At 36.8% G+C, this 59,306-nt stretch overlaps 2 protein-coding genes across 3 annotated transcripts; both read left to right on the top strand.

The window, feature by feature from the left end:
• The first annotated feature begins 8,742 nt into the window (after window positions 1-8,742).
• Window positions 8,743-43,230, top strand: LOC109078388 (protocadherin-7-like). 2 transcript variants are annotated; one of them, XM_042721050.1, is made up of 4 exons: window positions 8,743-12,243; window positions 12,866-13,582; window positions 38,945-39,143; window positions 40,044-40,398. In XM_042721050.1, exons 1-4 carry the CDS (start codon window positions 9,673-9,675, stop codon window positions 40,064-40,066), a joined length of 3,510 nt encoding a protein of 1,169 aa, XP_042576984.1. In that variant the 5' UTR covers window positions 8,743-9,672; the 3' UTR covers window positions 40,067-40,398. The 2 variants fall into 2 exon arrangements, with proteins under 2 accessions (XP_042576984.1, XP_042576951.1); XM_042721017.1 differs by having other exon boundaries at window positions 8,744-12,243; window positions 40,255-43,230.
• A 3,617-nt stretch (window positions 43,231-46,847) lies between these two features.
• LOC109061693 (heparan-alpha-glucosaminide N-acetyltransferase-like) lies at window positions 46,848-59,081 on the top strand. The gene is made up of 17 exons (XM_042720945.1): window positions 46,848-47,060; window positions 47,762-47,877; window positions 48,666-48,802; window positions 48,937-49,055; window positions 49,919-49,988; window positions 50,097-50,166; window positions 50,427-50,553; window positions 50,859-50,916; window positions 53,638-53,828; window positions 54,260-54,378; window positions 55,495-55,613; window positions 55,995-56,121; window positions 56,266-56,352; window positions 56,508-56,585; window positions 57,441-57,511; window positions 57,738-57,850; window positions 58,492-59,081. Exons 1-17 carry the CDS (start codon window positions 46,964-46,966, stop codon window positions 58,671-58,673), a joined length of 1,881 nt encoding a protein of 626 aa, XP_042576879.1. The 5' UTR covers window positions 46,848-46,963; the 3' UTR covers window positions 58,674-59,081.
• The last annotated feature ends 225 nt before the right edge of the window (window positions 59,082-59,306 follow it).

The raw sequence follows: 59,306 nt of genomic DNA, 5'->3' as shown, positions 1-59,306 counted from the left end.
TTTAATGGAACAGTTGAATTGTACTGTGCATCTTGGTTAATCAAAGTACCGCTGCACTGATTTTAAGTCACAGCACGACTTGCAGGCTCTTTTAACTTCCGCAGAAACGGATTTCCTGAACTGCATGTACAGCTTGTCTTTACAGCTTTACATTTTCCATCCGTACCAAGCATTGCAAGCATGCTATCCTTTTATACAGATGATCTGATCACTCCTTATTTTCTGCATTAAGCAGATAGAAATAATTTGTTTTCACTGTTGCAGACAACTGCTCTTGTGTTGATGCCTTGTTTAATCACCTCAGGTGACAAAATGTTGTTGACAGTTTTCTTAAAAATATGAATATAGCAGAGAGCCCTAATGCTGAATGCTTTGCATAAATTTACAATACATCTTTCACTGTATTAATATACTTTCATGGACGTGTTGGTTGTGTTATGTTTACATAAGAGTTCTTGACATTAAAATTATATTTTAAAAATAGCCTTGTACAAATACGTTTTTGTAAGAAAAGTTTTAAATGGATAAAGTCTAATGTGAAGGAGATCAGAGTAATAGTGTTTTATGCTGCCTAGTTTGAAGTTCTCTTGGGAGAATTGGAAATCCAGATTACGATATAATTCCCATTCAAGTGGTTTTTGTTAGAGTAAAAGGAACATGTTTGGCATTTTCATATTTCTCTTTTCTTTTTTACTCCCAGACAAATGGCGTTTTTAAAGCTGATGCAACCAAATGAAGAGCAAAAGATTTGGATTAGTTGCATAAGTGTTGTTTATTAATGTATTTTATCATTTTTTGTGCTGCCACTGAGAATGATGGGAAATGTGTTCTTATAAAAGTTTCTATGTCTTTAAGGAATTCCCAGGTTATTTTCATCTTAAAGTTCATCCAAAAATGGCAATCCTATCATCATTTATTCCCCCTCACATTGTCCCAGACCCATATGAGTTTCTTTCTTTTGTACAATGCAAGAGATGTTAGGCAGGATGACAGCCTCAGTCTCCATTTACTTTCATTGTATGGAAAACAGACACAATCTAAGTGAATGGTGACTGAAGCTGTCGGTCCCCAAAATTATAAATTAAATCTTCTTTTGTGTTCCACGGTAAAAAGTAGAAGCTGTGCAGGTTTGGAACGACATGAGAGTGAGTACAGTAAATGATGATAGAACTTTCATTTTTGGGTGAACTATCCCTTTAATGTATTCCTTTTCAAGACTGTTGCCTCATACCAGCTTTTCTTCAACAAACTCAATTGTAGTAAATCAGTATTCACAATTACACCTTAATCCTGACATTTACCAATTAGCTTTTGTCTTGAAACTGCAACTGATGAGAACTGAAAATTCGAGGATCAATAACAGGTGTTACTTCAGTGTAGCTCTTCAGCTAACCATCATCATTGCATCATCAACATTCTTGTAACGTTCATTACGTCCTGTCTAAGTTCACTTGTTACTTTGTGGGTTGCTTTCCTAAACACTGCAGTGCTGAAAAGGCGGCTCATCATTTGCAAAAAGCATGTATAATTAATTGAAATCATGAAAATTAGACAATTTAAAATTTTTAAATGACTTAAATGACTTTGATGCACATAAATTCTACAGAAAAAATTATATTTTTCTAGTTAAAGGAACTTAACAATACTGATGTAATTCCTATGGGTGGAAAACTATGGTCCATGCAAGCAGTGCAGTTTCTGATGTCCTTGCACAGTTACCAAGCTAAAGTAAACGGGTTTATTTTATGAGCTGGTCATAATATGAGCTGAAAGACTTCTTCTTCTCTTTTTCTTTTTTCCAGAGTCAACACTGCACAGGCAGAGTATATTAGCGATTCCACCACACCAGTCTCACACTAATGCATATAAAGTGTTATGATTATAATGTACAGTCAAAAAAAGTGTTATACAGTATTTGCATATTTTTTTAATGTTTCTTTGTAGTGCTGCATGCTTGTCTGCTAGGCTTTTATTGTAAGTGCATTTACAGTAAATGTCTCTCTCATTCATTTAAACACACTGAGGGGGTGATTCAGAATTATTTCTGTGGTAAATGACAGCAGGCCACAAAAATGCACTGAAAATATTAAGGCCATGGATCTGTGGCTATAGCTGGTCAGTGCCCACTCAAAATAAAATCAGTAAAATAACACGTTTAGCTTAGATAAGCTTGCACATTTCACTGATTATTGATATTTTGAAAGTAAATAAATAGTATCAATATAAAGAGTGCATTGAAGAGGTGCTGTGAGGAACCTTCAGTGCTGCATTTATAATGTTGCTGACTCTGAGCCTTTTTATTTAAATACCATGCAGTTTTTATTTACAGTAAGCAGCCATTTCATAAAAGTTTTGCATACCTAGTCTTTTTGAAATTTAGATGAAGCAGATTTTCACAGCAAAATGTAATTTTAATTTGTCATATACTGACTTGAGTAACCAAATGCCCATTGTGTCATGAAAACACCAGTTTTTTTTTTTTTTTTTTTTTTTTTTTTTTGTGAAATGAGTTGATTGTGATCGGACTGTAGCCTACTAGTCTTAAAGTTTTTCATTACAGCTTAGAGCACTGCAGTACTCGAACACTGTTTTATTTCCCCCTCACTTCATGTAATTGCTCTTCATCCTATTGTTCTTTTTTTATTTTTTTATAAGCCCCCCTGCTTTCTTCTGTGCTCTAAAAACCCAAGGTAATTTTTTCTTCTGTTTCTTTATGTTACAGGTGGTTATAGAGCATTTTAGGCCTCAATCATTTTTTTATTTTTATTTCTCAGTATAGGCTTCCACACAAGATGTCCTTTAGTTTTATTGTTTAATATGTTGTCTTTCTTCTCCATCAGGGTTCCTCATTTCACTCTGCATTTACAATGCACATAACTGAGGCAATTGTTTGTACTGTTGCTTTAATTTTGAAATGTAACCATGGAAACTACGTAACCCAGAAAAAGTTAAAATCGCACTACTCAGTTGTTTACACTCTCGATAAAAGTTCAAAGTAGAATGCCTATAGGTTAATTATACATCTCTTAGTTGACTATATTTTGGATCTATGTGAAATTCCAATTAGACAAGAGACAATATGTCCTTGGTTACCTTGGTAAAATAGACTTATAAAAATTATAAGAGTAAGGCACATTTAGTTACAGATCATATAAATATTCTCACAGATTGCATGTGTATCTGTTTGCATGTGTATGTGTAACTGTTTATATATATATATATATATATATATATATATATATATATATATAATATATAAGATATATATATATAGGTCTAAACTATAGCACTGAGAGTCTAGAGCAGTGTTTTTTAAAAACCAGTCCATTTTCTGTGTCTCCCTAATCTGTCACACCTGATTCAACTTATCAACTCATTAGAAGAGACTGCAAGACCTGAAATGGGTGTGTCAGATATACAGAGACATACAAAATGTGGGGTGCTTGGGGTGCTTGGAGGACCAGTTTGAAAACCACTAGAGCAAGTGGTGAAAATGCCTCATAACTAGACATATCCTTGATTAATTGGCTTTAGGAAAACTCCTGTGAGGAGGTTTAAAAACACAACACTGAAAAATATAATGAAATTCCATGCAAACGTGCTTTTTACAATGCTGAAAACAAACATAACATCGTGAATACAAAGTACAAAAGCACAGTTAACTAATTGGTGCTCCCAATACATTGGGCAATTCCCCCAGCTCATCTTACATGTTTAAAATTCATGTCCTCACTCCACGCATCAGTGAGAAGATGCAAGATTGCACAGTGGTGGGAGTTGAGTCACGCACCTGAGAGAATGCCTTTTTGATGGCCACAGCATTAGTGGAGTAATAATGCAAATTACATATCATAGCACTTTTTCACTCTGAGAGTGAGTGAGCGCGATCATCCCTTCCTCTTTACTACTAGTTTTAACATGAAATAAACATGAATGAACATCTCATGCCTCATGTAATCATTCAATTAGTGTTTCATCCACGGAAAGACATCAATAAAAGCTTTTAAACAAAATGTCACATAGCTTTTTATTTACCTCAGGCAAGTAATCAGTGTCCACAACTCGTTAGTGTGCTATAACGAAGTCTAGATAAGAGCATTTCAGGAAATATTAGACTATATACTCATTATATTTTACTTTACCTGTTAGTGATGTCCTAATTATTTAATGTTTAAATAAATCTGTTATGAAACAAGTTATGACACTGTGTAAATGAATAGATTTCAACAACAAATATATTTTTTCTAATTTAGAAGTTAATTTAAAAACTGCATTATGTGCTGTTTACATGTTTGAATACATTTTAGTAATTAAATGTAAGTTTGGGCTCTGTTATTTGTAACCTTATATAAAATATATTAAATTAAACATCATAAGTTCTGTAACAAGGAGAACAGTTTTCTACACATTTAATTCATCTTATTATTGAACTGCATGGGAAGAGTTAATTTTAAGAGTTAATTTTAATCTAAAAGTTGAATCCGCTCGTGTGTTTGGACAAGACACTCTTTGAATCAGAGATGTACGGTTGGGCTTGTCATGGAGGTGATGCATGGCTGGATTTTCTCCTGTTTTAAGGTGAGTTTGCCTTTCTGTTTTAGATTTCTGATTTGTAATACATGTGCATTTTGATAGTTTGATTCTTGTTTATTTGACTCATAAATTGTCATTATTTTTCGTTAAGGTACCTAACACTAAAGCACCTGTTGCCACCAGCTAATTTTGAAAAGTATGAATAGAAGGTTAGTAAAACTGTTTTTATGCTTCTTTATGATGGTATTCAACTTAATAGAACATTTAAGTGTAAAGCCTCTCATGAGAGTCCAGTCTTGTCTTGTTAAATCTTTTCTTTGGCTCAAACAATCTGTAATTTAAAAAGCAAAGTCTTATGAATACACGTTTCTATCAACAGGAAGGCTTTGGATACAATGCAAAATAAACCAGAGTGTAAGCTGAGGACCATACAGAAGGAGTGATTGGTCTAATACTCATATTCAGCTTATAAATCTATGCATAGATTTGCATTATTTAACATTATTCTTGTTATTTTTGGCTATTCTTCACTGTGTAATATAAAATTGTGGAACTGCAGACATTTGAAGTAGCGTTCAGTCATACTTTATTTTTTATATTTGCAATAGACCAAAATATTATCAGTGGAGGTATGCATGTTTTGTTGATTAATGCCACTGTTTTATGAGGCTTTATTGAATGCACCTTTTTTTTTTTTTTTTTTTTTTTTTTTTTGTGATTTCTGATAAAGGTAATAGACCAGAAGTTCTCAACACTGGAGTTCAGCTCCAACCTTGATCAAACTCACTGCCTGTAACTCTCTAATAATCCTGAAGACCCTGATGAGCTTGTTCAGGTGTGTTTGATTAGGGTTACAGCTAAACTCTGCAGGAAAGTGGGAACCCTGGTGTAGAAAAAATGAATATAGTTTATGTGGTTGTTAATCAAAAAGAAATTAGCAATGTTTACATAATCATAGGGAGTCATATATTTTCATAAGTAATTGGGAAATCTCAAACTATATATATATATATATATATATATATATATATATATATATATATATATATATATATATATATATATATATATATATATATAATAAATATGTATTTGTATAGCACCTTTCATAAAATTCAATTGAAAGTGCTTCACAAGCATAAAATCAAAATCAAACAACTATAAAAAGTTCAAAATGTAAATTAAAGCATATAGTTTGACCTCGGTATCATTATAATATAACAAAGCAACAATAAAATAATCTAAAAGTAAGATAAAATAAAACGTAAAAACTGACTTACACACAACTTCACACCATACTGTTATACTGATAAGCAACTTTAAAAAGATATGTCTTCCCACTTTCTTAAAAATTATGAATGCTGGTAGCCTCTTTTACTTCAGTTGGTAGACAATTCTAAATCTTTGGAGCATAATTTCTAAAAGAAGTACCACCAGATTGTTTATGATTTACTGTATATAGTTTGTTACGAGGATTTTTTCAAGTAAATCTTACAAGATTTTTTTTTCTTCAGTTAGAGCATTAGCTAAGGTAGATTTTTATCCCTAAGAATTTTTTCATTAAAATTAAATTTATTTAAAGAAATAGCTATTTGTTCAGTAAACTACTGTTTTTTATAATAATAATAATAATAATAATAATAATAATAATAATAATAATAATAATAACAATAACAATAACAAATGCTTTTCCCCTTGCTGTATCAAAACCATACCGACCGTGACAGCAAATCCGAGGTATGCACTAAACTGTCATGTTTGTGTACCTTAACACCCCTAATATATAAGATAAAATTAGATGCATGTACTTTAAAACACTACTTGGTTTGTCAATGAAAAACAATGTTTAACCCACCTATATAGAGTTTAACCCACCTATATAGAAGTAAATTAAATATAATTAAATAATTGACCTTTACTGACATAATAATAAAAGCGATAGATAGATAGATAGATAGATAGATAGATAGATAGATAGATAGATAGATAGATAGATAGATAGATAGATAGATAGATAGATAGATAGATAGATAGATAGATAGATAGATAGATAGGAGTTGATCAAAATAATGAAATAACTGGCTGTCTAACCTAAATGATTCCTCGTGACAAAAGGAAAGACGTCTGAATATATAGGCTATCTATCTATCTATCTATCTATCTATCTATCTATCTATCTATCTATCTATCTATCTATCTATCTATTTCTGTCTGTCTAACTATATACCTGCACTTGTCTTGCTTTTATGGTGATGAGGAAGATAAAGACTGTACTAGGCTACATGTAATTTATAGTCGCCGCTTTTCAAGCAGATGGTAAGGCACAGAAAAGATATATTATCGCTGTATATTTTGCAGACTTATTTTTATGCTGTCTTTTCTCACATGCTTCAACAAGAGGCGATATATGCTCATATTCTATCTCATAACAACGGGTGATGCTATTCGAGTCTGTTCTGCAGATGATAAAGTTTCACCGGTGGATTGTATGCTAACTAGACTAACGCATTAACATGATGGGATAAAGATGGAGGGTGCTCACGGGACACGAACGCTGAATCCACTCTCCCACCCACTTCGCCTGACGGATTGATTGCAGAAGTGAAATCAAAAGGCGCGCGGAACAACAGAGGGCGCGAGACGCAGAGCATACAGCACGCACGTGTGGTGACGCCGGTGGAATGTTAACCAGCCCCGGTGCAGCAGCAGCGGGACAGCCGCGCTGAGATCTGATGCTGCTGCTCCTCCGCTCGCAACCTCCTCTGCTATGACCAAACGAACTGGGTTCGACCAGGGAAACCCTCCTACGTTAGTTTCAAACCATTTCATCCCACGAATTAAACGCATGTATGAAACTGAGAACACGGGATGGAGTGTGTAGACGGAGAAGAGCAGCTCCTTTTGTTGTGTGACTGTAGTATTACGTTTAGTCAGTGCTGCATTGCGCTCGCGCATCCGCGTGGCTACGGGGCAGACCGTGCTGGGACCAGAGAGAGAGAGTGTGTGTGCGATACATGCTCATTGTTCACAGGATGAGCGAAAAGCACTGCCGCATTCAGACAGAGAGTAGTTCTTCGTGATTCAGAGACATAACAACAAAAGAAAATAGTACGAAAACGAATATAGATTATATTTACAGCCTAATCAGAATTGATGAAATAACGAAATAGCACTAGCTATCTTAACTAAATCCATTGTGGCAAAATAAAAAACGTTTAGACATATAAATAGATCTATCTATCTATCTATCTATCTATCTATCTATCTATCTATCTATCTATCTATCTATCTATCTATCTATCTATCTATCTATCTATCTATCTATCGCAGTAGCCTACACTTATACTAATATAGTGTACACATAGAGGTGTCTTAGCACTTTCATATTTCTGTTTCACAGTTGACTCTTCTATTTAACAAACCTTTTATGGCCAAAGACCTCGACCACAAACCTTGAAACCTTTTTCAGTCTCATTGTTTTCAACCTGATCATAGTTAATGAACAAAGTAGGATCTAAACAACACACACACTTGAACATATCCAAGACATTTTCCATTTGTTTTTGTGAGGGCCATAATGAGATGTCTTAGAAATGTCAGGTCCATTGTAAAAGGCCCCAATGACCCCAGTTATTCTCCAGGTTTCTTATGAAACAGCTTCTTACCATATAGGCTATAAGACCATATAACCACCTCACTGCAACGCCACTCACTTGTATACAAAACAAATGTAAATAGTTGTTATGGTTGCTTGATTTCTTTTTGTGTGTAGCCTGTACACACTTTCACCACTTTAAATGCTATATTATATAGATGTTTTCTTACAACCTCTTTTTACATATCTTTTTAAAATACATATTCATCATATTATTTCAAATTTAAAATGTTTATTTTAAATGTGTTTTTGTAGAAGAACGCATTTCAGTGTTAACAAATAGCCCTACTGCTTTTACTTTGTTGATGTATATTTGTCAAATGAAACTGACTATGAACGAAATGTCCCTTCATATTTAGGACATTGTTGTGAAAATTATTTTTTATTTACTTAGTTGTTCTGTTAGCACAAATGGATCATTTTACTTGTCAAGCTGTATCGGTGTATTTTTCTCTTTTGGGGTATTTTGTTTTGTGGTCGCATGCAAACACCCCCTCCCCTCACCTCCTCGTATTTGCGCTTTTAGACTGGTTAAAAGGAAATCGCGAGCTCCTTCGAGACATTCACGGTCTCCCATTTCATCTGAACGGTCGAGTTACGTAGCGAGGGAAGTGTTGCAGTGAACGGAGGGAGAAGAGAGAGGGAGAGGTTGAGAGAGAGAGGGAGACTGCAGCATCATTTGAGGGACGTTCACATGCAGTGCAGTAGAACGTGCAGGTGAGGGGAGGAGGAGAATGCGGGACTTTTTCCTCAAACACTTCACACACATCCACTACGGACTCCGGAGGAATTACTAAAGGCTTTTGTTGCTACTTCTCTATCCTGCTCGCCATCTTTCCATAAGTGGCTAATTTACGTGCTCCGAGAAGTCGAACTGGAAAGCTTTTCTCTTTGTCAAGTTCACCGTAAAGGAATCTCTAAGAGCTTGGCACGCGCGCGTAAGACTGCGGGAAAGCTTTCCAATTTTCCTCTTGCTGTTTTTTAAGGTAAGAGAAAAAAAAATAATATCGGGAAAGACTTTATAAAAAGCACTTTTGCTTATTCCCAGCCAGTAGCGCAAGCTCTGGGATGCGAATGTGAGAGCTGAATTCACATACAGATCGCTTTTGTGTTCTACTGCATTGCAGTTTAAAACAGTGAAAGCGCGAGAGGAGCCCGCGCTCCGCAGCATCTCAATGAGCCGGACAAAGTCATTTAAACTGCTCAAATCTGACTCCCGTTTACTCCTAAAAGGCACAAAGAAACATTATTGTCCGTAAAAGAGCTGTGAAGACTTATCGCCGATACCGAGCTCCTCACAAAGTGGATGTTTTATTTTATCGTGTTGAAAACGTGACCGGGGAACTAAAAAGACTGTTGGAGAAAATAAGATTTTGCCGAAGGAAGCGTTTATAGAGATTAATCGTTGACGAGTCTGTCTTGGACCAGAGGAAGCTGCAGATAGAGAGTGAAAGAGAGAGAGAAAGAGAAAGAGAGAGAGAGTCATGGGGAGCAGGAGCGTTGGCGCAGTGCACTCCGCGCGCTGCTTCCTCGTGCTTATCCTGCAGCTGCTGACTCAGCTCCCGCGCTCCAATTCAGTGCTGCGATACCGCGTGGCGGAAGAGGGGCCGGCCGATGTGCACATCGGGAACGTGGCTTCAGACCTGGGGCTGTCCACCTCTGGGATTGGGACCGGTGATGTCACTTTCGCTTTGGAATCTGGCTCTGAATACTTCAAAATTGACAACGTCACTGGAGAGCTTACTACAGGCAGCAAGAGGATTGACAGAGAGAAGCTGCCGCAGTGTCAGATGATATTTGACGAGAATGAGTGCTTTTTGAACTTTGAAGTGTCAGTCATAGGTCCCCTGCAGAGTTGGGTGGATCTGTTTGATGGCCGTATTGTAGTCACAGACATCAATGACAACACCCCCTCTTTCCCTTCACCAGTACTCACACTATCTGTTGAGGAGAATCGCCCAATCGGCACTCTTTATCTCCTTCCCACAGCCACAGACCGTGATTTTGGCCGCAATGGCATTGATCGCTATGAGCTTATCCAGGACAGTAGAGATGTGGGGTCATCTTCACGGCGACCTGCGAACGGACTGACAAATGGGAACGGTGGTGACCGAAGGAGAGGGTCAGAAACAGGGACAGGACCTGCCAGCAGGAGCAGCGTGTTTGAACTACAAGTGGCCGACACACCTGAAGGACAGAAACAGCCTCAGCTGATCGTGAAAGGGCCTCTGGACCGCGAAGCACGGGATTCTTATGAACTGGTGCTACGAGTTTGTGATGGCGGCAACCCGCCCCGCTCTTCACAAGCTCTGTTACGAGTATCCATCACAGATGTCAATGACAACAGTCCACGTTTTGAAAGAGCCGTGTATGAAGCAGAAATGGCAGAAAATGCCCCACCTGGCACACCTGTCCTGCAGGTGCGTGCCTCAGACCGTGACGTCGGCGTGAACGGTCAGGTTGAGTATGTGTTTGGAGCAGCGACAGAATCAGTGCGGCGCCTCCTGAGGTTAGATGAAGCATCAGGTTGGCTGAGCGTTCTGCATCGTATAGACCGTGAGGAAGTTTCACAGCTACGCTTCACCATCACAGCCCGTGACCGTGGCCAACCACCTCGTACTGACCGCACTACAGTTATTCTCAATGTCAGGGATGAAAATGACAATGTACCAGTAGTAGAAATTCGAAAAATTGGACGAATCCTTGTTCGCGATGGTGCTGCAATGGTTCCAGAGAACGTGCTGGTGGACACTCCAGTAGCATTAGTGCAGGTGTCAGACCACGACCAGGGAGAGAATGGTGCAGTTACCTGCACTGTGGTTGGAGATGTACCATTCACTCTGAAACCGGCGGGTGAGACAGCCCTAGCACCTCCACCAGCCACAGACGATGCCTTTGAACGAAACAAAAAGAAATACTTTCTCCACACCTCAGCACTTTTGGATTATGAAGCTACTCGTGAGTATAGTGTCACTATTGTGGCAGTGGACTCCGGTAGCCCAAGCCTCTCGAGTAATAGTTCCCTTCTGGTGCGTGTGGTGGACATAAATGACCATGCTCCCACTTTTGCCCAAAGCTTAGTGGAAGTGCATTTTGCAGAGAATAATGCCCCAGGAGAACGAGTGGTCACTGTAGTAGCGTCTGATGCAGACAGTGGCAAGAATGCAGAGATTGCATACTCACTGGACCCGTCTGTTAATGGAGCTTTTTACATTGATGCTGATAACGGTGATATTCGTGCAACTGGGGCACTAGATAGAGAGCAGAGGGAACGCTATGAATTTCGTGTGATAGCTCGAGATAAAGGCACACCATCTCTGCAGGGCTCTGCTACTGTCGTAGTCCAGGTTACGGACAGGAACGACAATGCCCCCAAATTTGTCCAGGAAGTCTTCACATTCTATGTGAAAGAGAACCTTCTCATCAATAGCCCTGTCGGCATGGTGACTGTTACCGATGCAGATGAAGGTGAGAATGCAGAGTTGAGTCTTTTTGTTGAGCATGATGAAGAGGAGGGTGGAGAAGAGGGCAAAGAGGGAAAGCAAGAAGTTTTCTCCATTGAAAATAACACTGGAACCATTTTTTCCTCTGCATCCTTTGACCGCGAACGACGTAGCGCATACTCATTCCGCGTGCGTGCCGTTGATGGTGGAGAACCGCCACGGTCTGCCACTGCTACCGTCTCCCTGTTTGTCACTGATGAAAATGACAGCGCACCATCCATCACATCACCCGCTAATGAATCATACACCCTTCTGCCACCCGCTAGCGGGGCTCGGACTGTAGTCCGCACAGTCACAGCCTCTGATGGTGACACAGGGTCTAATGCCGATCTCCGCTATGCTCTGGTAGGCGGAAACCCTTTTCATCTGTTTGAGATTGGCTCTAGTAGTGGGGTCATAACCTTGGCAGAGCCCCTAGAGAGAAGACACAGGGGTCTGCACCGCTTGGTGGTCCGGGTCAATGACAGTGGCGTGCCTTCCCTTTGTGCCACAGCACTGGTGCATGTCTTCATCAATGAGAGCTTGGCCAATGCTACGCTGGTGGATGCACAGGTGAGACACATCAGAGTAGCATGCTGTTCGAATAAATGCAAACAAAGGGTGAATCAGTAAAGAGAAAGAATAACAGCATGTGCTTTTGAACAATAAGCCAGTGTAGAATGTAACCAAACAGGAACAATGAAAGTGAAACGGATTGAAACTGAATGGAGTTATTTTATTTGACAAAGAAATGAACAAAGAAGTGAACTGCAGTCAGAAACTTACTGATAACTTTGCACAACTAGGAAATCCTAGCACTTTTTTTCTGTATATTGCTGTTTATAAATATTCATGCATCATATTGCTGTTGACCCACATTGGATATTTGATAGAAGGAAGCACATGCAGATACAAAGATGAAAGATACACAAACACACTTGCATACACATACACAGTCACACTTGCCTGCGCAGAATAACTGTGATTGAATATCCAAGCCTTGACATGATAATTGAGAAGTCTGGGCCTAGTAGTGGGGATAAATGTGTATGTGTATGAGTGTGTGTGTGTGTGTGTGTGTGTGTGTGGTTCAGCAGACAGAGATGTAAAATGAGGATGCAGTTATCAAAGGGCAGACACACCATTTATGACTTTCCATTTTTGCTCTTCCTCTCTCTCTCTCCCTCTCACTCAGGTGGCCCGCAGCCTTGCAGTCCCCCTCTATATGGATATTGCAGGTGACCCAGACAGTGAGAGAGCTTTGGGTAAACAACGCCTGAGCGTTGCCATCGGTGTCCTGGCTGGTGCTGCTGCCGTTATTCTGGTGATCCTTCTGGTTGTGACAGCTCGACAGTGTGGGGCACAGGGTAAGAACGGTTATGAGGCTGGGAAGAAGGAGCCAGAAGAGGACTTTTTCAGTCCACAGCCTCCCCCTCTACAAGCCCAGGGCTCCCAAAATGAACGTGGGCGCAAACCACGCAGAGACAAGCGTAATAACGGTACTGCCAAATCTGAGCGTTCTTTATACAGTGGAATTATGACGGTGAATGGTTGCAGACGTGGGGGAGGTGATGAAGAAGAGGAGGATGAAGAGGCCAGCAGTGCCAGCGAGAGGATTGCAGCACGTTATTGTGCAGCAGCTAACGGAGACCCCAGCAGTCCCAGACTTGGCTCGAGACGTCACCAATCAAGCCCAGATCTGGCTCGCCACTACAAGTCCAGCTCACCTTTGCCTGCAGTACACCTTCAGCCCAACTCACCCCCCGTGGAAGGCAAGAAGCACCAGGCTGTGCAGGAACTGCCCCCCACTAACACCTTCACTGGCAACGGCACAAGTAATGCAGACGCCATGTCACTCAGCTCAGACCAATGCTCCGATTATGGCTGCCAAACTGTAAAGTACAGCAAACAGGTAAGAAAATAAAGATCTACGACTCAATTTCACCACTGCACCTTCAAAAAGTACATGCAGGCTATGTTCATGAAGTGTCTCAGGATTGTACTAGTTCTAAATCGTTTTGGCTAGCAGGGAGTAACTTTTACCAAAAAATCGTACAAGGCTTGTCAGGACAAAAGCCTCAAGCTTGATCTAGATTTGGATTCCAAAACTAACCTGAATCCAGTTAGTCCTGCGGGATATTCCTTTATTAATGTAGAAAACGCTGATAGCCATTGAATTACCCTACACATTTTCTTTGAGTATGTTGTAATTAGATTTTCTAAGAAAAAGATGTTATATGTGGAAGCCAGTTTCCAACTCAAAGTATAAAATAGGTGTATGGTAATGTTTAAAGTAAGAAATAAATTTAAGCTGTGAGACAAAAGTTGTGAGACACACTGTTAGACAAAAATCACAACCGTGGCATATAAAGTAACTACTGTGAGACACAGTCACATTGTAGGGCATTTTCTGCCAAGTCACATTGTGAAATATAGTCACATTTCTAGCAAATAAAATTGCAATTGTGAGATTAAAAAGTCCCAACTATGAGATATAAAGTCACATTGTGAGATGTAGTCAAACAGTAAGATATAAATTCACAATTGGAAATATAAATGCACAGCAGGGAGACTGAAATTACAAGAAGTAATAATTGTGAGGAACGTCACAATTATATTTTACAGGCGGAAACAGGCTTCCCTGGATACATTGCTCGTAATTATATGCACTTTCAATATAATGCCCATATATAGTCAATGGCCTTTGGGTTATTTTGTTGTTCTGAGGTGAATTGAAGCTGATCTGTGCTTAGTTACTGTAAATACCATCCCATCAAAGAAAAAGCAAAACTAGTTGTAGACAAATGTCTCAACTTCTGTATTCAGCCTGTACTGTTGTTGTGTTACTGCGTGTAGAGTGGTTAAGGTTATATGGTGCTAACTGCCTGCTCTCCTTTCCAGGAGTAGCTACTGAAAATAGACTGTCGAAGAGAGGAGAAATATAACCCATTTTCTCTCACACCACCATAGATCTCTTTCACTTGCTCAGTCTCTCACTTTCTCTCCTTCTGTCTTGCTTTCTATCATTTTCTCCATCATACTCCCCTTATTTTCCTATCTTTGACATTCTTTCCACTCCTTTCCTCGTTCTTTCATTTTTTGAGACATGTTTGGAAGTGTTAAATATAGAGCTGAATATATGCCTACCTGCTTTGAGTGAAACTGGCCAGTGTGTTTGACAGCATAGGCACGAAATGCTTGAGAGAGAAACCTCGTAGACTTGCAGAGTTGTCTTTTTTGACTTAATCTGTCATCTTTACACTTTTATCCAGTTCATATATTTAATGCATCATATCCAAACTGCTAGCTTAGCACTTAACGGAAGCATTAAAAAAAGATTACCTGTGCACTCTTTGACAGGTGCTTTGGACTAAGCCCGAACCAAAGGGTGGCCGCGTACTATAGAGAGACATGGTTAAATTGAACCATGGGATCGCATTACATTTTCTGACAGGTGTTGGGAGCTTAAACCAAATCCGCAGAGGTCTACACGCGAGATATCGAGTCCTAAATGACATGTAATTTTTGGTCTTTTTAGCATGACTGACAGTCAGATTGTAAGTCTCTTTACCCAAAGCCTAAAAAACAGCTGATGCAGTCGTTACTGAGATGCCCACCTTGCAAGACCTAATCAATCCATCCACGCTGGTGTGATCCTGACCGCAGTGGGTGGGTTAATCCAATACCGAGTCAATCCTCTTAATCTGCTAACATTTTTTCTACTGAAAATGATTAATAGAGAATTTGGTTGTGTATTTGTGTGCTTCTGTGTGCATTCATGCTTGGCCAAGAGTTTGGTGTGAGAGTGCGTTAATGCTTTCTGGTGAGTTTGTTGGACTCTTTCTGACGGTTTAATCAATTATTGATCACACTGTAATTAACTCCTCTACCACAGAGCTATGTGACCCAGCCTAACTCGAGCTTGGTGTAGACGTTATGTGTATGTGTGTGGGATGGTATAGCGCAGGGGTCAACAATCTTATCGGCATGTTGTGCCATTTTTAATTTTTCTGGTTAACCACTGTGCTCTCTCTCTCTCTCCCTCTCTCTCTCTCTCTCTCTCTCAAAATGGCCATGTTATTTGAGAAAAAAAAAAAAAAACCTTTAGTAGTTTGGATCACTGGATATAGCTGTCGGTCATTTAACATTTCTATCATAAAACTTATCGTTGAAAGTTGACTAATATTAAATGATTTGCATCATCATCTTACCTCGCTCTCTTTAATGCTAAACTGGCGCTTTGCACTCTGCTTCTGTGAACAGTAAGCCCTGCCTACTTTGATTTGATTGGCCATCTCAGTCATTTTGACATTGACGAGCGCTGTTAGACCGCTGAGGCTTTGATCTGAAGCACCTAGTATGTGCAGCGGTCGCGCGCGCATCTGTAGACTAGCGCAAGTTAATTCTCACTCTTTAATAGTATATATAGCTCCTAGCAGGCTGTGTGACTATGAGAAGTTATTACCTCAAAGTGTACGTCAGTATGCAGTTTTCCCTATTGCTCGCGTGCCAGCGATTATCCCTCTGCGTGCCACTTTTGGCACGCGTGCTGTAGGTTGCCGATTCCTGGAATAGCGTGATGGCAAGCCAATACCCTACCTTTGTCTGAATTTGCAAACAGGCCTGTGTCTGTGGACGCATGCATAAACGGCACTCTCAGATTTGAATGCTGATGAAAATGGAAATCCTGTTGACCTATATCTGTCTCTCTCTCTACCACACATCTCTCCTATCTTCTATAAAGGCACAACTCAGCATATCTCTAAGTGAAACTCCACTTTGCTGAAGTGCACTTTTTCTATAGCCCCTCCTCCTTCTGCCCACTAACCCCAACACCTATCGACCGGCTGCATTCTGTCCCCACGGCGGCCCACATTCCTATCATTTGAATAGACAGAGCGGCGATCAATATACTAGGCTTGTTAATGTTGCGAATGTCGACGCACACTTGCAGACACGCTGCTCGGGTGTGCAGGGTTAACGGTCAGACAGGTGGGCAGTAGGTGAGTCTATGTAACTCAACACACACACTTGGGATCAGGCAACAGTTCAGATGTATAGTCGATATACTTGACACTCACACTTGCATGCTCACGGGGGCCATGCGTATGCTAGTGAGGACTGACTCCAGTGACAGATATTATAAATTAATTGAGGAGACTAGTGATGGAGGGCCTAGGAGACAGTGGGAGACATATGGAGGGATATAAAAAGAGAGAGAGAGAAAGAGAAATGAGGGGAGATTGCTAATGCTCACCTCACTTTTGCAGGGCTGTATTGATTTTCATTGGGAAAGCATTATGAAAGCTTTTGCATGGACGTGCACTGCACGGTTAGAAAGGATTAAGAATGATGGTGGAAGTATGTCTGTGTGCATGCATGAGTTTGACCTATCAATGTTATTGGGGTGGGGGGGATTGCTGAAAAATGTCTAGAAGTTTTTGCTAAATCTGAAGAGGGGGAAAAAAATCTAATTTTAGAGACATCATTAAAAGGAAAAAGGGTTTATTAGGAGACATTCATTCAGCTCTAAAAATGGCAAACTTTATTTTAGGGACAGAGTTTTAGAATGGAGAATAATAATAATAATTTAAGACCAATTTATGGCTATTAGAATTCCTCATTTAGTTACACATGCAAAAATTTGATTCTCTCTCTGTTTCTGCATCATTATGTTTTCTGATTGCCGTTCTGGTCACATTTTATGTCAGCCGCTCAATTAAGAGTCATTTATTGCCAATGCAAGTACACTTGCAGTAAATAACCTCAGTACTGTGTACTTCCCATAAAATTGTGTTGGACATCTGTGAAACGCAAGGCAATAAAAATGACAGAGGATGCTTTTCTGTGGCCAAGTGTAACATATTGAAAAATGAGAGATTAATAATTTATAGATTACACATAAGGTTAGTAACACTGATGGTCATGACCAGATGGGAGGTTCTCATGTGACCGCCACCCATATCTTTGCAACAAAAGCCATTACTGCAAGGTTGATTTGTTGTTTATCCATACTGTATATTCCTTTAGTGAAATTGAATGATAATTGAGAATTGACAAGATGTGTAAATAGTGCATATTTGTAAACAAGCCATGTAAACACAATATCATATGTTCTTTGTTATATTTCCAAGGTTCCAAATATGGAGACCTTTTAATTATTATTTTTTTGTTATTATTATTATATTCATGTAGATATCTGAAAGCAAGCATGAGTTGCTGGTTGCAACCCATTTTACTTGCATAATGTGACATATTTTCAGTTGCAACAAGATATTCAGCGAGTAACAATGTAAAGGGGAATCAACAAGAACACAGTCAGACTCAACGCAGATTGGCTAAAATAATGCATACAGTCCTGTTTGTCTATTAGTTAACATTATTCAATAGTATCCTTATTGATGTCAGCATAAAATGAAAAGTAATTTCAGTCATTTTGAATAACGTGCATCAATGAATCATTCAATCAATCTATATAACCCACCACAAATGTCTATTTAGAAAGCAAATAGGGTCATTTGGGACATTATGTTGACTTTTAGTAATTTTTTATACTAAATTAAGCTTTGTGGACTATATAAATAAAGCTTTACAATCAGTTTACCTCTGACATTCGTGCTGTTTTTTTATTTCAGACCTAACTGTAATTCTAGAGTAAAAAGGAAAAGTGCATTTCATTCAAATAGGTCATATGGAAAGAAATGCTGGTAAAACACAATTTTATTAAAATATCTTCCTTCAGTGTCTGTTTATGCTTTGTTTGCCACATTGTATAAATCTGAAACGAGTCAGAGAGTCAAGGCTGTCAGAGTTTTGTAAGGCACAGACCTGCTCGTCTGACTGTTTCAACCTCAAAATGAGTCATGACAGGAATTCAGGGTATTCCTTACCCATATACTCCCAGACAAGCAGCAACAGAACCAAGAAAACACACACACACACACACCCACACACAGACAGACACACACAGACACACACACACACACACACACACACACACACACACACACACACACACACACACACACACACACACACACATTAAGCTGAGATGCAAAGGTGCACAAGGAGATGAAAAGTTCCCATCCTCTTAAATCAGTTTCTAGCACAAGATCTAGGCCATGACTCTTATCTGTTTCTTCCTCTGTGTCCAGACTGGGAAATAGTTAGTTTTTGTCTTTAACAAAAATATACACGACATGTAATTAAATGTAGTCATTGTTTCATTATATTTATACATTTCCACCCATTTTATTTCATTTGTTTATTATACTAAAATGACATAATTTCAGCCAACAAAATAACACTTTGTTTTATTATATTGTATTAATGACTGTCTTGTGAATTCACCCTGCTTTAAATTTAAGGCCTGTTCACACAAAGAATAATTATAATGCAGGATGGATTCTAATTGGCTGTCAATGTTTTTAATTGTTCATCAGGAGGAAAAAAATAATTCTGAACGTGATTTCAGTATGTGATTCCTGTGATGTTATCACTATAGTCGTATTAGTTGTGGTGTGAACTCTGCTATTGTTTTAAATTTAGAACGATTTTTAAAACTATACCTTTGTCCTTATCATTACGGTTATTGTCCTTGGTACGAACAGGCCATTATTCATTTTCATGTTTTAGAGACTGATATGGATGTTGCACAATGTGTACTGCTTTGTTTTTAGAACAGCATATTCAGTCACAATCCAACAAAAACATAACTTAATTTACAGTTGTTTATGAAGTCACTTCATTGTCTGCACAAAAGTAAGTTTATGTTGTGGATTTAGCTAACTAATCTCATATACTGTATATATAGGATGTGTTTGAGTGAACATATTAATCCATCTGCAAAGTGGTTCAGTTTGCCAGTATTCAGCTCTTCCAGCTCAAGCGGGTCAATCCCCAATGCATGATGATTGGATTATTTACTGTAAATCAATTCTTCCTATATTTTCCTTCTTTCAAAAAACATTGCTAGTGCATTTCTAATATCTCACAGTGTAGCTGTTTTCTCTGTTTTCTTCAGCAGTGGAAATAAATAATTTAATCAAATTGTTTTCAGCCCTTGTTGATAACAACAACAACAAAAAAAAACCTTTGTCAACAAACATTTTTGTCAATAATTTTGTTGACTAGATGAGTAACTTTACCTTTGTAAAGAGATGCTAATGGAAATGCTGGGATCAGAATTATTCTTCATAATCTTTCAAGGAAGCACCTCTAGCACTGCAGCCAAAATATCTTCCGGCCAAATGTTCAATGGCTATTATTAGAGATATTCCTGTGCTGGCTGCACTCTAAAGGCATCAGTTCCATAAAAAATAACACACACAAATGCACAGTCTTACAATTATGCACACCAAAGTAGTCAATTAAACAAACAAACAAACCCACACAATAACACACCTCTTTGTTAGCCCTATGTATCGTGTCTTCAGCACACTGCTGGTATTGAGTGGAAAAGCTCAAGCATTTAGAGTCCCAGTGTCATTTCCTATTCAGCTCTTACTGGATTGCATTCATATTTGAGCCGGCATTAACCCGGCTCTCCCTATATCCCCGGTAATCCCCATACGGATATAGAGCGCAGTGGGGTGATCCTTTTGTTGTGGTATCCAAACTGTAGGTCTGTTGTTCTTCTGATTTACAGTTCATGGGGTTACCCCTGAAATTTTGTCACGAACCAGCCTGAGTATTCATCTTTTATTATTATTAAAACAGTCGTTTGCCCAGGTATTAATCTTTTATTCAAACACCCCAGGCTTCTTCTGTCACTGCCTGTCAGAGAGAGAGAGAGGGGGATTGATAGTTAAAACCCCGAGAAATGTTAGTAAATATAATTTTGTGTAATATATATTATGTAAATATATAGTGGGAAGATTGAGTGATAAGGATACGTTACATTTTTTCATTCTTTTTTTTATATTTTTGTTTGTATGAATTTGGTTGACTAATCGATCTTCTGATTTAACTTACTGGTATAATAATGTCATTTATTAATAATGAAGAAATTTTGAATATGAATTTATTCATAAATGACTTATATGTGGGATTTTTTTATTATTATTAAAACTAAAGTCGTTTGCCATTTTGATGGGGCTTAATGAGTATTAATTGATTTGTGTGTGTGCTTTCACAAGAGTTTCAAGAATGCTTAATTTCAAATAGCTACAGTATGATGTCAAATTAGGTTAATGCATTACATAAGTTCACTAAATAAATGAATCTGTTAAAACTTAAACATTAGTTCCATTTACTATAAATTAATGTATTTAAGATTTTCATAAAGATTTGTATATCTCTGAAGATGTCCTGACTTTGAATTATTTGTGTGCTAGAACAGCACATTACATGCAAACACTAATGAGATCACGTTGACATTCCATATGCACAATGTATCAGTATGCACAACTAAGAATAAATGGCACAGTCTTTAATAAGCATTTTAGTCTGTTTGGAATTTGGACACTTAATTATAAGACTGTAATTAGGGTTCATACCTTGGCTCAATTTTTTTTGTAGTCTGCACGCTTTATTATGATTATTAGGGTAATCTGCAGGAAGTGCAAATAGGCAACCCTTTGAAGTTTATCAGTGCTTCAGCCATGTATTCAGTCAGATAAAGACTGTCATTTTCTTCTTAAGAAAAAAACTAAAATGTTCTTAAAGGGGTCATATGATGCAATTTCAATTTTTCCTTTCTCTTTGGAGTGTTGCAAGCTCTTGGTGAGCTTTGTAAAATCGATGCGTTTCAGAAAGGTGGGGCATAGAGGAGAATAAAGAAGATCTGTAAAATTGCAAAGACTAAAGTCTCAAATCCAAAGAGATATTCTTTATAAAAGTTAAGAGTCAACCACAACCCCCCTAGAGGGATTTGTTCAAATCAGTAGAAAGGTTAAATTGTATTTCAACACTGTTCCAGAACAGCTCAACCCAAATATTCAGATGTGTTCTGCACATTTTATGGAGGAGGAGGAGGACTGTTTCCTGAACCTGTATCCTGCAATGTGTCTGTGGCACAACGGCTGTTTCTATAAAGTTGGGCAGTTCAAACTTTGCAAGGACAGTCTGGTGCTTCTGACTCAAAGCCTGTAGGTACGTTTTTTTATATTTAAATAATTTGTCAATGATGATTCAAACGCGAGTTTTGAGCATTAGAGTAGCACTTGTTGTTTGTTGTTTCTCAGATCACAAATGCAGACATGGTTTTATATTTATGCAGCGTGATAGGCAACGCATAAAAATACAGTATAAATCATTATAATCAGTAATTATGTCCCAACTGGATGCAGCAAATGCCTCGTTTGTAATGGGTTTTATTTGTTTTGTCTTGTCTAGTGATGTCAGGATCTCGAACTAATCTTTAAATTTAACCGGCTCCTCTTAATTAACCGGTTGAACCAGTTCACCAAATCGAACTGAATTGTTTGAAACTGTTTGTGTCTCCAGTACGCACTAATCCACAAATGACTTAAGTTATTCAGTTTATAAACGTGCCTTACACTCCCTCTTACGCGAAATAAACCAATATACCGAGTTATTCAGTTCCTCCTAACAGTACAATGACTGAACTGCTAAAAGAGAACCGATGATAGGATGTGCAGGAGCAGAGCAGCTGGACTAAGTCTTGTGCTGCTGGCCTGGGAGACGGCATAGAATGTTAAGGGTCGTAACATTTCCGTCACATGCTTAAGGCATTCGGCCAATCACAACGCACTGGATAGCTGGCCAATCAGAGCACACCTCGCTTTTTCAGAACAATGAGCTTTGTAAAATCGATGCGTTTCAGAAAGGTGGGGCATAGAGGAGAAACAATAATGTAAATTATATGGAAAATAATGTGTTTTTTGAACCTTAAACCGCATAAACACATTACATTACACCAAATACACAAAATAATGTTCTTTTTAGCAGCATCATATGACCCCTTTAAGAACATATTTAAGAACTAATTTTTCAAGAATTGCACTTAAGAACATTCTTACGAACTTTGTGGAATTTATCTTAAGAAAAATCTTTACTTATTTCTTAAGAAGATTTCTGTGAATCCGGTCCCAGATCATTATATTAACGATCACTAATTCCTGACTACCCATTTACGCACAAGCATGTCCAATCGAGGGATTTGTTCATGTATGTACATTTGGAAAGCATGTCAGTTAAATAAAATAAGCTTGTTTTATTGATTACTCAAATTGTATGCAGTCCATCTGTGAACAGCGTGATGATGGAGGAGAAAAATAATGGCTGAATGCAGCACTACCAGGAGTCATGGGGGTTGTGAACTACAGTCTTAGAAGCGGTCAGATATACTACTGTGACATTATTATGCATAAAACCACAGATTGTACTCTTTATGTGCTTTATTCATTTATTTATTTTTTTGTTTGTTTGTTTATTTGAATATTTTACCATTTAAGACACACTATAGGAGCACTATAGATAATCTTTTGCTCTGCTGTGCTTCTGCCACAAAAGCACTTTTCATGTAGAAGAAAAACTACTTGTCGTTCTCCTTGGATACACCACTATACAGTCGTCCGCCCCCCTCCGTCTCATCCCACTGGTGGAAAATGAGTGTGTGGGCAAGCCAGGGCCTGTGGGCCCGTTCCTCTGTTTGTGTTTGTGTGTGTGATCCCTTACACCTGCCTGTACACGTTGACAGGAAGCCCACAGAGATTAGACATGATGCTTTCCTCACACTGCCCAAGTGTAACAGTGTTCAGAACAACACCCACCATGCTTCAAAGAATGCTAAAAAATTTTGAAAGTAAAGCAACCGAGGCAACACACTTTCTAACCCTGAATCTAAATCCGACACCCTCGCCGATCTGCAATCCTCCTCCCCAATCGGGTGCACACACTTTTCGGTCTGATTTCTGATGCGCACACATACAGCAACACCCATGAACACAACCCGCACACACTCACACGTGGCACCGGCCCAGGGGGAAACAACAGCCGCCTGGGCAAAAATAAAACTCTTCACTCAGTTAGAATTAAATCAAAGCGATGCAAATCAAATGGCCAATTAAAGCCACAAACACGTTTCCTGGGAGATGAAATGCTGACGCCTAATTGGTTGGATAAAAGGGGCAATACATCTAAGAAGACAGACCTGAGAAGGACGTTTTTGAAATGCAGCAATGAGAAGAGAGTATGTGCGTGTTTGTGTGTGTGTGTGGAGTGTTTGTGTTGGGAGATTCGCTGAACATAAGTTAGACTGTCAACTATGTGGACTGTAAGTGCTTCGTTTTCTTTGTAATTTAGAGGGAGCACTTTGCTAAGCAAAAAGCAGAACGTGAGATGGAGAGGCTTTTTTTGAAGTTCAACTTCTACACTAGTTCTTCAGGGTTCTCACAACACAGAAGGGATTTTTAAAAGTGTTTGTGCTGGAAAAGCAGCTAGGAAGAAAGAAAATGTCTGTTATCTATGCACACACACAAACATGTTCAAGCTGTGGCTGGGGCTTCAGTTGCTCGACACGGTCAGACAACTCCTGCTGAGATGTCGCAGTTGCTGTATGTGTTGGTGCAATTGCTGACGAGCGAACGCAGCTTATGAGGACAGACAAATTCACAGTTTTTCACACCGTGCACAGTGGAAATGCCTGATGAACTGATATGATCAAATAAGCAAACCTGAGGAAATGTCAAAGTTAATTTGGACATTTGTTTTGGTTCAGAAATTCAACTGATGGTTGTCAACTGTGTTTGGCTGTTTTATCTTATCTTTCTTGTGAAAAAAGAAGCGTGCCTTAATTATATTGAATGTGCACCTGTAGAGTACTTCAAACATGGGAGTACATTTCATCTAACATTTGGGGTGACAATAAACATAAAATTTTGCAAGAGCAATTTTTGAAAGGGACGGAAAGATGTTTCCAAATTGCCTTAATATGAGGACTTTTATTACCTGGCATTTTGGTGCACTTTTCTATCAATTTATCTGGCCAACAACAAAAAGCGATAGTTATTTAAATATGAGTTAGGTTCAAAGGTTCACCACTCGGTCATATTGTAATTCTTAAATTATCTTGTGTCCTCCACATAGGCTAGTATTTTAGGTTTCATCTATGACAGAGGACGTCTCTTAGATATTCAACTGCACCAAGCCCACTGATCTGCCACTTAACATCATATTGAGCAAAACCCAACACAACGGTAGATCTTCAATATTGGCCTAATAGGCTTATCGCTGTGTTAGTTATAGTGGGTGACCTACTATCCAACAAGCTACAGTATAAAACAAGCTACCATCAAGCTAGGTAATGTTATAATCACTAACATAGCATACTCAAGGAAAAATACACCAGCTATCATCTTTTTTTTTTTTTTTTGTCTTTAATGTTCAACAGAAGAAAGAAATGTTTGGAATAACTTGATGGTGAGTGAATGATTACCAAATTGTCCTTTTTTGGGTGAACTATCCCTTTAAGTCCCTCTTAAGTTGGTCAAGAAAGCACTCTAAATGCCATCTAATTGCAATTAACATGCAATTAAATGTCTGAAAAATTATAATCAGTTTCTTCTAAAGTATATAAGTTCCATAATAAGTACTCTTTTTAAAAGTATGCTAAACTGTAATTCATTTTTACAAGGTCATGTAACATCAATCAATCTCTCTCTCTCTCTCTCTCTCTCTCTCACACACACACACACACACAGACACACACATCGTTAGTGCTGAGTTGTGGGCTGCAGTTGTTTATTGTTTCTAAATGGATTGATTTGTTTTCTTCTCCTATGTTGTTTATTTCCAGAGGCAGGACTATAAACTGTTTTCCCCCCACTTTGTTCTGTTCTAAGCTTTTAGGGTTAGTGAAACAGGCTTGAAACAGCAAGAGGGTAAGTAAATAATGACCGTACTTCATTTTTTTTGGCTGAACTAACCTTTTCAGCTTTTTTGTAATATCATATTTTGTCTCCATCAGGCCACGATCGCTGACCTGATCTCAGGTTATATCAGCATTCCTTAAAACACAGTGGTTGTGACAGTTTTAGTATTTCATGAGAAAACATGAACAACAATCTCTCTCAGGAGCCCCGTAAGCCATCAGTTACATTCGGATCTGATAAAATGTACAGTATGATATTCCACATAACATTTGACATTTGTTTGAGCCTCGGGCTAGTGGTCACACTCATTGAGCTGTGGTTTTCATGTGAGAAACGATGGTTTGAATTTGGGGATGTGTCTTGATTTTGTTCCTCTCTTCGTTTTATTTCATCTGTCTACTTTCTTGGTAACGAGGTGAAAAATAACAAATAATTATGACATCTGTGTATATATACGGTATATAACAGATACATGAAACATCATAACCGAGTTCCAAACGGATGTTCAGGAGGAGCGTGATCATCTCATTCTGCTAATCATGTCACAAAGGATATATACACAGCTGCTTAGCTCACTCCTTTGATAGTTCTTCTGGCATCCCTCCACCACCCTGACTCCACCTTAATTTCTATAATTAAATACGTCCGGGAGGTGGGGGTAGGCTCAAGCACTTCATTGTGGACAGCAAACCAAAGCAGTTAACATTTATCACACTCAAGGATAAAATGAACATTGGAACTCATGAAATTGATGTTTGCAACAACCTGGTCTATAGAGCGGGGCCTATATTGTCAGGTGTCTTTATGATGGTTTATGCCGGCCGTTATTCCACTGGATTGGTATTTATTAAAGTGCAGAGTGATTTAATGTTTGCATTAAATGGTCTGAATAATTTATGGCCTAAAACGACAGCAGAAAAAAAAGAAGGAAAAAAAAACCTTAGCAGAGGGAATGGAGAGCTAAACAATGTTTTGAAACTGTATTAAGCTATGTTAATTAGCTACTTTTATTTTATTTTATTTTATTTTATTTTATTTTATTAATTTTAGTACAATGATGGATGGCATTTACACTACATTTATTTACACTATTTACACAAAATTCCATAAAACAACAACTTAATAGTAAACAACATACTTTATATTAAAAACGGAATGTCCAACAGAGACATTTAACAAAATATTATATCTTCGCATGGACACAAATAAATGCATTATTTGATTCCATAACTAAACAAAACAAAACATAATTTATATCAAAAACCTAATGACCAAAAAGTGATATTTTACAAAACATAATTTTATTTTTTGTATAATTATTGCTATAAATATGATAATCTAATTTAATATATGGCTAGAAAAATTGCAGACATCTGTGCATAGACACAAATGAATCAGTTCCATTAAATAACATAACATTTAACAAAACATTATTTTATTTTGAAAATTTATTGCAAAAATTATTATAATTACATTTTCTATATATGGCTGGAAAGTGCTACATGGACAGGAACTGATCTGTGAATCGTTTTATTGAACCGGTGCATTTAAATGAACTGTTCAGGTGAACTGATTCACTAAAATGAATCTTTCTTTTGTCTTTCAAATTCTTTATATGTTTATTTATAAAATTCTTTATATGTCTTAGGTGTCAATTTTTCTAAGCTGAATAAACAAGCTTTCAATTGATGTATGGTTTGCTAGGATAGGACAATATTTGGCCGAGATACAATTATTTGAAAATCTGGAATCTGAGGGTGCAAAAAAATCAAATATCGAAAATCGCCTTTAAAAATTATCCAAATGAAGTCATTAGCAATGCATTTTACTAATCAAAAATTAAGTTTTGATATATTTACGGTAGGATATTTAAAAAACTTATTCATGAAACATGATCTTTACTTAATATCCTAATGATTTTTGGCATAAAAGAAAAATCTATAATTTTGACCCAAACAATGTATTTTTGGCTATTGCTACAAATATACCCCAGCGACTTAAGACTGGTTTTGTGGTCCAGGGTCACATATGAGATAGAGAATGAAGATATTTAACCTACAATGTTTGATTAGTACCTCAATTTGTTTGCTGTTTTGTACATTACATCTTTACTTGTTATAGAAAAACTCACTCGCAACTGTTTTGACGTAGCAGTGTGGCTACTTTTAGTTAACTGCTCCCCGACACTAAATGTTAATTATGCCTTTATCACAGAAAGGGCCTATTCTCACAGTGGACGTCATGAGATGAACCTAGATGATGAAGACTTCACAGAGATGAGCGATTGCGTCTGTGAGGAACTGAGAATGGGGGGCGGACTGAAAGAGTGTAGTGTGCTCTGCCTAATAACGCCCCTCTGTGTCGCATGCGTACACACACTGAGGTTATTGTAATAGAAACCGCAGTATGTCGTGAGACATTCGGTTCAAATTTATGTGTGTCACAGTGGTGTGTTCGCTGTCTGGACCGCTGAGTGTAGGTGTGTGCGATTTTATTGTTTTGCGCTCAGAGACTGTGCAAATCGCATGATTACGTATTTTTCATCTTGCCATTTGTCACCTCAGTGACAGGTTTCTGACAGGAAACAGAGTCAGGATTGTGCGTGCATATGTTCGTTGGTAAAATTGCATGTAGCATAAATGATAAAAACATTGTCTTAAATAGCATGAGCTCATCTACGTGTGAAAATAACTCACCCGGCACGGGACATACTTATAGAGCTCACTATACACACATTGCAAGACATCCTTATTAACTTCATTGTTTTTTTTTTTTTTTTTTTTTTTTTCTGCGTCTATGACAGAACTACTTTGTTCAGTTGATGGTCAGTATAAAATGGACAATAGGGGATTCTGTATGTGTGTGTGTGTGTGTGTGGGTTCAGCTTTTTGTCAAAAGTGGGTATTCATTAAATTTATCTGTCTCACCATATAGATAACCAGACACACACATGTGAAATTCCTATGCACAAGCACACACACATACATATGAAGGCAAAGCTGTAGCTAAAGCATCCTGTTTACTTCGTAAAGCACAATGGAGACATTTATGTGGTTGTCTGAGACGATGATGAGGGGAAAGCCATAAATATCACCTCCACGCACATACAGTGCTTGGTAACATCAGGACACCCTCATTAAGCACTGAGCATTGTTCTCAGCGAAACGAACCAGGAAGACAAGAGACGTCTGTCAGACATGCACCTAATCATTATCTTTTATTCAGTCAAAGCCCAATCACGTATGGATTAGTTTGCCCTCAACTCAAGAGCTTAATCCGTTCCAAACGCTGTGTGGTTGGTTAAACAGCTTTGCTTCAAATGATGCACTTTAGTTCCTTCAGGAATTAAGTGCTTAAACTTGTTTGCCTTTGACTCAGCTGTGGCGCTCTGACAGAAGTCAGACGTCTGGCTTCATTAAACTAATTATAATGGCAAAAACTCATGGTAAGGTCACAGAATGTGTATAAAATCCTTATAATAAAATGAATATGAAATGTGACCACATATAAATAATAAGGTGATGTTTCTATTACTATATATATATATATATATATATATATGTATATATATATATATATATATATATATGTGTGTGTGTGTGTGTGTGTGTGTTTGTGTGTGTGTGTGTGTGTGTGTGTATGTATGTATGTATGTATAAAAACACTAATAATGTGAAAAAAGTGTAATTGATTCCTGACAAATTTTCATCAGCCATTACTCCAGTCTTCAGTGTCACATGATACTTCTGCTTAATATTTCTGTGTCTTTAGTGTCTTTAGTGTCACTTTCTATCAATTTTAATGCATTCTCCCTGAATAAAATTCATGTGTTGCATTTAAATCAATACAAATAATTTGCAAATCGGTGTCGGTGTAAATGAACCCTTAAAGGGATAGTTTACCTAAAAAAGATTATAAAATGATTATAATTTTCAAATTCTGTCATTAATTACTCACCCTCATGTTGTTCCAAACCTTTAAGACCTCCGTTCATCTTTGGAATACAAATTAAGATATTTCTGATGAAATCCAAGAGCTTTCTGACCCTGCATAGACAGCAACGCAACTGAAACATTCCCTGACCCAGAAACGTGGTAAGGACATCTGTAAAACAGTCCGTGTGACATCAGTGGTTCAACCAAATTTTTGCGAAGCTACGAGAATATTTTTTGTGCGTAAAGAAAACAAAAGTAACGACTTTATTCAACAATTCTTCTCCTCTGAATTACCATCTTTCGCCATTTTGGAGAGTATCACGACGCATGCGTGCCTTTATGTTCAGGAAAAGCATGCGCATGTGTCATGGTAATCTCCAAAATGAAGGAAGACGCTAACTCGGGGGAGAAGAATTGTTGAATAAAGTCATTATTTTTGTTTTCTTTGCACACAAAGGTATTCTTGTAGCTTTGCAAAATCGAAGTTCGGCTAATGATGTCACATGGACAGTTTTACTGATGTCCTTACTATGTTTCTGGGTCTGGGAACGTTTCATTTGTGTTGCTGTCTATGCAGGGTCAGAGAGCTCTCGGATTTCATCAAAAAATAACTTAATTTGTGTTCCGAAGACGAACAAAGGTCTTACAGGTTTGGAACGACAAGAGAGTGAGTAATTAATAATGACAGAATTTTCATTTTGGGGTGAACTATCCCTTTAAGAAAGGAAAGATTTATAAGTCTGTATGTGAAAATTTTGCTGACATCATGGCAGATGTTTATTCTTAAAATCATTACTCATTTTATTTTATTTTTTTAAAGTAATAATGTTAATAGTCAGAGCTTTTAGTTCACATGATACAACATTTCAAATTATGCTCATGTCATTTCTCAATCCTTAAATCCCTGTCCCTTTTCTGCTCCTTACATGCTCCTCATGTCCCCACTAGACTGTCAAAAAATAAGGTTATAAAAAGTATAAATCCTACAAAATCTAAATATATAGCAGACCTAATGCACAATAACATTACTAAAGAATGTGTAGGAAGGCACTGATCTCATTCCATTCATAGCATGCTTGAGAAATTGACAGTGCTTGATCTCAGCCACTAAGTGGCACTGGTGCCTGTCTTCCTCCGTGACATTGTATTGTAGTCAGTCTATGACCCCACTGCAACAGTTAATGTGCGCTTATCCATGCTTGTATATCTGTCTGTGTGTGTGTGTGTGTGTGTGTGTGTGTGTGTGTGTTCTAGCGCAACCACTTCTTACCTCTTGCTCTCTGCTCTTCTCACGACACACTCTCCACCTCTCTCGTTCTCACTCTCCCTCCATCTCTCTCTCTCTCTCTCTCTCTCTGCAGTGCCTCTTTCACTGCATGGTGATTATTATTCCTCACACAGACTCAGTGCTGATACTCAGATACTGCTGAGCAGCCCTGTAAATCACCTGGAGCTGAGCGAGAGGAAGAAAGAGAAAAAGAGAGATGATGAGAGATATATAGAGAGAGATGAGACAATTCATGGTGGGCTGAATGAATGAACGAGGTTGAAAGAGCAAGGGAATTGAGTAAAGAAAAATGGTTGAGAGTTACAGATAAAGAGGAGAAACAAGAGAGCAGAAAGAAAGAGTGAGAGGGGAGCGTTAGAGTAAAATGCTGCAGTCAGCGCGAGCCTTGGTGCAGGATGATCTTCGGGAGTATCTGTCACGCTATTGCAGAACACCGTGACCTTTATCACACCGCAGAAACGCCAGTCCGGTGCACACGTTCACTTATCCTTCTCACGTCATTGAGCAGGAGACATACAGGAAATTGTAAATGATGTATGTGTCTGTCCGTCTATCTCCTTACTACACAAACTTACGCTTGTCAGTTTGCCACCTGGTTGTATTAATAACTGTCAGTGTTTGCTGTGGTTACACACAGGCAAGTGAAATTGTTTTACACAGGACAGGCATATGAGTGAATGCTAAACTAAAGCAAACAAACAACGACAAATTGTGTCTCAGGATGTGTGCAATTTTGCATCCTCCTTTAATGCCTTTAAGTCCCACATTTGTAAATACTTGTGTGGTGTATTGCTGCCTTTTGGGCAAACACTGCTATTCAAGTGCTATTCCAGAAGAAAACTTTACTGCTTGCAGGCGGCATATATTGCATAGCTCAGGACAAAAGAAAATTCTGCAATTTTTTTATTTATTTATTTTTTGTTCATGTTGTTCTGAACCCCTGTGACTTTCTTTCTTCCACTGAATGGAATAGGAGTTGTTAGAAAGAATTTTCAAAGACAGATTCATTCAGATTCTTTCATTGATTTGTTTACCTGTCCTTCCAGCATGATACATCATTACATGGGTGAATACAATAGGTGCAGCACATCAGCAATTGGTAGCATCAAGTGCATGCCTTTTTTTTTATTAGCAACTTATAAAGGGATATTTTTGCGCATTTCCTTGCACAATACTATGTCATGTCCTCAAAACACTTACCATAGTGTATGGTTTGTAAACTAATTGCATTTCATTTACAGACTTAAATAACTAACAGAATAAAATGTTGTCAAATTCATGTTTTTTGTTTTGTTTTTCTTTTTAATGTCATTTGCTTATTCAATAGTCATTCTTTGAGGGGAGATAAAGCAGCCATGTGATTCATAAGGGAGAGTCTTCTTTGAAAAAAATTGAGCTAGTACATGAACAAGAATGATTAATTCACTGTAAAAGAAAAAAAGCATTCCAAAACAACAATGAACAAATTATCATGACTAAGGGTACATCACGCCATTGGTTCTGTTTGAATATGACAGAGTTTTCATTTTTTTGTGTGAACTAACCTTTGGAGGTCTCAATCCTGGAAGAATTTGATGATACATGTTTGAGTTTGCATTGAAATGGAGACCAGAAATCTGAGCACAGTTTGAGATTTAGTTGAGAATTTAGGATTGTAGAGAGATCAAATGTGATTTTTCTGTGTAATGAGAACAGAAGAGACAAATTCTAATTCTGACAAAAATGCAGCGAATCTTTCTGAATAATTTGATGGAATAAGTGGGATACTTAACAAGACAATTTGTGCACACTAATCGTGAATAAAACGTGGCTTGAGGGCCTCTTCTGTGCTGTTTGAGTGATGTCACTAATTGAATAGGGTGACCATTCGTCCTCTTTTTCTATTTCTAAATTGCCTATATTGTCCAGGTTATAGGTCCGATCTGTGTTTAACATCAAATTACCACAAGAGCTGTAGAGAGCAGACGCTCTTCATGCTGTCGAATCACTCTTGCGGTACTTTGTTGTCACATACAGATCGACCTGTTCAGCACTGTTTCAAGCCGAACACACCTATAACCTATAATTTAGGCAATTTAGAAATCAGACGTATGGTCACCCTATAATTGAATGTACTTAGTTGGAACACACTATAGATCCATATCCAAATCAGCTCACCTAAATAATTCATTGTATGCGGCATGCCCTTTCAATATGCAGAGTCATGGAACACAGAGGAGAGGCTAAGCACTAATTAATCAGGCCTCGTTAATTTCCTTTGAGCCGTCAGGTAAGAGTGTTTCTCACTAATTATGTTGATGACTGCGGAAAGCAGACACACATACACACGCTCAAGCCTGAAACCTCACAAACAAGATCGTTAGATGTGCATGCACACTGCTGTAGATGTGGACACACACACACGCACACACACACACACACACACACACACACACACACACACACACACACACACACACACACACAGGCAGGCGGTGATGCACACCTGGTTTAACAGACAGTCACATCAGTAAACATACACAGACACAGTTGGATGTCATGCTGGAAAGGGAAAGGAAATGGCCTGTGTCAGATTAAAGGGTTGGTTTTTAATGTTTGCCGTCAAAGACCATTAATATTCTATCAGCTCTGTTTCTGCTGCTGGTGCACTGACTGGACCCCAGCCAAGACCAAAGAACACACACACACAAACATCCAAAAGCCCAACCTTTGTGACTTTAGCCAGAGTCTGCTCTTCACACACATCCACACAGCCAAACCTCTGTGTCTTTAGCCAAACTCCTCTCTCACAAACACAAACAACCACAAAGCCAAAAGCTTAACCTCTGTGACTGACGCACTCTGTGACTGTCTCCCACGCAAACATTATGCTCCATCATATTGTCACAGTATGGAATAGCATGTGTGCTACAAATGTAGAAACTCAAGTTACTGTATACTGTAAAACGTATCTTTCATACACAGAAGTCTGACATGATATACTGGTGCAGCTTCTAAATATGCATTATATTAAAGAGCCCAGAGGAACATTTTATTACACAAAAGTTTGATTTATGGCTCAGAAGAGAGCGTAGCTTCACGTTCTTCTTCATTTGTGAGTGTAAGATTTTTTTCAGATATACACTACCGTTCAAAACTTTTGGGTTGAAAAGATTTTTTTAAATGTTAGTGTCACATGATCCTTCAGAAATCATTCTGATATGCTGATTTGGTGCTCAAGAAACATTTATAATTATTAATATATTATTATGTAATACTTTTTGTTTTCAGGATTCTTTGTTGAATAGAAATTACAAAATGATCTTTAGTAATAGTTTTACTGTCACTTTTGCTATAATGTATTTTTTGCTATTAATTTCTTTAAAAAATAAATCTAATAAACCTCAAGCTTTTGAAGAGTATTGTATTAAAGAGACATAAAACTAGACAATTGTTGACATACAGTAATATAAAATTTATATGACATACTACTAACACGAATATCACTATTCAGATTGTTTAGCCTTGGAATAATTTGATAAGAAAACCATATATGAGTTCTTGATGAAATCTATTTAATTTCCTTTTCTAGAACTCTAGAAGAGACACATTTGAGATTACAGTGGACTTTTTCTCAGAAAAAAAAGCAAAAGACTTAAGTAACAGCTCCATTTATTCACCATTTAAACTCACTTAAGAGAAACAAAGATATTAAAGAGATCTCATTTGTGATTTTTCCCTTCCTATAAGAGACATTCACCCACAGGTTAGCAAGGTTTTAATTGAAAGTGTTTCTCAATAGATAATACACAATGACAGTAAGAATCACTTTAAAACTAAGCTTAATGATAACTGCTTAGTACAATGGCTCTCTATTTGTCAAGGAAACTGCGACAAACCTTGAGACAAACCTTCAGCTTCTCATAATAGGCCATAGAAGCTAAGAAATATTCAACTAAAATTGATTCTATGCAGCTTATTGGGAGCAACCTACTGTATAGATACATTACTCATGGAACCTCAAAAATGAGTAGGTGAGATTCAGTTCTGTGGGTAATTTGTAGAAACCCTTCAGGCAGCTGTGTGGATAAAATGATGTTCTACAATGATCTAAAAAATTCTTCATGAACTGCGTTCTTTAGAAATGGATTTAAATGCAGATATCATTCTTAAATATGAAGTTAATTACGCTTCATTAAAAAACAAATCAAATGAAGCTTGGGCTTGGGTAATCAGTGGCAAACGTAAGCCAGCAGGGCTTGGCAATTCAACATGAAATCCGCCATAATCTGATTGGTTCCACTGTGTCGATAAAACAATGCAGCAAACAGGCTTATATTCCCACCCATGTTATTGAGCCTCTAGTCCCACCCTCATACAGTCAAATGAGTCAACCGTGTACAGTTCTCATAGAAAGCAACTAGTTTTGCTGAAATATGATGAATTTGGTTCAAAACACTTTACCAGTAGAATTTGACTGGAAGTATGGATTTCGAAATGCATTCTGTATCTCAAACAGAGATCATGGTGCATGAAATTCATGGAATCCAGTCAACCTGCAGTGTCCCGGAATTTGGCAAAATTTTCATTACATAGGTCTCTACCAAGCTCATGCATGGGTTCTATTCTCAGGGAATGCATGAGCTGAAAAAAAGTATATCTTGAATACAGTGTGAGTCGCTTCGGATAACAGCAGCTGCCAAATGCATAAATGTAAATGTTGACATCACCAGTGAAAGTTCATAAGGCTGTTTATTATGCTATACTGACTGAATATGATTAAAAGGTTAGTTGCATTTTATCATTTCCATTCTGCATTGTTTTCCCCTACTGTTAATAATCAGAACAGACCTGCAAGCCTGCTACGCATCAGTTGAGAAAGCACTTATATAATGCATCTCTGTAACTGCACATTGTTTCGCTCGATGTATGTATGAGTTAGACCCGAGGAGATCCCCAGTCTTAATTGAAAGGTAGAAATTCTGAGGAAAGTGAGGCGTGGAGTTAGTAAAGGATGGTGGGGAATTATGGGTCAATAAAACAGCTTTCCACTGAGACTTCCAGCAAGGGTCAAGGGCACTGCATTGATTGGCTCAACATAAAGCTGAGTAGAGTGTGTGTGTGTGTGTGTGTGTGTGTGTGTGTGTGTGTGTGTGTGTGTGTGTGTGTGTGTGTGTGTGTGTGTGTGTGTGTGTGTGTGCGTGTGTGTGTGTGTGTGTCTTTATGTGCCTCCAGAGATGCACAGAGAGAAAAGTGCACAATGGAGGAAGGTACAAAGACAATATTAAAGATTCAAGGATCTTTTATAAATGACTGTAAGCATTACCATCAAATTATCACGCATTATGCTCCAGATCCAATCGTTTGAAAATGATACTATATACAGAATATAAGGAAGAAAAAATGTAATGGACAGTATGTGTGGTCTTTTTTTAAAAGGGTCATGCAATGCAGTTTTTAGATTGTTATATTGTGTGCCTTGAGGTTAATTTATGAAGTTGTCAAAAATTGTTAAAAGGATAATTTTCCATCCTCATTTTCACTCTCTGTGAAACACACAATTTCAGGAGGCATTACCTCTTGCAAAAATGCCCAGCACTGCTATGATTGGCTTTTTCGTGCCATATCCTCCTATACAGCATGTCATGTGTTTTGGTATTCGAGATGGTAAGTGCTATAATAGAGCAGTATGTTTGAGCCCGAGGCAGAAGAAATTTAAACAGTGCAACCATTTGCAACACAATGCAGCATAAATGTGTTGGATATACCTATATGGGTTACTTTTAACAAAAAAACGACAACAGTAAAACACTAGTTACACGTTGTGTGAATGGTTAATAAAGGAATGGTAAAATAAACTACAAAATATTCAACTCAAGCAAATATTGGACAAAATGCTTGGCACTGCTCTATCTTTCAATAAAAGGTATTATGAAATGGCTGGATGTTTGTTTTGATTAATGAAAAAGTCAGTTGTTTGTGTGGGAAGAAGAACAAACAAAAATCTTTCAGTTGCGACGGCACGTCATTAAAAATACATTAGAAATGCATGCCATGAATTTCTAATGCTCATATCTTTAGGAACGCTATGCAGAGTTTTTGGATGTGTATTTTCTTACAAAGTGAAAGTGAAAGTGACATGACATATAGCCAAGTATGGTGACCCATACTCAGAATTCGTGCTCTGCATTTAACCCATCCAAAGTGCACACACACAGCAGTGACACACAAATTACCGTGAACACACACCCGGAGCAGTGGGCAGCCATTTATGCTGCAGCGCCCGGGGAGCAGTTGGGGGTTCAGTGCCTTGCTCAAGGGCACCTAAGTCGTGGTACTGCCAGCCTGAGACTCGAACCCACAACCTTAGGATTAGGAGTCAAACTCTCTAACCATTAGGCCACGACTTACATCCACTGACAGAACAATGTCTGAGTTTAACGGTCTTACTCGACCCGAATCTTTATCCAATTGCAGTATTGCTCTTGTGATTGATGAACAGACATGTTCAGAACACCTCCTTGATTACATACGAATCGTAATGTGATGATTGTCCTTATTTCAAATCCGGGCGTTTCATGAGGGTAGAAAAGAAGAATTCATATTTTTAAATTGGGAGTTAGTTTCAAGTTGTATACCTTTTAGTATTTTTTTTTATTATTATTGTGGAGTAACCTACTGTATTGTATATGTCGAGAATGTATGTTCTCCATTTCATGACCGCTTTACAAAACTGTTTCCCGGTTGCTGTCCCGCAGAACCATGTCAGACACCGGCTCGCAGACAAAACAGATGATTTGTTCTATTAATGTTCATTTGTCGCTTGCTACATTTGACACATGACACCCATAAAGTCTGATTCATCACCCTCTCTCCTCTCTGTTACGATTCCACTTCCCCCCAGTGAAAAATGAAACCATCAGTTAATTACTCTGTTCATTTAACGCACTCTCTCACTCCCCTTCTCTCTCTGTTCACATTGTCTTGATTAAGGCAGACACCGGAGCATATAAATGTGCTTCTCATAAGGCAGTTCTCCTAACAGCTGTCAGTCATCGCTCCAGTAGACACTGAAGGGACAATGTGGGACTCGTTTGGATGGCTGTAGACTTTCCGTTCATTTCTCCTTTCGGTTTCAGGCAGCCTCAACGAGACTTTATGATTTCATTGGAGACTTTGAATGTGCTGATATTCTAGTGTGAGATTAGGTTGGGGAGATGGAGTCACACCCATAGATGAAGCCATAAAACACTCACCATGAAGTATTCTGCAGGGTGTAATAAAAGGTGTTATTTCTTATTATATTTATAACTATATTTTTACATTTTCTGAAGAAAATGTGGTCGGTGCTTTTCAATGCAAAACATGATCCTATGGTTTACAAGGTTAATGAAAGCTAAAACTAAAACCTTTAAACTATTATTACTATTAAAACATTTTTATTAAACAAATTAAAGCTGAAAAATAAAATATAAATATAAATATTAGATGAAAATTTCCAACTGTAAAAATTAGAAATGTTGTCTTGCCAACTAAAGGCCCCGATTTACTTATTTTGTTCTGCTGATATGAACTATAAACTTAATTTCGGCCTTTTGTTCAAAACTATGTCACAGTTTTTATTATTATTATTTTTTATTTTTTTATTGTAGTTATTTTAGTAGAACAAGTTAAAATAAATTAAAATGAGAACATAAAATGAAACATTTTAAGTAACATTTTAATGGTTTTCAGTTTCAGTTTTATTTAACTGTAATAATCCTACTACCTGGAAATGAATAAACTGAACTAAAATTCAAACTAAATTAAAATTAAAACAAAGACAAAAGCACATAACAGAATATACTAAAATATTAAGCTAAAATGAATATGAAAATATAAAAATAAAAATATAAAGAAAGTTCAATATATTAATAAAAAGTATAATAGTACACAAATAAATTTAAAATAACATTGATGGTTGCCAGGGTGTTGCTATGGCTGGATGTTGCAGGTGGTTAATTAAGTCAAAAGAGCCCACTTCAAGTCTTTGAGATATTCAGGTGCCATAACATGCTTTTTATTTCTTAGTATAATGCTACTGTATATACATGTTTGTTATTTATCCACAGAGTATCAGTGAGAGGTCATTGTGAAGTCAGATCAATCAAAGGTCTCATACAGATAATCCTCACTGATGTAATACCTTCTGTCACCTATCATGGTTTAATCTCATGTCTCCCGGTGTCTCTCCGCAGCCCCTCAGAAGAGTGACATTTTCTGTGGTGAGTCAGACTCCTGATCAAGGCTGCTATGATAGTGGAGTGGAGGACTCTGAGACCCCCAGCAGCAAGAGCTCCTCTGGACCCAGACTGGGATCTTTACCGCTGCCTGAAGACGGATATGAAAGGACGACACCAGAAGGGAGCGTAGGCGAGGAGGAGCATGTGGAAAATGGTAAAAAGCCATCTGTGGGAAAGGTCTGAGACCGCTAGTGAAAAATGATGTGCATATGTTGTTGTTGTTGTTGTTTTTCCCCTTTAAAGGTATAGTTCACCCAAAAATAAAAATTCAAAAGAAGGTATTTTGAAGAATATTGGTAACTGAGTAGTTTTGGTTATCAATAACGTCCACTGTATGGACAAAGCACACTAAGATATTTCTCAAAATAACTTATTTTATATTCCACAGAATAAAGACTTCTATGAGGTATCTATCTATGATATTTTTCTTTTTGGGTGAACTGTCCCTTTAATGACAGCAGCATTAGAGCTGCATGGAGATTAATCATTTATTCTATTCTTTTCTTTTCTTTTCTTTTCTTTTCTTTTCTTTTCTACTCTATTCTATTCTATTCTATTCTATTATAACTGAGCCATTTTTTCACACAGTGTCATGCACCTAAATACAAAACTGGAACATTAAAACACTAAAATCATGCAATAAACATGAATCAAATTGCATAAGATGTAATATAAAACCCTAATGTACATGCTAATGTAATGCTAATGAAAACTAAAAGGAAACATAATTGTTTAATAAAATACCATTAAATTTGGAGAATATCAGTTTACATTTTTTCACTTTAAATTATAAGATGACTGTGTTTATACTTCTAAAATCTGTTTAACAGTATTTACTGTAAAAGTACTTAATATGTCCCATTATGTCTATTAATTTTGGAGTGGTGTTGAAAAGACCATTAGTGACGGGTTTTATTAGATTATTTAATTTCATACCATGTTCTTATCATCATGAATTATATTTCCAGCAATTCAAATGTTAGCATTTTAACATTTTCTTAGAATGTGGCTTGTTCTCATTTTGGTTTGTCCTTCTCCTCTGCATTATTTACAGCAGTATATCAGTACTCAAACTGACATAAACCTGGTCCCAGGCCTTCGGACGCCACTGTAGACAGACAGAGTCATTTATTCTCCAGGCACATCATGAGTGTCTAAAACTTGACAGTCTGAGGAAAAAATTTTGACCTATGACCCACGCATATTTCAGTAGAGACGGTTCCCTGACAGGACATCCTAAAACTGCCTCTTTCTCTGTTCCTCAGACCCCAGGCAGCTCCCTGACGTGGCTCTGACAGGAAAGTGCACACGAGAGTGTAATGATTTTGGTCACTCTGACACCTGCTGGATGCCCGTGCAACCATCACCACGGAGACGCATGGAACCACCTCAACTCTCCACCTTCACCTCGCCCGGCGATAACAACAACAACACAGAAGATGACAGCGACCAAGAGGAAGACGGAGACGGAGGTACGGATAAGAGCAGCGGAGGAAGCGAGGAGGTCCGGGATTCGCTTGCAAACGGAGACCCGCTCGGAACGTTCAGCCGTCGGGACCGGAACAGGATCATGGGCGATCACAACCGTAATCTCTTGAACCGGAAAATGACCTCGGCATCCTACGACACATTCAGCAGTGCTGGCTTTGGCCGCCGTCCGGATGAAGAAGACTCACACCCACCAGAGGTCATTCCGCTTACGAGGACGGGGGGCGACTATAAGACCACCTCGTGCCTCACTCTGTCTCGCAGGGAAGTGTACCTGTGAGCTGCAGCCAGCCCTCACTCTACTGGACGGCCCAGAGCAACTTCACTGCATCGGAGCAGGAGGAACATTGAGAGACTAGCCTACACCTGGTCAAAACAGGCATCTTCTCCTTGCCAAAAATTCATCATCAGTTCATTACTCTAGATGCAAAATATCAAAGTTGAGGAGAAAAGGTGAATCATCTTTTATTCTTTCATAAACTTGGATAGACTTTGTCAATGGCAAACACTTGCATGTTAGGCCTCCCACTGACAGGGGGCGATGTGGGGACTGATGGACAAAATCCAGTCACGGACCACATAAATGGACGCTCATTTCATCTGATCGTGGCACATCATGAAAATAAAACCACGTAGCATCAGGAAAAGCAAATCCTAATCAATCATAGGGCAACAGCGTCAACTAAATATTAATATAACTAGTTTCCTGTCGCTGAGCCACTATGGTTATTTAATTACAGTCACATGGTAAACACTAGACATGTAAATGCTTTCATCACAGACTTTTAGAGAAAAAAAAAGGAAAAGGACAAAAAAAATAGTCTGGTCATTAATTTTTATCATTTGTAAAGCTACAGTACCTGTTTTTTCTTTTGTTTTTGTTTTTGTTTTTTTACAAATATGGGAATATAACACAGATCTCAGTAGTGCTTTGAAACTTTTGGATGGAATTCTTTACTATTTCAATGCTTCTATAATGGCGCTATTATCACAATGACTGTTAAATTACCATCCCATCTCAGAGTTTAAATCAGCCAGTGAAATCATGCCACAGATACAGTACTCTGTACACAGCACAAACATACACAGACACACACACACACACTGAGATACATGTCTATATCCATTTAGTGCAGATATGTGTGTTAAAGTGTGTATGTACTGTATAAACAGACATTTTGGCATACCTGAGGCTTTTTTAAGAAATGTTTTTTTGAAAGTAGATGTAGCGCTTTTGCCTGCTTGATCTTCAACTAGTATATAAGACACTGAAGTGTATTTGAATAACTAATCATCTGTGTAAAGTGCATACACAGGGGCATTACACATGGTTTAGATACGTCTATACTATACTATAAACAACAAATATACTGTATCTCATCCCTTTTAAGTAGAGCTCATATGTAAACCAAATTTCTTTAAAGGCAACACTGCATGAGGATAAGCTAATGCTTATTTTGTTAGATAAGAATCAGATTTGTTGTTTTTCTGAGGATTTAACCTCTTTAGGAGGGGCACGTGTGAGTGTGTGTGAATGCAAAGCGAGGTCAGTGTGAAAAATTTGATGGAGGAGAGCTAGATTTTTAATTTAGCCAGAAATGACACCCAAAATGTAGTTGTTCAAATACCTGTATTATAGTTAAAACCAATGAAGACATTCTAATGAGTCTTTGTTAATCTTACGGCAGCCTCGTCCAGGTCTTCATCAAATTCAAATTGAGTTTAGAAATGACTTTTTTTTAGCTCTTGTTATGCATTGTAAGTACAATCTGATTGATAAGAACAAACTGACATGTATTTCACCAACTCTCAGGAAACTTGAGATTCAGTATGTGTCCTCAGCCCATTATCAAAGCTGAGCTTTAGACTGTGCTCCGAATTTGTCCTCACAAGGCCATACTGTTGGGGAGCCCTCTTTCCTTTTTTCAGACTCACCGTACCTGTCAGCGGTGAGAATCGCAGACTCATCTCTTTTATTTCACGGAACTGCCTTGGGTCTGGAGCGGGACTGGTGGACTCCAGTCCATCTATGCCAAAATCTGTCCAGCTTTTCTGGTTTTACTGGAAGTACTGGTGCACAAACTTAGCTGAAAAACATTAGCCCAGAACCTGCGGTTCGGCTCCTGGATGAGAGGAGCCTGATGAACTGGCCTATACAGGGTTTGTGAAACCGGAGGACTTGAGAAGAGGGAAACTGTCTCTACAATGGTGTGTTTCCAGGTTTATAGGCGAAATATGCTGTTATACAGCAGTCTGTAAGTAGTGTACATTATGGGGTGCGTAATGGACTATGTATATGAAACCGTGTGTTTTCTTTCTTTCTTTTTTTTTCTGCACGTTTACCTAACAGTTCAACTCACTTACTGCAAACCGGGGAGGGATGGGGAGGGCAAAATAACTTTGTGACTAAAGCATAACATTCACTTGAACTTTTTTATGAGATAAACACTGAACTCATGTACTCGCCCAACATCCACCATTTTACTGCTACCCTGTAGAGAAATGACCATTGAACTTTAACCTGAAAGGCATGTTGACGGTCTTTAATCCTGCACCTGTGAGGAAAATGTTTTTTATTTCTCTGTTTTTATGCTATGTGAAAGAGGAGTTTTTGAAGCTCTCTCTCATGGAATTAATGCGTTCATTGCATTTGTTATGACAAATAACAAATTAAAAGGGGTTGGAATGGTTTGAAAGTTTGGTATGTGACATGTAAAAGTTTGATTTTGACATTAAAACACCTTTAAAACGTGTTCTGCTTCCTTTTTCACTCTTGAACTTATGGTTGGATTCATTTTTGTGCATATTACTGAACATAGTGATAATGATGTTTCTTTTGCAAGCCTGCACCCTGCTGGTAAAAGAACAAATTGCATCCCCTGTGTGTGGTTTTATATATATATATATATATATATATATATATATATATATATATATATATATATATATATATATATATATAATATATATATATATATATATATGGAAGCCAATATGGCTACCGGAAGCAACTACCCGTGAATCTATGGAAGCCAATGGCTACCGTGAGCGAACACATACAGGTAAACAATGGCAAATTTTTCATTTTTGGGTGAACTATCCCTTTAAGGTGCATGATTCAGATAATTTTCACTAGCAAACTCCAGTCATTTCAATATGAATCCAGCTATCAGGAATTTCACATGAGGGAAAAATATTTCACAGGTTGGTCAGACGGATTCGCCATGTTGACCAACAGAAGCTGCTTAGTTTGAAAGTGACCTCTGTCAGCTGAACTGTGCTTCATACATCACTGCAGTGTTGAAAATCTACAGATGATTTTTTTTGGCCATGAAATTTCACTAATTTGACTGCACCTTCACAACATTTTAACTTTATTATTTGCATATTTATGAGGAAAATAAGCTTAATTGGACAAGGACCACACTTAACTTGTTTTTTTTTTTTTTTTTTACAAATGTTTGTTAATAGTTACTTAGCCAGATAACTACGCTAGTTGCAATTTGTTATATTTTAACTGCATCATCAGATGCTGAAACTAAACACAGCATGTTCAAATTTTGACTGTACAAGGTACATAAATATTTAATAAGCCAACCACTATTGTTTTTCCCAGTGTAGTTTATGATTAGATATCGGATGCCAGACAACTAGCTGTTATGTCTGTTTTCTCAGTGTTTCCTTCGGCCTTGCATTTCAGAGTTTGCACTAAAAAAGTTTCTCTCAAAACTATATGCAGATTTTTAGTTTTTATTTTTTACTGTTAATATACATAATATACATTTTGTTGAGATTTTATTTTAAAATTTCCACAGAGCCCCTAGCACCCCCTCTAGAACCCCAGTTAGAAATCTCATGGTCTTTATAAGATACTGGTTGATGTAATAGAATATCTAACATTTTGAGGAACTTGCCTGAATTAAAATCGAGGAACTTGCCCCTGAAGGCAGTTTCAGTGAGCCAGAGTTCTTTGAAGAACAGAGCTGCTCGGGGAGGACGATGTTTTTCAACGATTCCTTCGTCCCAGTGGAATATAGAAATGCTGCTCTAGTTATGGAAACAGCTCCCTTACTTTAGAAATTGTTATACTTCTCCACTATTTTCAGTTTCCCCTTCATTTCCAATAGCTTTAGAACATCAGGAATATCCAAACATTTCTCCAGTCCAGCATGTTAACAATTTGTTCGCTCTGTGAATAGTTTGAGCAATCTGGAAACATGCCTAAAGTTGAATGAATATCAGGCCAATCATGCAAGTTTCCCAACTTCAAATGAATACATATATTTGGTCATTTTTTCTTGGCTTATATATAGTACACTTGTGTACTGCTTGCTAATGCATTAATAAATTTCCACATACTTAGATTCACATTGGGGCCCATCGTGGGCTCATGATGTGTTGACACTTTGAAGCATATTAAATCTAGAGCATTCTACAAGACGAATGCTTGTGGCCTTGTACACATTTGAAGACTTTTTGATTTTTTTTAAAGTTAATTTTTTTTCATTCAAACCTTTATTTAACCAGGATAAAAACTCATTGAGATTAAAAATCTCTTTTACAAGAGTGTCCTGGCAAGTGGCAGCAGCGTGGTACAAATACAAAGACAATAACAAGTAAATACAAAAACGCACTTTTACTCATCATATTCAAACAACAATATATATATGTCAACCTGGGTCCTAAATCAATTTAAAAACAATGACAGACAGATTGCCTTTCTGCATGGTCCATTAACAAGCCTTTAAAAGAATAAAGTGAGACCAACTCCTTCAACTGTAGTATAATAATGGGAATGGGTAATGTGTGAATTTATAATTAATCTGTGTACCAGTGTGTGAGTGTGTGTGTGTGTGTGTGTGTGTGTGTGTGTGTGTACGTGTTTTTGTGACACATCAGGACACAACTTTGTATAATGACATGGGTATGACACAGGTATTACAAGGAGAGGGTGACTTATGAGGACATAACCCATGTCCCCATTTTTCAAAACACTTAAAAACCATACAGAATGAGTTTTTTTGAGAAAGTAAAAATGCACAAAGTTAGGGTTAGTTGTAGGGTTGGTGTAGGGCAATAGCACATACAGCTTGTGCAGTATAAAAACCATTACACCTATGGGATGTCCCCACTTTTCACAAAAACAAACGTGTGTGTGTGTGCATGTGTGTGTGTGTGTGTGTGTATAAGGTCTAAATACATGCCATTACACCATCATATGAAGGCAAGACTCTGCAGGCAAAAAACATTGACTAAAACACTTAAAATTAGGGAACCCTATTCACTATTTACTAGTTGCTTGTTAGCATGCATATTACAAGCATATTGGCTGTTTATTACCACTTATAAAGCACATATTAATGTCTCATTCTGCATGACCATATTCTAGATCCCCCGACCTCATTCCTAAACAACAACAACTACCTTACATACTATCAATAAGCAGCACATTAGGAGTTTGTTGATTTATTTTTTCTGTCTGTTGACAGTATTTTCTGATTTATGGAGTGATAGAAATATCCATAATCCCACCTGTAAAAACCTTTAACTCTAATATGTCAACAAAATGAAAGTATTTTTAACTCAGCTTTATTAAATGTTCAGATTTCTGTTCTGGAAATGCATGCAAATTAGTAGTGCATGTTTAAATATTTTTTAATTATCTGAATTAGTTTATTTGTATATTTAAACCTAGCATTTCAGATAACTTGTAATACAAAAAATGTTTGCAATTCTTAATGCAGTAAATAAATTGAGGAAGTACGATGATATCATTTACATTTTCATCACCTGACCTGGCCTGCATTGTCATGTGTTTCCCTGACTCTGTCATGTTTACTACAATATGACAGTGTTAGAAACTGACGAAGTCAGAGTTGACATAGGTCCAACTGAGGTTACAACAACTGATTGACAAGACAACTAACTAATTTTTAAATGAACATTTAATTTAATACAACAATCCTTCCATTGTTTTCCAAGTATAGAGCATGTATTTAAAAAAAATATGTTTTGTCCCTAATCTCATGAATCATTGATTTATTAAATAATAATAATAATAATAATAATAATAATAATAATAATAATAATAATAACAATAATAATAATAATAACGTAATGAATTGGCCGCGTTTCGAAACCTAGTGAGCTGGCTACCTAGACAGCATTGCGGCATTTATACTTTTAAACCTATTTATGAGCCACATTAGTGCGTTCAAAAATTTGTTCACAAGTTCGCTTAGCATTTCTGTTAGAATTGAAATTGTCTCAAAAGCGCACATGAGGCCTCAGAAATGAAAGCTTAGGTAAGTAGCGATCTTTTGCTTTTGAACACATCCTACGATTAGCCGCCTGTGTACTTTGACCCTCCTCTCTTCCACTACTTGCGCTACTAGGAAGGAGGAATCGGAAGTAAGCTGTAATGAAAAAGGGGAAATCTTGACATCAAGGAAGCACCGAAAGGAGCAGGCAGTGAGATCTGATGTTATGGCACCTGAAAGGGAATATTACAGATGGACTGTTTGTGCAGTGATTGTGCTTTTAATAGCATTATGTGCAGCTCATATGACAGATCGACCTGCCTGTGAGTATCATTTGCCCTAACACCAATGTAACCTGATCGATATTAAATATAAAACACATTTCTTATGCCGTGGTTCCTTTTTGTTTCGTTATACTAATTTATGTCAGCCAGCTAACCAGCTAGCACCACGATTAGCTGTTTTTAGCCTATGCTAACTGTTTTTATATTTAAATAATAATAATAATAATAATAATAATAACTGAGCATCTTATTATTGTTGTTTACCTAACTGTATATTTGTTAATTCTTTAGCATATGCATATAGTATGATACTCTTATGCATACATCCACAACAAAAAACATTTAGGGCTTTCATGGTTTCAAATTTCCCTCGTTTGGCAGATCTGGGCAGTTTTATGGTGCTTCTTGTGAGGCAGATTAGTGCAAGCATGTGACTGCAGTAGAGTGCACCAAAGCAGCTGACCATTTAGTTTCATTAGGAGACCTACATTTAGGTTGCATTGAATTAGAGGCAGCTACTTAAGTCTACAGAGTGGTGAGTATATTCGGGAATTGTTTCTTTATGTTCTTCAAAGCGAATCTCTGTGATTTGTCACAAAACCCGGTGAACCCGGATCTAGTTTGACACACCTTTGAGTGACTGCAACTGCAGTCGCTGATAAAAACTTTGTGTTTTACTGAGAGGTTAAAAGTCTGCAAATGCTTCATATTTGGTGATGCTCAAGTGGCTTTGCTTTCAGCTTCTCACCCTCACCGCAAGACTTCTGTGCTGAAGATGGATGAGGCGTCCCTTTCGGTTATCAATGAGATTGAGGATGACATGATGTTATATGTGCTTTCAGATCACTGTTTTCAGGTATCAAATTTTGATGTTCTGGGTGTACGAGCAAAATTTTGCATTTCTCAAGCAGTATAGCATTGGTACTGAATACTGTATAATGCTGCTTAAAGGAATATTTCACTCAGAAATTAAAATGCGCTGATTATGTACTGATCCAGAGGCCAGCCAAGATGCAGATGAGTTTGTTTCTTCATAGGAACATATTTGGTTATTTCTGTATGATATTAAAATGCGCTGATTTTGTGCTTTTTATCACTTGCTCATCCGTCAGAATGAGCGTCCAAACAGCTGATAAAAACATCACAATAATCCACACCACTCCAGTCCATCAATTAACATCTTGTGAAATGAAAAAGCTGTGTGTTTGTAAGAAACAAATCCGTCAAGGCATTTTAACTTTAAACCATCACATCTGGCCAAATTATGAGTCCATAAAAATGCTTCCTGGAGAAAGCAGTATTATAGATAGAGGGCTCATATTTTAGCTGGAAGCAAACATTTAAAGTTAGACAGATTCATCACCAAGACTTTTTTAGTCCAAGCACCCAAGCACAAAGCTTTTTGTTTCACAAGACATTCTGACGGCACCCATTCACTGCAGAGGATCCATTGGTAAGCAAATGATGTAATGCTAAGTCTCTCCCAATTTGTTCCTATGAAGAAACAAACTCATCTCTATCTTGGAAGGTTGAGTAAATTTTAGGCACATTTTCATTTTTGGGTGAACTATTTCTTTAATGCTGCAGTATTGTTCCGACTGGACCTCTGTATCCCTATGTTTTCTGTGCATGTGTGTACATTAGTGTTTGCCGCAGCTGTTGGGAATAATACCTGCAAGGCCAGCTTCTGGGACCCCCACTATGGTGGGCTTTGTCGTAGACACACAGCACGCACTGACACTGCAGCTCAACAGTACCTCTGCACATTCAGAGCAATGCAAGTGAGTTACTGTATGCATCGATATATTTAACGTGGAACAAGTTTCAGACCAAAACATCTTCACCATGTTTATTTCCTTGGGCTACTGCTGTCAAGGCAAGTCATCATTAACACACAAGTGATTTGTTCTGTCAGAGTTCACTTCCACTTTGGGGAGCAGGGGAACTATTCTCTGTGGGTCAAGAACCTGAATGAGCCATCACGGGTCAACTGCTCTATGATCATTGATTCTGACCCCATTAACAGCTACTTGCGTGAGTCAACCTTACATCTGCACTCTACACAATTTAGTATTATTATTATTATTTTTTTTTTTTTAATTTATTTAAATGAAGTGTTGTTCTTACTAGAGGTCAACTAGTATAAATTCTTCAGAGGCCAATATCTGACTGATTAAATGTCAGTGTATATAATGCAGTTTAATAATGGCAAATGAGACATACAAAAATTGGCTTATTTTGAACATTATTTACTTAAAATGTACTAAAATGTCTTTAAAATTTGGTGGTGTCTAATATCAGTCAAGTGGGCAGTTTAAAAATAAAAATGGCCAAATATTAAAAGATTAATTAGCCAGGATCAATACATGGCTTTGAAAAGAGGAAATTGTTTATGAATAATTCTTAAATAAAAAAAAAAAAAAAAAAAAACTTCTTTCTTGTGGTCAACTATTGCACATCTTTTAATGGCTAATAATGATGCCAATATCTGACTGATTTAATGTCAGTATATACAAAAAGGAATTTAATTTTGGCAAATAAGACACAAAAATGCTGAAATTAATTTAATAAAATTTCAGAAAATATAAATATAATTTTATTTTATACTTTATTTACTTTGAATTTACAAAACAATAATAAAAAACAAATTCTTTATCATGCATTGAGAAGACTGTAGATTTTGGAGCTGACACAAAGGGGTCTAATATTTCTGTTAAGCAGCCAAACGTTTGAGAATAAAAATGTCCAAATATCTAAAGATGATTTAGCCTGGGTCATTACGTTCGTGTGATATGGAAAGTTGTTTATAAGCCATTCTTTAATTATGGAGAAAAAACAGGTAAATATTGTATTAAACTAAAATGAGCTGGGTGACTTTTTTCTTTTTGTTTTTCCAGCTATTTTGTTTGCTTTTCTGGTATTTGCTTTTCTGGCTGCATTATCTGCTATCTGGAACACGGTTAAAAGGTAAAGACCTCTTTAAATATTTTTTGATCATGTACTGAAGACATTTAAACAAGCTTGATGCAGCTGTTTTATTTAGAAAGCTTGTCAAATTGAGTTCCTTCATTTTTAGCTGGATGTGGTGACAAATCTACTTCTTTGCTTGGGGAGCACAGTGGAGACCGAGAGGCTGATAAACTCTGTAAGAGTGCTGTTCGCTAATTTTATACATTTTTTGCACTTTTAATATTATCTGTGCATGGTTTTAACAACACATAAATTCAAACCACCAAAAATGATGTTTTTGTCATAGTTCAAATATGGCATCATATTTGATTTAGTGTTCTTGCTGGTTCAACCATTAGAAAAAAAAAAAAATTGCAGACATGAAAATTAATTTTGATGATCATCTTTTTCATTAATTTAAACTCTTTTGCTTTTTCTTTCTCTCTTCATCTCCAGGAGCTTGGCACTCCAAACAGACTGATAGATGCCTCTACGGAATCAATAATTCCTGCCACTGCAGGACGGAGGCTTCGTTCTTTGGATACTTTCCGTGGGTATGGTGCTCTTTCACTAATTGTTTTGGGTCTAATGCGCTTGAGATGGGAATTGAAAGATTCAGGTGAAAATTATCAGAAGCTGCTACTCTGCATACTGTGAAGCTGGTTGTCAAATGTAATTTGCATTGTATTTCATATTATCCTGAAATAGAATGATTAAATCTGAACTTGTTAAAACACGGTTATGCATACTGGTAACCTTACCTAAAAATTATTTTTTTCTTTTATATTATGATTAAATATGATGTTTTTATATGAAGTTTTTGTTTACTGGTAACCTTACTGTGGTTACACTGTGGTTTGGTTTAATTCCAGATCTCTGTTAAGACAGAAATGATCAACTATGGAGGTGGAGGTTACTGGTTCTTTAGGCATGAAAGTTGGAATGGTAAATTAATTTCTTTCTTTACATCACTGCTAGCATGTTTTTAAGCATAAGAGCTTGGAGTGGCTGTTATTGGTAACAATGGGGAGAAATAATTTTAGTATATAAATAAACTGCAGGTCAAAAGTTTGGAATAATTAAGTTTTAGCTTTTTTAATGAGGTTTCTGATGAATTAGTACAGCATTTTAATAGTTTTTTAACATTATTAATGTCTTTACTATAACTTTTGATCAATTGAATGCATCTTTGCTGAAAAAATAACAACTGTTTTTAACATTGGTAATAAGAAATGATTCTTCAGCACTAAATCAGCATCTTAGAATGATTTCTGAAGGATCATGTGTCACTGAAGACTGGAGTTATGATGAAAATTCAGCTTTACTGTCACAGGAATAAATTACATTTACATATGTTGAAAATAGAAAACTGTTATTTTAAATTGTAAATAAAGCCTGACAGCATAAGATACTTTACATTTACATATGTTGAAAATAGAAAACTGTTATTTTAAATTGTAAATAAAGCCTGACAGCATAAGATACTATATATATATATGTGTGTGTGTGTGTGTTTGAAAAGCACTTGTCATGAATTTAATAAAGTGTGGTATAACAACAGGAAGTGTTATCTGATGTGTTGAATTGTGTTTTTTTAATTTGTGAATAAGGTATTATAGTATAAGATACTATACTCTGACGTCACAAATGACTGATTCCTCACACTGCATGCATATAAAGCAGCTTCTTTACACTCTGCTTAAGCTGTTTATATATGTGTATATATATATATATATGATATATATATATATATATATATATATATATATATATATATATATATATATATATATATATATATATATATATATATGTATGTGTATTGAAGTTATGTTCAGTTTTATAAAGTTACGTTCATTTTTTTTGAAGCAAATATAATTCCAGTACTGTGCTTTAATTGATCTGCAAGCCGCATTGGCGCTAACAAAACCTATAGTACAACCCCAATTCCAGAAAAGTTGGGACGTTTTGCAATGCAATTTGATAAAGGTTCTAAGAAAAGATTTCCAAATTTTTCACTGACCAATTTAAATGTATTTTGTAAATATAAACAAATTTTGATTTTGATAGCTGCAACACACAGACAAAATAAAAGTGAAAAGGTTACAGAATATCCAAATTAAACTCTTTGGAAACAGTCCACAAGCAGGTGAATTGGTAATAAGTGAGGGCATCATGTTTGGGTATAAAAGGAGCATCTCAGTCTTTGCAAGCAAAGCTGGATCATTACTTTGTGTCAAATTTCATGAGAGAAGTGTCAGATAAATCAAAAATCACATTTCTCAATTTCACAAATAATTTAGGTCTTTCACCAACTACCAAATATAATATTGTGAAAAGATTCAGGGAGTCCAGACAAATCTCAGTCTGTCTAGAGCAAGGGAGGAAACCTCAGGTGAATGACCTCAGATGGCACTGCATAAGAAACCCATCATGCCACAGTATTAAATATAGCCACATGGGCTCAGGAGTACTTTGGAAAAGTGCTGTCCGCTGCATCAATAAATGAAACTTGAATCTCTTACTCTAGGAGAAAGATATTCATCAATTCTGTACAGTGGGGCCAGAGCTCATCTCATATAGTCAAAAAGACAGATGAGTCAACATTTCAATTTGTTTCTGGGAAAAATGGACGACGAGTTCTCAGTCACAAAGACCAAAGGCACCATCCAGAATTTCACCAGCGACAGATGCAAAAGCAGACGTCTGTCATGGTATGAGGGTGCAGCAGAGCAAACACATGGGTGACTGGCATTTGTGCAAAGATATAACATGGAGGAATATATTGGAATTGTACAGAGACATATACTGCCATCAAGATGATGTCTTTCATGGGAAGTCCATGATTATTAGTTTGAGACAATGCCAGGTCTCATTCTGCATGTGCTACAACAGAGTGGTTTCATAGACACAGAGTGAATGTGCTGGATTAGTCCAGATCTGTCTCATATTGAAAATGTATGACCAGTCATGAAAAGGGGGAATCAGACAACAACGATCACAGACTGCTGAGCATCTGAAGTCTTGTATCAAGCTAGATTGGACAAACATTTTGCTTGCAAAACTTTAACAATTAGTATCTTCAATTCTCAAACGATTAAACATTGTAATTAAAAGGAAAGTTGCTGGCCACAGTGATAAACAGCCATCCAAATCAAAAATTGTTGGCCAGTGAAAACACTACACTGAAAATGTTTTCTTTGTACTTTAGTCAATTAAATAAAGGTTAAAGAGAATGAACAAAAAATGTATTCTTGATTTTATGGCATTTCACAAAGATTAATAGATTATAAGTATTATTGTTTTTTTGAGCCCTTTGCTTATAACTGTGGCACAAATAAAGTGACATGTCCATATATGGAGTCAGAATAAACTGGTTTCACAGCTGAACTAAACCCAATAACCTTGTTTTCTGCTGTGCAGCTGAAGAAAGTGTCTGTAATTCACATAGAATTAAAATTTTGTCATAATTTTCTCAGTGTCATGTTGTTCCAAACCCTTTCCTTCTTTGCTGGAACTCAAATGGAGATGCAAGTCAAAATATTCCCATACGATTAAAGCATTCAGTGACCAGTGGCTGTCAAGCTACAAGGACAAAAAAAAAAACATTGTATAGTCCAAAAAGTAGCACTTTATGAAATGGGTATAAATTTTCTCTCCTATTTTCTCTTACTTTGTGTAACTTTCTTCTTCGCAGGTTTGTGTTCATTATGGGTACGTCTGTTGGTTTGTCCCTGAGCGGTTCATTGCGCAGAGGTGTCAAACGCACTCATCTGCTGTGGAGGATCTTCTGGAGGAGCTTCCAACTCTTCCTTATCGGAGTCATCATCATCAATCCTAACTACTGCAGTGGACCCTGTGAGTACTAACCCATTTTCCTTCTGTTTCTTCTTAAAACTTGTAGAACAGTGTAGGCCCTGAACCCTGAAGTCACAAAGAAATTCAACAGTCTCTGTTGTTTTATAAATTAAATACAGTGCCTTAACCACATCTGTATGAAATCTGATACAAATTAAGTTTCTCATTGTAAGATTACATGCATATGATCAGTCCCTATGAAAGCAAAATCGGAGGATTTGTGGATTTTAAGTCAATTTTTTAAAAACGTTTTAAAAATATTTTTATTATGGAAAAATGAATCAACAATACTGATCATTAACTATTTAATAATACTTGACTTAATTTATTAATTTTTATTAATTTATTTAAAATATTAATTGACTTAATATATAAAAAATATTAGAAAAAATATGATGCTGTTTTATGCATGTGTCCATGTATCTGCACAGTGTCTTGGGATTCTTTTCGTATTCCTGGCGTATTACAGCGTCTGGGCTTCACGTATCTCGTTGTTGCTGTCTTGGATCTTGTGGTGTCCCGAGACCGACTTAACAACATCCTGTCAAGTGTGAGTCACGTTATCCTTCTCCACAAGTAATATGACACATAATCATAAACACACTTTATAGACATACATACTCAACTGTATGTCCTTTACAGGCTTTTGTCTCTTTAATTATTAACAGAATATTTGATTCACAGATTTGTAAAAAATATACATTGGGGACCAGATGTCTGAGACCACTTGTGAAAATGCTTTTATTTAGCATTTTTCTAATTTACATTGCCGTCCAGTTTTTGTTACGCTCACCAAGGCTGCATTTATTTGATCAATAATACAGAAAAAAACATTAATATTGTAAAATATTACTACAATTTAAATACATTACTCTATTTGAATATATTTTCAAATGTCTTCAGTGTCACATGATCCTCCAGAAATTATTGTAATGTTCTGACTTGCTGCTCAAGAAACATTTCTTATTATTATTATCATCAATGTTGAAAGCAGTTTTAACTGCTTAATATTTTTGTGAAAACTGTAATACACTATCAATTAAAAAAAGAAAAGAAAAAGAAAATAATACTTTTATTCAGCAAGAAAGCATTAAAGCCATAAAATATGACATTAAAGTCATTTATAATAAATAAATAAATAAATAAATTGTTCTTTGAAATTTCTATTCATCAAAGAATCCCTTTATAATGGTTTTTACAAAAAATATTAGGCAGCAAAAATGGTTTTATTGAGTACCATAATAATTGAGCAATAAAACAGCATATTAGAATAATTTCTGAATGATCATGTGACACTGAAGACTGGAGTAATGAAGCTGAAAATTCAGCTCTGCAATCACAGGAATAAATTGCACTTTGAAAATTTTTTTTTCATCAAATAAATGCAACCATGGTGAGCATAAGACACTTCTTTCAATAACATGAAAAGAAAATCTTAATTATTCCAAACTTTTGACCAGCAGTGTAAATATAAAATATAATTTTTTTAATTGATAAATGTAGAAATGTCATTACATATATTTTTTTAATTTCAGACATTTTTCTTATACTTTATGTCCTCCTTTTGTTTTAATGACAGCATGCACTCAAGCTGGCGTTAACGCTCACTGTAATTATTTGAAATTCTAATAATAATTGAAATTTTCCATCATCTTGTTGTTCCCAGGAAACATGGTATTCGGTGCATGATGTCTGCCTCTACTGGCCTGCATGGGTATTTGTGATTGCCTTAGAGACGATATGGTTGTGTTTGACCTTCCTCCTCCCAGTCCCAGCCTGCCCAACGTAAGTACAATCTTACTCATCATATGAGTGGATCATTTATTAAGAGCTGTCTAAATGTCCATCCCCATATCCCCTGCCTTATTTGCAATCAGGCAGAATCTACTCTTTTTCTGCCTCGTAAAAATTTGCATAAATATCAGTTAGATACCATAAATATTAGAAGAATAGACGTGATTAGAAATGTAATTAGAAATGCTAATTAGAAATGCAAAACAGATGTTAGCGTTTTTAAAAAGTTGTTTTTCCTGGTAAATGATCAATTTCTTTCACACATTCCGATTTACATTGTTTACATTGTTCACATCCATCTATTTGCTGTTCATGACTGGCATTTTGTGTGGAAATTGTTATATTTTTCATCTTGTTGTCTCTCTCCTGCAGTGGTTATTTGGGTCCAGGGGGCATTGGTGACTTTGGCCAGTACCAAAACTGCACCGGTGGAGCCTCAGGTTACATTGATCGGTGGCTGCTGAGAGATAACCATATTTACCAGACGCCTTCATCACGGGTAAACAGAGACCGGAACAATGAGAACTGGTTGTCATTCTGGCAGACTAATGTAGTCACCATGTGTTAGAGCCGCAGTTGATTTCCCTCTTTTACTTTAGAACTCACTGCTGCACTCATTGTGTTTTTGTGTGCATATATCTAGGTTGTATACCAGACTATGATGCCCTTTGACCCTGAGGGTGTCTTGGGAACCATCAACTCCATATTGATGGCATTTTTGGGGCTTCAGGTAAGTTCAGTTTTTTTTTTACTTTACTCTCATAGCAGCAATCCCTTACTGTATGCTTCATGTAAACAATTTTTGTTCTGCAGTGCTTACAGGAATCACATTTAATAATTGTGCCCTATTGAAACAGTTTTGTTTGTTTGTTTTGTGTGTTTCAGGCAGGGAAAATTCTGCTGCATTACAGAGACCAACACAGGCAAATTATCACACGATTTCTCATTTGGGGATTCATACTCGTATGTTTACTTTCCATTTTTTTATTGTTTCTTTTTGCTAACATTTTATTATAATAACTTTCATTAACAAATTACAAATATACACTACATAATATAAAACAATAATAATATAAGGTTTGGGGTTAAGATAAGTAAGTAAATACATTTTATTCAGCAAAACATTTTTGTTACAAAATATTTTTCTTTCGAAAATAATTTGATAAAAATTAAATAATATAATAATTAATTAATTAAATCAGAAATAAATTACATTTTAAAAAAATATTAAAATGCAAAACGGGTATTTCAAATTTTAATATTTTACAATATTACTGTCTTTACTGTAACTTTTGTAATATGTCTATAATGAAATAAAGGACAATATATTTAGCAAGTCATTATAACAAAAGAGAGCACTACATGGTGATCAGGAGTATATTTTGCTATAATGAGTTCATTATGCAACTTATTACATGGGTACTCACCAAATACATGAATAAATCACCATGAAATTCTGATTTGAGTAGAAATAGTTTTATTATACGTATGAGAAGAAAGAGACCAGAGAGAGACTTAAAATTGACACGGTACAATTGGCACAACAATCATTTATACAGTTTAGCAGTTGATATACACAAATATTTCACCACAGAATGCCACGGTTGACCAGTATCAGTCATGTACTTCAGAGTTGTTTAATAATATTTGTTAAAGTTATTAGGGATGCATTTGATTTTTTTTTTTTTAAACAAAAACGGGCTTTTATTTATTTTAACCCACATCAGAATATTCAAATACAATTTGAAATTCACATAGTGAATCAGTATTTTTGAGGTTTAAAATTGTGGAAACCTCATGCTGTCTATCTCTGCATTGGGAATCATCTCTGCTGCATTGACCAAGTGCTCCAGAAATGACGGCTTCATCCCTGTCAACAAAAACCTGTGGTAAACTCAGTCTCCCTTGCATATTTCTGTAGTTTATTTGAATGGTTTTAAGATATTTGGTATTGTCATTGATATTGTCATCATTTATGGTCACAAATCTTCAAATATGGAAACATGCAGAGCACTTTCAGAATCAGGAAGTATAATACCAGATTTGCTTACTGATTAGAAGAGGAATGTATTGTGTGCTGTATGATTCACGACTTCGGTCTTGTGCCACTTTCAGGTCTTTGTCCTATGTGACGACTCTGAGCTGTTTTGCTTTTGTGGCTCTGGTGTTTTTTTACTACTCGGTGGATGTAAAGAAGTGGTGGTCTGGAGCTCCTTTCTTTTACCCTGGTAAGCACTTTAAATCTGAGGTCCCTGAACTCATCTGGCTCTGGCATTTAAGAGTTGAAACTTAAAACTTACAGTAGAAATCTATATCCATGTTTGTATTATTCTGGCATTAATTACTTAAAATGATTGTGCCATTAAACGGAATTTGATGTTATTTAGGTACCTAACTAAAAAAAATGACTGTAGAAGAAGACCGTGAAAGTTAGGGCTGCATGATAAATCGCATTTTAATTATGCGCTTCTCTCGATTTATTAAGCATAATCATCTGCGATATTTGTGTTATATAATTTGTGTTTTATAAGGCTAGACTAACTTTTGTTTGCAAGCTTTTGGTTGCCAGATTTTCTGTCTAAAGGTTACTTTTATTTACTTTTCCCAGCCTGGCAACCACTCTCTCTAAATTAGCTTGTACTTATGTGAAACATTATCATATGCTTATATGAAAAATGCAATCATTCTGATAAAATGTAAAAAAAAAAAAAAAAGACAATATTTATTATTCTTTTTTTTTTTTTTTTAAGCAAAGTAGTCTCGATTAACAGTGTACTCGTTGTGCAGCCTTAATTTATGGGAACTATCGTTATTCTGCATACTTGCATTGTTTTATGAATTGCTTTCAAGTTTACACTTTATTTGGCAGGTATGAATTCCATTTTGGTGTATGTGGGTCATGAAGTGTTTGAGGAATACTTCCCTTTTCGTTGGAAAATGGCCAATAGCCAATCGCATGCAGAGCACCTGGCACAGAACCTTGTGGCCACCTCCGTATGGGTGATCATAGCCTATCTGCTCTACAGAAAGAAGATCTTCTGGAAGATTTGAAATTGTATCACTGCCTTGCAGATTTAGGAGCTGCTCTTCATTGTGAAAGAGATTATTTGGATATTTTTAGTTGTAGAAAAACAGCAGATCTCTGAGCATCTGTGCAATGACAAAAACTCACACATGATCCAGGAATAGAACTTGGCTATTATTTGAGAAGAGCAGAAGGAAGAAGTGAAAAGAGGAGCATCTGGCTGTGCCAAGATACCTCTGTGGACTCAACAAAGCCCCCAGAATGAATGTCTAGATGCCATGGCATGGCATTCTGCTTAGTTTTAATTCAATCAGCTGGTTTGGTTTAATGAATGATGTTTTGATGCACAATGATGAATTATGATTGATTATAGAATTTCTTACATTATGATATGGAAGAATTCTGAATGTCTCGGGATTGTTTTACTGTATGTTTAGTTATGGTTTTTATAGGGTGCCCTTTTTGGGGTAGTTGGTTTGATTTTTTAGGGTATTTGTTGTGATTCTTTAGGGTATTTTGGTTAAAATTTCTCAATGGTAGTGTTAAAAAACACCTTTTTTTACCGTCAGAAACGGATATTTTCAGAGCATGCAGTTTTGTAGCATTTTCCTTTAAATGTTAATGAGCTCTGCTGACCTCGCCCCTCTCTTCTGAGCTGC

This window comes from Cyprinus carpio, chromosome A1, assembly GCF_018340385.1.
Source record: "Cyprinus carpio isolate SPL01 chromosome A1, ASM1834038v1, whole genome shotgun sequence".
NCBI lineage: Eukaryota > Metazoa > Chordata > Actinopteri > Cypriniformes > Cyprinidae > Cyprinus > Cyprinus carpio.
This window is presented reverse-complemented; position numbering and strand designations above follow the sequence as displayed.

Coding starts and splice junctions, on each gene's coding strand:
- LOC109078388 (XM_042721017.1), top strand. CDS start 9,673: ATGGGGAGCAGGAGCGTTGGCGCAGTGCACTCCGCGCGCTGCTTCCTC. Junction 12,244..12,865: donor CTACGCTGGTGGATGCACAG/GTGAGACACATC, acceptor CCTCTCACTCAG/GTGGCCCGCAGCCTTGCAGT. Junction 13,583..38,944: donor CTGTAAAGTACAGCAAACAG/GTAAGAAAATAA, acceptor GTCTCTCCGCAG/CCCCTCAGAAGAGTGACATT.
- LOC109061693 (XM_042720945.1), top strand. CDS start 46,964: ATGGCACCTGAAAGGGAATATTACAGATGGACTGTTTGTGCAGTGATT. Junction 47,878..48,665: donor TTTCAGATCACTGTTTTCAG/GTATCAAATTTT, acceptor TGTGTACATTAG/TGTTTGCCGCAGCTGTTGGG. Junction 48,803..48,936: donor GCACATTCAGAGCAATGCAA/GTGAGTTACTGT, acceptor TTGTTCTGTCAG/AGTTCACTTCCACTTTGGGG.